This window comes from Rhododendron vialii, chromosome 1a (assembly GCF_030253575.1).
Source record: "Rhododendron vialii isolate Sample 1 chromosome 1a, ASM3025357v1".
NCBI lineage: Eukaryota > Viridiplantae > Streptophyta > Magnoliopsida > Ericales > Ericaceae > Rhododendron > Rhododendron vialii.
The window spans coordinates 41,697,755-41,766,424 of NC_080557.1; the positions used below are offsets into that span (position 1 = coordinate 41,697,755).

The window sequence follows — 68,670 nt, forward strand, 5'->3', positions numbered from 1 at the left end:
ATGAAAGAAAGCATAGAGTTGCAGGACTTGACCAGATATCCCTACTAAATTTATATTGTTACTATCTACGTAATGTCCACTTGATTCTCACGGTCAAAGATTTTTCGGGTACTATAAATTTGTCCTTTTGACCTTCTAGAAAAGAGTTTGGTAAAAAAATAACCATCTAGAGAAGAGTGAAAAACATTCCAGGGAAACGAGTTATCTTTTTCCTCTTAATAGATAAGGAAGTTTGTGCATACTCTTTTCAGTTCTTTTGTAGACGGAGAAAAGGACATTGGCAGTTGGAGTCTGGACTTCGTAAAAGTATTTTGAATTATTATCCGGTGTTGGATTACATGCATATGTACCCATACAAAATCATACCCTTCCAAACCAACGAGCATGTTCTTCATGCGTAGCATGTAGGCTATCACCTAACCTAGTAATAAAAGGACCAGTTTTGGGTTGCCATATTTAACCTCAATTTTTTCAACTGTACCCCCTGATTTTTAGGCGCGCCGTGTAGCCTTGTTTGCTGGATTGGCTGGTGATGGTGATGCATCCTTTTCATTTAAAGGTCATCATTTTCAATGCTGTATCGTCTTTATTTGAAGGTTATCATTTTCAGTGGGTCTTCGGGACAGTTTTTGTTTCGGACTGCTTTATGCAAGTTATTACAACTTAGAGTGGAAATTGCATGAGAATCATGACATTTCAAGGTTTACTAGTTCCATATGGTTCTTGAACAGATTCAACTTTTCGGTTGCTGTTGGAACAATGGAAGGACCCCAATTTTCTCCCGGCTACCTTCTCAAGGAAGTTTCTATTGATAAACCATTTGAAAAAGATGCTTGTTGCTGTCACTTCAACTTTGTCACAGAAAAAACTGGGAGCAGCAATTCGGATGTGGTCTTGAAGTACCAATGGTTTGTAGGAGAAAGAACTCCTTCAAATTTTATTGCCATCCCAGAGGCCACAGGAGAGGTAATGGTTTCTACTTTCTAGCTATGTTAATCGTTACTCACTTGTCTCTTCTTGTTGTTAATATATTTTGGGACTTCCTACATTCTAAGGGGACATGCATTTAATGCACATCTCCCTAACAAGTTGATCTGATTTCAATCATTGTCCCGCAAGTCCCCACTTTAGAAATAGATAATTTATGAGGGTAGTTTTGGAAGTGCACCGCCTGTTTTTTTCTTTTTAACTTGTCAAAGAGGACTAATATCCTGGGACAACAGAAAATTAAATAGAGGAGTGATAAATAAGGGATGGAAGGAGTACCATAGTAATTTCTTTGTATTGCTGATGAATTTTCTATATGTGCGAGGTAATGCTGATAATTCTCTGATTGCCAGGTGTACTTGCCTAAGCACGAGGACATTGGCATAATTCTGAAAGTGGAGTGCACACCAGTCCTTGCTGGGACCGTGTATCCTACAATATTTGCTATTCTTCACGAGTTTCACCTGGTATGTTCTTTTCTGTTCTTCGAGATGATTGGTTAATATTTAACTTTCCTCCAAAACATTCCCTGCAAATAATTCTTATGTTGTTTTATCGCAAACGAACTGGATGGCTGAAGGTTTTGAAGATTGATGTGCGTGGGGAACTAATGGAGGGAAACACTATTAGGGGATACGCTGAAGTTGCATGGTGTGGTGGAGCTCCAGGAAAAGGGGTTGCTAGGTATGCCCCCATTTTGTTACTTATCAAGTATTACTTTCAAAGACACAAAAGTGTAGATCAGGTGTTCAATATTCACATGCTTGTCTGAAACTGCCATTTCGGCTACATGACCAATATCAGTCCCTCCGTGGACCCATCTTTACTTCTAGAGGCTTTAGGTTTCTCCTCTTCTACTTTCTTAGTCAGTAACGCCTTTCCTGCCTCGACTAAAGCTTCATCAAAATCTTTTTCACATCTCTCATTGGAGTTTTTTAGAGCTACACTCTTTTTTCTTTGAGGCTCCAGTTTTCATTTGGAATGCTTCAATTAATGCCACAAGCTTTTCACAGTATAAATTGAATCATCTGCACCAAAATTTGCCTACACAAATAATGTGGACCACACTCTTGCGGAACATTGCACCAAAATTTGCCTACACAAATAATGTGGATCACACTCTTGCGGAACATAGCTGTATCGATGAATGGAAAGCTCCATTTCCTTTGCATATGTGTTCTTTTCTCTCTCTTACTTTTTATGATCTGTTCAGTTTTATTTACAATTTAATTGGAGATGAGGTGCTTGTGTGTTTAAGCTCCACTTCTGTTGCAATCGTCACTTAAGGGAAGTGACTCTGATAGTATGTTTTTCTCGTAACCCAATTACAGCTCCCCCAAAAGTAACAAATTTGAAGATAATCGGTGACATAAGGGAGGGAAATAAGGTTACTGTCACCGGAGGAACTGAATCATCTAGCAGAGTTCAATGGTTTAAATCGACTTATTCAACATTAGAGGGTGAGAATGGTCTTGACGCATTCGGCACTTCAAAGATTGCAAAGGTGGGATGTGGTATATATAGTCATTTGTATTCTTGCTCTGTATTGTTATGCATAATCCCAATCAAGATGCTTTGTTTAGGATTTCCGCATACCATTGGGAGCTGTTGGCTATTTCGTTGTTGCAGAGTTTACTCCTATGACTCTGAATGGCGAGTCTGGTGAATCGGCATATGTTATATCTGAAAGAGCAGTTGAAAGTAAGTTATTTTTTTGGAGTAAATTTTTTTCCTTCAAAGTTGGATTAAACTTTGCGGTTAAAATGAAAAAAAAATGTGGGAAATATCAGTGGTCATTCATTGATATAAATACTTGATATTAGTCCGAATAACAGCGAATCTCTCTTCTTTTCCACTTCTATTCTGTTTTGTATTAGATTTAACCACGATCTAGCGATTGAGTTTGACACTTTTGATCGTGCAATTTACTTGGTAATGTTGGCATACACAATGCAATGTAGTTGTCTGAGTTAATACTTGATTTCATGGTAGACTGGTAGTAGACATGGTCTGTTCATATGAATGGATCTTTTCACCTAGTGTCTTCTACTCTGCAGCCAGTGACTTCTATTCTGAGTTCTGACAGTTCAACTTACACTATCTGATCTTTTATTCCTCTATTGGAAGAACCAGTGTTCTAATGGCGGCCTAGGCGCTTGGAGGTTGTCACTATTATATATACGCAATTTCAAATCAGATTTGAGAATCCAACAGAGAAGGACATAATAGAATAGATAGGGTCAGTGCGTTTAGTTCGGAAACCAACTAAGAGTAACTACGTTTAGTGCTTGTAGCAACTAGTCGTAAGAAGTCTACAATCCATCAAGCGAAGGCGCAGAAGTCAGACCGTGTAGCTAAAGCACGCCGGTAACTGGTATTTCAATCCAAAATTAGTTTGACCTACCTTTGCATTGTATCTTCGCCTAGAGACCAAGGCCCACTCTCTGTTGTCAATGTTGACCTCAGCTCCGTAGGATCCTTCATTGTGGATAGCCATATGCCTACACATTATCTTGTTACTACAATTAGCATCACTTCCAATTTAGTATCCTCCCACTACCTAGTTTGGTGTTGTGTAGGAACACATGTTAGAGTCAAGGAGTTCGGTCAAAAACTTAGAGGGCACTATCTCATGAACTCAAATCTCCAACAGATTTGATCAGGGAAGTAGAGAAAAGTGATTGTGGACTTCTTGGTGGTTAAGATGTGAAGGGATAGCATTGGTGAATAGCTTTCCAGGTCAGGAGATGTTACAGAAGGATTTGGTGGGAGTTAGGGATATGTGTTTTTTTTATTAATTGTTGTTGGGTGAGGCGCTTGGGAGGGTGGAGGAGGGTAAGGCAGAGAGGGTCGAGTGGAATTCACTGGTGGCGGTTGGGGTTAATATTACCTACTATACTAGACTCGCAGCGAGCTCCTTCTCCACGGTGGTTGCACTGTAGTTGGATCGATAAAGTCTTCGAACTGGATTACGTACCATAAGGGCTTGGAATTGTATATATACTAGGGATGCGTACGGCTCTTCTAACAAAAAACTCTTATGCATGTTTATGATGCTGCCAAACTAAATCCATCAATTATCACCCATAACTAGCTCCGTTTGATGCATGCTCTCAGTGTTATCTACTCATCAGTAATATTTTTCTAGTACTTTATTGTCTATTGGGGCCATTGTCGGCAAGATTTACGCGGTATTACAGCTTATCTTCGTTTATTCCTCGTTGGGAAGGTATTTCTACTCGAATGCGATGACCAACTGGTGAGGCCACAGGACTAGCAAACAACTTAGCGTTCCTGTCCCGGGCATCCCCCTTCCCCAGTAATTCCATAACATTCTTATCCTAAAAAGGAAAGATGAGAGAGTATGTAATGCAGTGAAAGGGTTTAGCTGTCCAGGGCATCCCCCTTCCCCAGTAATTCCATTACATTTCTTATCCTAAAAAGGAAAGATGAGAAGAGTATGCCATGCAGTGAAACGGTTTTGCAGTCCTTCCAAGAGGTAAAAACAACACTTGGTTGCCTGTTGCACCCTTTTGTAAGGGGGCAAGACGAAACCATTTCGATTTGATTACCGGAGGCTGGCGGGGATACTTGGCAATTGCTGACTAGGTAAGTGGTGGAGGATCCTTGTACACGCACACAACAATCTAAACTCCCAATGTGGGAGGCAGCTGATTCCAGTTTCTTGGTCCGGGATACAAAAAAGTGAAAACTAGAGAGAGCTTGGAGACCAGCCTTCAAATTCAGGGAAATTAGTTTGGAACTGACTAACTATGATGAGTTTTTCTTTATGGTGGAAGTTACGATGACGAGGAGTTCACAAAGGAAAGGGTTTATTTTTTTGTCACTTCCGTTTGATTCTATTTAACAGCTCCGAGGGGACGCCCTTTGTTAAACAGCGGAGCACTTTCTTATTGTCTGATTATATGAAGCAAATATGCATGGGACTATATAGAGAGTTTATCGGTAGTTTTTAGCGGAGCACTGCATTGTTGTTTGTTGTTTTCCAAACTCAGACTTGTACGCTATGTTTGGGCTTGGGTTCACTAGAATCAGTGAAGTTTTACTCAACGAAACCTGATTTTACAACTTTGGCTTCTGAGTTACAGGGTTTGTTTTAAATAAAATGCAAGTTGCGAGCATAATCCCAGGTACACTTTTTTATTTTTATTTTTGTTGAGAAAAGCAGATACTCAAACCTTGGTATATAAATAAGACCTGTTATGATTTAATGAGTTAATTTGCTACTATGATAACTATTCTTTCGATTAACTGGTTCATTTGGTCATGTTTTCACCAAGCAGGTCTGCAAACATGACCAATTAGCAGTAAAAAAACCCAGCTAGCTGCAAGAAATACAATGCCAGGGATGTTCCAGCTAAGACATAAAAGCCTATTTATGTGTCTTCTCTTAATGAGAATTATTCACGGCTCAGCCATGAACAGCTTCTTTACAGCAACCTTCAATCGCGATTGTCCAAAAGTGTTATGGACAGTCCGGATTTTAATGAAACTTTTCCGGTATCTGGATCGTCCAAAACACTTTTGGACTGCTGCGATTAGCGCCGTAAACATCTGCGCCGTGAAAAAGATTTTCTCCATCCTCATTAACATGTCTCCAAGAGGCAAGAGCTGATACAGGCACAAAAATCATTTGCAAGTTTAGCAGGAAGCTCCAAGGAATCAAGGCTTTTTCTTCTGAAAAATTCTTCTATTCCTCTCACACCATACATCAAAAATGACAGCAGCCAAAATAAGCTTGAAAACCAAATCCCTGAAGTCCTTATTATACCTCTTTGTTCCCAAAATCTGATAGTACAAAGGGTTATACCAAAGAACAGATGGTTATGACTTTGCTGTGCCAAACAACATAAAGCACACATACCCCATCAGTTGATAGATTCACGTTGGCTGTTAAGGATCCGTCCGTATTGCATACAATGCTCTCCCCATACTTCTGAGAACCCAAATTTACACTCCAAATTTTTAATTCATAACAGTAGATGTATGTCTTCCCGTGCATAGAATGAAAACAACGCTAATGGTTATCGAACATGGAGTCAAGCTGTGCATAGAATGAAAACAATGCTAATGTTTATCGAACACGGAGTCAAGAAAAACTAAACTATCTTACTGATCAACTAGCATTGTGCATGTTTGATATACAGAAGCCAGAAAAATGCCGATGCAATTTTTTCTTTCGTGCACTCAACGGGCACAATACTAGTACATATACTATATACAAATGCCTGTGTGCCTCTCAAGCCTCCACATTCTAAATTCTAGGAAAAAAAATTTATAAGGGACAGGGAGAGATAAAACGTGTGGATGGGGTGGAAAGAGAGAGTATGTGGGGGGAGGGGGTGTGAATACTGAATAGTTGGAGAGGGGGAGAGATTTTTGGGGAATTGGGAGTTGAATTTTATTAGTAGATAAAGAAGATAACTGAATTCAAAATTGTTATTATGAATTTTTTATTGCATGGGCATGAAGATGGAATAGTTTATGATTTTTATAATATGCATTTTTTTGTGCTCATAACTTTTTAGATCATATTCGTCATTTTTAGTAATTTTGTTAAATTTTTATATTGTGGTTTATAATTTTGAAGATCATATTCGTCATTGGTAGTAATTTTTGTTAAAGGTTTGTGGTCCATATTTTTATTTACGAAATGACTTATTTTTTTGTCAACTTTACCTATTTTAGGTTTATCAGCATCTATCAGCATCTAGATCGATTTTAGGAGTATTTTCTTGAACTATCTTTTTGTCAACTAGCGTTATGATTGTTTGAGCCTTCGAGGGACAAAAAAATTCAAATTCATGTATTCTTATTAAACTATATTTTTTATTAACTAGTGTTTTACCCATTCAATACACGGAAACAAACAAAAAAAAAAAAACTATCAATGTGATTTTTTATCTGTCCCGTGCATTGAACGAGCACAACTTTATTTGAGTCAATACAAAAGGTAACACAGGCTTACAGTCCTTGGATTGGGGAGTTTGGTGACACGCGAAAAGAAAAGAAAATCTAATTATTTGTTTAGATAAAAAAGTGAATAATGATTAAAAAATGTGTAGATAGAAGATCGATTCTATTTTTCATTATTTCTCACAAGAATAGTGAGATTTGGTATTAAATCATACGAGTAGCATTTCCATTTCCTTTCTCATGAAATCACTCAATCTTGTGGTGTGACGGGCCAATGGCGCAACTAGAATTTGAAGTTAAATGTGACAGTCTAATAGATTAATGTGCTTCCTTATAAAAAATATATTTCGACCCATCAAACTGAGAAGGTAAAGTAGATTCGACAAAAATGCTAAGGACACATATATTGCACATACATTTTTATGGAGCCCACATCGGATCTCACCAATATGATCCGAACCGCTTATTATTTTTAAAATAATGTTTTAAGAGTTTCTATAAAAAAATCAACTCAATAGGATATCGGTAAGGGCTTTTTCAGAAATCGCAGTGCAAATCAGACTGTTTCACCCTATGATTTCTGAAAAAGCCCTTACCGATATCCTATCGAGTTGATTTTTTACAGGAGCTTTTAAAAAATTATTTTAAAAATAATTAGCGGTTCGGATTATATTGGTGGGACCTGAGGTGGATCCCATAAAAGTGTATGTACAAGATATATGTAAAAGTGTATGTGCAAGTAGCATGGCTGTTAGATTCTATTCAATTAAATTCAAAGTTTTTGTCAAAAGATACTAAAAAAAGCTTGCAATTTATTGAACCCAAATACATTATTTTAAACTTGCATTTTATGGGGTTTTTTGGTTGACACTGCCCTGTAAAGACGCAAAAACGTTATGAGTACAGATTTTACTTGCACATATAGATCCAATTTGGATCCGTTTCTAGTACCAACAAAATGATCCAACTAGCTCATTTTTTTTTAAGTATATTCTTTATGATCTCTATAAAAGATTATACAGATGGGTTCAATCGAATATCGGCAAGGATATTTACCATACACCTAACTTTGCATTTCGAAATCCAATTTGCTTTTCAGATTTCAAGGATAATTCAAAGACAAAAAGTTGAATGTTTAAATAGTATGAAAAAATAAATGGCTCTAAATATCTTTTCAAAACGAATATGTATGAGTGGATACAAAAGGGGCAACACGTGCCATTTTTGCAACAAAAAGCTAGGTACACTGTACATTTATACTACGTTCACGTGGATCCATTTCAGATTCCACAAAAATATATAAAAAATCAATTTCATTGCTCCGAATCAAAAAGTAATACTTATCGATATTTTGTTGAAGTTGATTTTTTACAGAGCCCCGTAAAATAATATTTTAAATTTTATGAGTATTTTTTTGTATTTTTATGAAATCCAAAATAGATCACACATAAATATAGTGTTGATGTGTAGTATACTTTTTTTTATTTATTGAACAGATGTGTAGTACATCTAGCATCCCTCTTTTTGCAAACCAAAAAAAGGTAAATACTACTCCCTCCATCCCTATTTTATAGTCCAGTATTTTATTTTGGGCTGTCCCTTAATAAGTGTCCATTTTGTAAAGTTAATGGGTAAAAATTGGTGAATTTTCCATTTTGCCCCTAAAAGTAGATTCCATTTTGAAAAGTTAGTGAGTAAAAGTGTAATGATGATGGGTAAGTAGGGAAAATGGAGGAAAAAGTTGATGTGAAAGGTATAATGATGATGTCTTTTTAATAAGTTGGAGTTATGAAGCAGGACACTTAAAAAGGGACGGACGGAGTAAATCACTACTCGCCTAGGAAATCAAATCCGTCTCCAAATTTATCCCGTGGTTCCAAAACAATACAGAGAGAGAGAGAGAGAGAGAGAGGACGGAGGACGGAGAAGATGGCTCAAATTGGTTGTTTTTCTTTTGGCAGTCCCATGGAATCTGGTAATTACCGAAAAGGTAATCTTCTTCCTCCATCATCCTTACACCATCATCCATCGTTTTCCCTTCATTACCAACAATCTACAGACCCTAGTTCCCCTCTTCCTGCTCCAACTATCATCGTTCAAGAAAAACACCTGCAACCACAGTCGATGAGGAAAAAGCACGATGTGGGCCCCAATAGTCTCCGAGGAGCTGAATGGGTAATCGATCGGCTCCCTCAAATGCCGCGTCGGGAGATTCGTAGAGCTTTATTCAACTTGACGACAGCGGGTAGGTACGGTACCGTTATTTCTCTTTTCAACGAGTTGCAGTCACGAGGCACTCACCCAGATATTGTTACCTTGAACATTGTAATTAACTGCTACTTCCGCGCGAAACGAGTTGGTTTTGGGTTCTCTCTTTTCGGGTGCCTCTTCAAACGCGGTTATGTGCCCAATGTTAGTACCCTTTCCTTTCTGTTGAATGGGCTTATTTCTCAAGATAAGACTGTTGAGGCCGTGGAGTTATTTGAGAAATTAGTCAGAAAAGGAAAAATCAGACCCCATATGGGTATGTGTGGACGTATTTTAAATGGCCTTTGCAAAATGGGAAACACCGGACTGGCTATTAGGTTTTTTAGGACGTTGGAAAAGGAAGGTTTAAAACCTGACACCATGGCATATAGCATGATCATTGACCGTCTTTGCAAGGACGGGATGGTGGATGACGCTCTCAACTTCTTAGTTGAAATGAATAGCAAAGGTATTCGTGCAGATGTCGTCACTTATACATCTTTGATTTGTGGCCTCTGCGATTGTGGCAAGTGGAATGTGGCTACAGAAATTCTGAGAGAAATGTTGGATAATGATGTTTCACCAAATGTTCGTACATTTACTGTGTTGGTCAGTGCACTTAGCAAGCAAGGGCTGACAAAGGAAGCGGAGGCGCTATTTGAAGTCATGATAGAAAGAGGTTTGGATCCTGATGTAGTCATTCACACGAATCTGATGCAAGGGTATTGTTTGCAAGGCCAGATGGAGGAAGCAAGGAGAATTTTCAATGCCATGGTGGATAGGGGCCTTGATCCTGACACTCATTCCTATAACATTTTGATAAAGGGTTATTGCAAGAACATGAAATTAGATGAGGCTATGCATCTCTTCAGAGAAATGCCTCTACGGGGTTTGGAATGCGACACCAAAGAGTATAACATGATCATTGACACTCTTTGCAAGGATGGTATGGTGGATGACGCTTTCAACTTCCTTGTAGAAATGAATAGCAAAGGTATTCGTGCAGATGTTTTATGTTATACCTCTTTGATTCATGGCCTATGCAAACATGGCAAGAGAAAGGAAGCTACAGAAATGCTAAGAGTAATGTTGGATAGTGAAATTCCACCAAATGTTTGGACATTTAATGTGTTGGTCAGTGCACTTAGCAAGCTAGGGATGACAGAGGAAGCGGAGGAGTTACTTGAAATCATGGAAGAAAGAGGTGTGGTTCCTGATGTAGTCACTTACACGGGTCTCATGAAGGGATATTGTTTGCAAGGCCAGATGGAGGAAGCAAGGAGAATTTTCAATGCCATGGTCGATAGGGCAGTTCATCCTAACACTTATTGCTATAACATTTTGATCGAGGGATATTGCAAGAACATGAAATTAGAAGAGGCCATGCATCTCTTCAGAGAAATGCCTCTACGGGGTTTGGAATGCGACACCAAAGAGTATAACATGATCACTGCCAGTCTTTGGAAGAATGGTATGGTGGATGATGCTCTCAACTTCTTTGTAGAAATGAATAGCAAAGGTATTCGTGCAGATGTTTTCACTTATACCTCTTTGATTCATGGCCTATACAAACATGGCAAGAGAAAGGAAGCTACAGGAATGCTAAGAGAAATGTTGGATAGTAGAATTCCACCAAATGTTTGTACATTTAATGTGTTGGTCAGTGCACTTAGCAAGCTAGGGATGACAGAGGAAGCGGAGGAGTTACTTGAAATCATGGAAGAAAGAGGTGTGGTTCCTGATGTAGTCACTTACACGGGTCTCATGAAGGGATATTGTTTGCTAGGCCGGATGGTGGAAGCAAGGAGAATTTTCAATGCCATGGTGGATAGGGGCGTTCCTCCTGACAGTTTTTGCTATAACACTTTGATCAAGGGATATTGTGAGAACATGCAATTAGACGAGGCCATGCATCTCTTCCAAGAAATGCCTCTACAGGGTTTGGAACGCGATACCACTACTTTCACAATTATATTGCAGGGTCTGGTTTCACTAGGTAGATATAAAGCTGCTGAAGAAATTCTTAATGAGATGCAAACTGCTGACCTAATTCCCGACAACAAAACTTGTGATCTCTTGTTGAAAGGCCTTTTCCAAAGTGGGCATATTGATGACGCATTGTTCTTATTTCAAATGATGGAAAACAAAGGTTTAGATGTCGATATTGGCAAGTACAATATCCTTAGTGATGCATTTTGGAAGAATAAAAAACTTGAGAATGCAAGGGATCTTGTCACTACGCTTCCTTCCAAAGGGTCATGTCCTGATGTTAAGACATCATTGTTGTGATGCAAGATCCTGTGAGAATGATGTCACTTACACGTTACACATTATCGATGGGGAATTCTTTGACGTTTGAAGTCCTTTGATGGAAGTCCTTTGAGGCATTTTTACTCCTTGAGGAAGTGACTGGAATGGGTATTTCGCCGAATGCATTGTATCCTTGAATTTTGATTTAATCTCAACTAAAGGATTAATTTCGCCAAATGTTGGTGGATGCACTTACTAAGGAATGGATGGAAAAAGGAAGCAGAAGTGGATGCGCTTATTGAGGCACCGAATGCATTGTATCCTTGAATTTTGATTTAATCTCAACTAAAGGATTAATTTCGCCAAATGTTGGTGGATGCACTTACTAAGGAATGGATGGAAAAAGGAAGCAGAAGTGGATGCGCTTACTGAGGTACCGATGGAAAAGGACACAGGAGGCACTCGCTGTCATGATGGAAAGAGTTATGGATAATGATGTAGTCATACCGAGTATCTATTCTGCACAAAGGTGTCTGCTAACCAACACATTATTTATTCTGCCGGCATAAATAGTTGCCTGTGTTTCAAACTTAGTGAGTCTTTATCGGGTTGGTTAGTTAATGTGTTAGTTTTACATGTGGTATTGGAAAAATGACTGATTCGTAACTTGTAAGTTCATTGATAAAAGGCAAGACTTGAAAAGAAAATTACCTATATGTATGTATAAGAAAGGAGTTTTAAAGAAAATCTCTTTGCAACTTCTCCAATCGCTTAACAACCGAGACCGGAATGACAAACAGTGACATAAAATAAGTAGGCAAGCTAGAAAGCGTATGTTTGATAAGAGTCATTCTACCTCCTTTAGGAATGTATTGATGCTTCCATCCTGCCAATCTCTTTTGAAATCTTTCCACTACTGAGTCCCACACTGTTGTTGATTTGAACAAATAGCCCAACGGAAGGCCCAAGTACAAAGTAGGAAACGACGTCACTCGACAACCCAAAATTTGAGCAAGTGTGCCAATATCAGCAACTGCCCCCACCAGAATCATCTCGGACTTCCCCAAGTTCACTTTAAGGCCGGACACAGCCTCGAAGCAAAGCATAGCACACCGAAGATATCCCACCTGTGTCGGCTCCGCATTGCAAAACAAAAGAGTGCCATCCGCATATAAGATGTGAGAAACCATCAACCATACAAGGCGGATATCTTGGTCATGGAGGTACTCAATTGTATGATTCGAAAAGCAGTACAAGGCGGATTTCTGAATTCTTTCTTCTTTCATGCAAGTCTGAAGTGTTCTATTTACCCAAAAAAGCCTCAAGTGTTCTGACATTGACATATATGGTTCTTCTCAGGCTTTAAAAAGCATTTCATGAATGACGAGGAAGCTATATATGTGGATCAACCATGGGAGAAGGTGTATGCCATATAGCCTACATGATAAGGATAACCTTGGATGTCAGATTATTGGTATGTTGATCATGTGCAAATATACCCCTCTCTCTCTCTCTCTCTAATAGAGTGTCGATTCATTACTTAGTTTAAGCAATTTGCATTTGTATATTGATCATGTGCGAAATATACCTATGTACTTGATGTGTTATGGCTCTTTTTCACCATGTATACTTCTCAAGAACAAGAAATTTAAGTGAAGCACATAATATTTTCTGTTGCGAAATTTAGTTGGTTGAATAGAATGATGCCAGTCTATAAACAGACCATTCTGGGGCATTAGGGCTTTGTGCTACATTTTAATTCAAATCATTGACATTAGCCTAATGTCTCATTAGATAGTGTATCTCTTTCTACCCTCCCTTCTTAGAGGAAATAAAACAAAAAGAGTGTTCATTTGCTATCTATGACAGGATTTCTTGTTGATTAACTATTGTTATTTGCAATCTGTGACATGATTTTGTTGTTTGCAATTTGATTCACCGAGATTTAAACAAGCAGGATATTTACAGCTGCATGAACAATCCAATAGTGTCTCGCTTTAACTTTTAATATGTTCTTATAATTGCAACACGTGTAGAAGCTTCACCCCATATGTTTGCCATTGAAACCAACATTATTTTTATGGGTCAGCCCTGTTTTTTTCCAACTTATTTAGCCTGGAATTTGATCTCAAGGTTTTTTGAAAACATTTCAATGGTTCACTTAGCTTATTCACCTTTTCATCTTTAAAGCTCATAACAAGCTCTAATCCAACTTTTCAAAAGTTAGTTTTTGATGCTTTTGTAAGCTCGCTTTTGTTAACATGAAGCTTCACCCCATATGCTTTTGTAAGCTCGCTCTGCTACTACAACTGATGTGAAGATGAGACTTGATAGAGAAGCTGAAACAGAAAATATAAGGTAAGGCACCATAAACCAGCTCCTTACTTTCAATCAAGGTGGGTGAACAAAGCAAAAAAACAAAAAAACAATAAAGGAAGAAGTGAAATTAGATATTCCTAAATGGTTTGTCTTAGGCTTCTTGTTGTAGTACTTTGTTACAGGCTTCCAGCAATCTGGCTAAATAATCATAGAATGCAAAGGAAAAGTATATCGTGAAATAAACTAGAATGAATTTATTGCTTTATGTCTATGTATGTTCGATTTTTAGGTTTTAAGGGAAGTCATGGAAGTTGGCAAGCTCAAGTGTTAAAGCTTGTCAATAAGCCACATATCCAATTATTTTCATGATGCTTGTATTAATTGGGAGGCTTGTATATTTTACTGATTTAAGTGGGTCCATCAAAGTGCAGGCGATATGCTGGGTAGACAACCAACATGACTTTATCAAGGGAAATGGTGAAAAATTAGATTATCTTTTGTCAATAGAAAACCCATAAAACGACGTGATAATGGATGTCCATAAAGGTCGAATGTTGAGGTTAATTTGTTAGATAGAATTTAATATTTGTTCCTTTTACTATCATATTTTCCATGTTTGGGAAGAATGAATAAAATGGTCGAGTTCCAACACATGTTAGTGGTATTAGATAATACATTGCTATCTTTTCACGTTTAAACACCATGATTCTAGTCAATTGAATGTCTTCCTTTTTTACTGCAGCAAAATTAAATACATTAAAGATAAATAACAAAAGGGTTGTTAACAACTATCCAATTCATTGTTACTGAACAATATTAAATATATATTAAAGTTAAATAACAAAAGGGTGGTTGTTACGAACTGTCCAATTATTGTTACTGAACAAGATTATATATATTAAAGCTAAATAACAAAAGGGTTGTTGAGAACTATCCAATTAATTTTACTGAACAAATGCCCCAGGGACAGTTGTTAACAATAACCCTTCCGTTGTTTAGCTTTAATATATTTAATATTGTTCATTAACAATCAATTTGATATTTTTGTCCGCATTTGGAGCTTTAAATTAATAGCGTTGGGAGTTAGTAGCTACGGTTTTTGAACATATTGGAGAATACTTAAGGCAACTTACTAGAGATTTCCTATTTCCTGATTTTACCCATTAGATGTAAAAGAATGTAATTGCTGCCTTTGCGTGTTCTCATAGAAATTCAATAACAATGTGATATAATCAGCTTTATACTCTTTGAATAATACAAATTAAGGATTGAAATTTTAGACTAATTTTTTTTCATCATAACTACAATAAATGCTAGTTGTTGGTGAACTATCATCTAAATAGCTATCTAATGATTATTAAAATTAAGATACGGATTCAATTTGATTCTCAAACTATGACAGGGCGAAAAGGGTATTTATAGGTGGAAAAAGGAGAGGAGAACACGAAATACAATAGGATGAGGTTATGATACCTAAGCTGTTTTTGTCTTCTTTCTTGAAAGGGTTGTGTGTAATGCGTGACAGAGTCTCTCTTTTTCCGCATCTCTCTCTTTGTGGATTAAAAAGCTGTGCTTACTATATTGGTGAACAACTTTCGAACACTCAATACATCATTAATTGTAGCTTGGCAAATGCCAGTGTGTGTGAATAACAAAAGGGTGCTGCTAACAAGTGTTTATGAGACATTTTTTACAGTCCTTGGGGGATTTATTTAGCACCAGTTAATGTAGTTGTTCAGCCAACATTTATTATAGTTGTAAGTTGCATTAAGTGTTGTTCAACAAATTTTATACGTTTATTATTAAACAAATTGTTGAACCCAGGGACACTTAATGGTTCTACTTAAACAACTTGTTTAATGATAGTTACTGGAAAAAAAAATACTTGTTTAATGATTAAGGTCTACAAGTTGTTCAACCAACATTGAATGCAACTTACAACTCTTCTTCTAGGGTGCTAATCTAACTAGTCTAACAATACAGACTTTCGCCGAGAAAAAAAAAGAAGTTGTTGAAGCCATTCAAAAAAAAAAAAAAAAAGTTGAACCCGTAACGTTCATTGAAAGCTTCATACAAAGAAGTTATTTAATTATCATGAGAAACAAGATTACAAGTCAACAATTTTTAGATGTTTCATATATCATTAATTGGAGCTCTACAAATGCAGGTTTGTGCAAATAATTAAAGGTTGCTGCTAACAATTGCTCATGAGGTATTTTTTTTTACAGACCCTAGGTTTGTCTAAAAGTTGTCCAACCAACACTTAATGCAACTTACAACTCCTCCTCCATGGTGCTAATCTAACTATTCTAAAATACTGACTTTTGCCGAGCAAAAACAAAAGTTGTTGAAGTCGTTCAGAAAAAACAAAAGTTGTTGAACCCTTCACGTTCATTAAAAGCTTCATACCGCTAAACAATTTTTGGATGTTTCATATATCATTAATGGAGCTTGACAAATGCAGGTTTGTGCAAATAATTAAAGGGTGCTGCGAACAATTGCTCATGAGACATTTTTTTACAGACCCTAGGATATACATTAAGGAAAATTGTTTTGTTATTATCTATTAGTGAGGGTATAACAGTATACAATTGAATGGATATCCTTATGAGAAACTATTAGAATGTCATCACTCTTTACGTGTAATTGAAAATAAATTAACCGTAACTAACTACAATATCAATATCTAACTTAGTTTAGAAACACCTATTATAAACACTTGATTTGCTATTGTTTAGGGGTAACTCAAGATATAACAGTTACGTTACTAATTGTCCCCAAAGCTTAAGTTGTTAGGAAATGAACCCAATGATTTATATCAACCTATTTCAACGATGCAACTAAATGATTAGGTTCTACCAATCCTTGCAAGCGGAACCCATCAATTTGAGATACAATAATGTCATGATAACTGTTGGAAATTATCCCACATCGGTTAATTATCTCCTCCAAAACTAGTATATGAGCCTGGGCGGTCTCTCCATTCATGGCCAGTTGGTTTTGACATGGACAAAGTTTCCACATGGTATCAGAGCGATATCCATTCCATCCCAAATTTTAAAAATTTACAATCCACACCCCACGATGACATACCAGCACAAAGGCAGCACGATGATAGACCCAAAAAGAGGCTACACGTGACAGACCTCAAACGCGGTTGCACATGAGGGGGGATATTAAGGAAATAGAGTCCCACATTGCTTGGGAGTGGAATGAGTGATCACTTTATAACATTTGGGACCTTTCCACTCATTGCCCAACTGGTTTTGAAATGGATTTTTAGTTTCCACAATAACCACACTTATGCACCATAAGTTGTGTTATGTTAATCCACAAATGTACTCAGCATAGCATTCATAGAGAGAGAGAGAGAGAGAGAGAGAGACCTCCTTCAAGGAAGAAGACAAAAATAGCTCAAGAATCCTAACCGCAGCCTCTTGTTCTTCGTGTTCTCTTCTCCTTTCTCCACCTATAAAAGAGAGAGACCTCCTTCAAGGAAGAAGACAAAAATAGCTCAAGAATCCTAACCGCAGCCTCTTGTTCTTCGTGTTCTCTTCTCCTTTCTCCACCTATAAAAACCCTTTCACCTTGCCATAGTTTGTGAGTCAGATTGCATGCCACCCAGCTTTTGAACCACATCAAGTTGTCCCCATGATTTAGGGTTGGTATGTTGTATGGCCCATGTTTTTCCAGCGCTGTCTCCCCCAGCTCTTTTTGGGCTCCCTTGTACAAACCGCCTATACGCCCTTCCTCTATGTTCATGTCATGTCTGCTATAACATCAGTCAATTGATCCACCTTCAAACTAGAGCCCTCAGCTATGCTGCTAAACTTGGATGATGAGCCCTCATTTGTTGTTCGTATTGCTGACTCATCATCCAAGCTTAGTGGCATAGCTGAGAGCTCCAGTCTAAGGTTGGATCAATTGAGTGATGTTCTAGGTGGGATGAGAATAGAGAAGAGGGGGATAGGAGGTTTGTATAAGGGAGCCAAAAGTAGAGTTGGTGGCTCCACCTCTAGAAAACCATTGGCTACATAGAATTCCATTCCCGAATCATGGGGACATCCTGATAACTTCAGAAGCTGGGTGGCATGCAGCAGAGTAGTGGTGGAGAGGTTCTTCAGAGTAATCAGTGAGTGATTATACCCAAGCTATGTGGAGATATACTCTCTAATAGAAGCAGCTGTAATTTCATGATTTTCTAATTTGTGTACTAGCTGTTTTATATAAGATTTTAGTTGTTGCAAATTGTGAGCACAAATTGTTTGCTGTCTACTTGCTTTATGCAGCATAAGTGCCATGGCTACTGACATTTGAGGATACAACATTAGATAGAGTAAACGTTTTTAAAAACCATTCTGACAAATGCATTGCCAAGAGTTCACCTATAAAATTACTCGTTATGTGTTGAAACCAATGAGGTAGAGCTGATGAAATGGACTGTGTTGGTAATGAGCACTACTAGTTACACAGACTAAGGTTTTCTAATTTCCTATGATACCATCTTATCCGAATACAGAGAAGTCCAAAGGCAGATAAGTCCATATAAACCTCTGAATCAGCTTTAAATTGTCCATGATTGGGTCGAAATGTTTACACCTCTCCTTGATTTTCTTGTGGTTCTTTTTCTTGTGAACAAACTTTGCCAACTAGTCAGGACCTTACATCATCATTTTAACTCACTCTTGATCGATTCTTTATGATAAGTGTACCTGGATGGTTTACCTCAAGTTGTCTAGTGAGAGAAGGGTGCCTTATTCCCGGCGGTAATTGAACAATTTTCACTTCTTCTGTTTTTGTGGAAATGATAGTGCCTAATTTTATGCTCCTGGAAACTGTAGTTACTAATTTAACGGAGTTACACATCAAAGAGACAATTTGAAGCAAAAACAGAACCCATTTTTTGTCATCCATTGGTGAAGACGAGGATTTTAATGTCATACTTGGAGATGAGAGAATCTGGAAAGGCTGATTGTTAGAATACCATGTATCCCACTGGAGATGGATAAGGCCATAAATTTCATCCATGGAACCCACTGTTTGGTGATTTTTGTCCAAATTGGGAAGAAAAAAAAACTTTTGTTATGTCTCGCTAGTAAGTTGGAAGTTTGTTGTTCTGGTGTTCATTTATCAAGTCATTATCGGCCAGATTTGTCATCTTATTATATACAGGTTGATGCAACAAAGTTGATACTTGGAAATATGGTTTTGTTGATTGGTTAATTGGCTACTGCCAAGGTAATGCCAAACATTTTGTTGCTTTCATAAAATTGGCCTAGCAACGCACTCATCCACCCGCAACCCCTCCCCTCCCATGCACAAACAATGGGTTTATATACCGGTGGTATCATTAGAGTGATAGTCCACGCTTAGACAGACTAAGGTTTAGCATAGCCTCTAATCCTGTGATAACATCTGATCCAAATACAGATAAGTCCATATAAACCTCTGAAGCAGCTTTTGAGGTGTCCATAACAGGATCGAAATATTTACACCGCTCCTTGATTTTCTTGTGAAGAAACTTTGCTAACTTGTCAGGACCTTACATCTATATTCTCCATGGTAAGTGTACCTGGATGGTAGGCCTTTATTCCCTCATATCCAGTGGGAAACATATTTATTTTAATCTCCAAGTATTACATTAAAATCCTCTCTTGTCTTCACCAATGGATGACAAAAAATGGGTTATGTTTCTGCTTCAAAAAGTCTCTTTGATGTGTAACTTCATTAAATTAGTAAGTATTGTTTCCAGGAGCATTAAATTAGTCACTATCAGTTCCATAAAGACGGAAGAAGTGAAAAGTGTTAAATACCGTCTGGAGTAAGGTACCCTCCTCTCACAAGACTTGTGGACCCATGCGGTAAATTTCATCCATGGATCCCACTGTTAGGTGATTTTTGTCCACATTGGGAAATTTTTTATTTATTTTTGTTGTGTCTCACTAGTAAGTTGGAAGTTTTTTGTTCTTGCGTTCATGTATCAAGTCATTATCAGCCAGATTTGTCATCTTATATGCAGGTTGATGCAACAAAGTTGATAATTGAAAATATAGTTTTGTTCATTGTTTACTTGGATGCTGCTATGGTAATGCCAAAATTTTGTTGCTTTTGTACATTGGCCTAGCAATGCACTCATCCACCCGCAACCCCTCCCCTCCCATGGATAAACAATGGGTTAATATACTGGTGGTATCATCAGAGTAATGGTCTATGGTTGAGAGGCCTATAGATAAGATTACGATATGTATGAGACAAGAAAATCAAGGATTGAAAATGTATGGGAAACACTGATTCCGTATACAGTTCCTATGTTAATAAGTTTTAGCCAGTACAATGCCATCCTTTTTTGGATTTTCATATTCCTATTTCTCTATTTTGTTCTAGTATAATTGCCTGGTCGATGATTGTGAATATCACTTCTATCTGCTACGCTTTGGTGTAACAGCAGCTACACGAGCTCTTCTGTTTTACTGTTCCTGACAATTAGTAGTAGCATAGTCTAAAATGGTCAGCAGTGTTTATAGACAAAGATACTTGTTATAAAAAATGGAGGTTGTGAATGTTCAAGCTAGACAGATTGTGAATGGATGGACTCTCTTCAATAGTGCGGATTTCTTGGTTCCTACATGCATATGTTGTTATTGGAGGAATCTAATGCTTTTGACTCAGCGATTAGAAGCAAACCCTAAAGGCAGCAGGGAAATAGTGGTCCAGAAGTCTAACTCATTTTTTACGATCTAAGTAATTCTCTGACTCTAAATTTTATTTTTATTTTCCTTTCTCGGGACTCTACATTAGTTGATTACTTGAAAACTCTTCCCTCCCTCCCTCTCTCATATTTGTCATTTCTGTCATGTGTTTGTGTAACAATTCATCCTTCAAATGGTAATATACTATTTAGATGCTTCTGCTTCTAATTCGATTCACCACGATGGAAAGATGATATACCACTCCTTGCATATAACCAAATTGTCTTGCATTAAGACTGAAAATGCCAGCATTTGGCATACATGGATTGATATTTGTCGTGCCCTGTATCGTCTGTTGCAGGTGTTGAGCAAAGCAACAATTCTGAAACGTAGCTCAAAGAAAACTCATGGTAGTGACAACCCTGTTTCAGCTTCTGCAACTGATGCCCAAATAATGAAGCTAGGCAAGTAATGAACAAACTTGAGTCAACTCAAGAATCAAGGAGGCTTGCTGGGTTGCTCGAAGGCGTCAGCCAAACATTTTTTTTACAATTTGGTATCCAGCCCAATATCTCGGTGATCAACAGATCTGAAATGTGAAGTCGGACCGCCACAAGCATCCTGGACCGCTAATCCAGGGAAACCAATTACATCATCCCATGGCGGGGGCCCCTCCGTTAATCCTGGCTAACAAGATTGTTCCAATAGAAATTGGAAGTCCGATAACCATTTGTACGATTTGCTCCTATGTGTGTTGCTTTGTTTGCATATTTTGACAATCTGTGACTTGCATTTGGAATCCATTGTTGTTACCCTAGATAATTTTTGAAGTTATATGGGAGGTCTCCTTTCGGCTGCTCCGGCAAATTGGCCCTGTTTCAGTCCATCAATGATAGTTGCAGAAATAGATAGGCCTGAGAATTCTCCTCCTCCACATTCTTGATATTTTTTTTTTCTTCTTGCGTTTTCCAGAATAACAATAATAAAATATCCAAAAAAAATTCGTCGTCTTCATTTGTGCGCGATAGATGGGCCGTTGGTGTTTTCGGAAACATGAGCAATGACGAGTTCAAAAATACTGGTAATTTCCCTGGAAAGTGTATTTGTTTGTAAAATTTTCCCTAAAACAGATTTAGGATACCATTCGCCAAGAATTTTACTTGTTCAATAATTTGCACAGTTGAGGTGCAAATTATTTGAGATTGACTTGGACAACTCAAATGAGCCACCAGTACTCGTTACAAAAGGGGTCTAGGACCACCGCATGTCGTGTGGGGTCCACTTTAGGCCCCACAAAAAATGCAAAAAAAAAAAAAATTATAAATTATAAAATATTCATTCATTGACCCCTGTAAAAAATCAAATTCAACGAATATCAGTAGGTATGTTTTCTGAATTTGTAATAACAAAAATGCGTCCCATAAATAAACCAACCGTGGCCCATGCGCGCCGTCCTAATAAATAAAGAGCATACTTAAGGAATTTGATCAGGTAAGTAGTAAATAGGAACGTTACTAAAATAGCACTTTAACAAACTTAGTAGTTTCATCCAGTTAAAGATATAAAACTTCACCAGTTCATGAAAAACACCAAATCATAAAGAGGAGACTTAGCCAAAAAAAAAATTCATATTTACATTTTTTGAGCTTAAGGACAAGTATTTTTTGCAATCAAACATAAGGACAAATGTGTCTATAAAAGTGCCTAAAATCCTAAAGTACCCTATATATGAAAGTGCCTAAAATGCTAGGGTACCTTATGAAAGTGACTAAACCACTAAAACCCTATAATAGGAAAGTGCATCCTAAAACCCTATGAAAATGCCTAAATATGTTTTGGCCTTATGATTAAAAAAAATCAAAAAGTTGAAAGACTCCACTAAAAACTATTTTGCTATCGTCCTTTCTCTAAATGAAAATTATTTTACCGTCTTTATGGCTAATTTTTTCATCATAAAAACTATTCTACTGTCCTTATTGACTAATTTTCTCATCACGAGACAGGTCTAACTCGAGAAGAAACCTATGAATACACATCATCGAATACGACTTCCTACGGAATTCTATATCCAAAAGGGTAGAAATGATGGTCAATGACATGTTTTGATAATTAATACCCGCTAAAAACGTTTTCAGCATTAACAATTATTCTTAGCATGTTCTTGGAAGATATTAATTATCAAAAAACACGTCCTGACGTCATTTTCCCTAATAAAAAAGGAGCAAGGTGGCAGTTGGGGCTTTGCTAAAGCATGCATGATCTCCACGCGTAACATCAATAATCACCACGTATTAAGCCCCGCGCCGCATTAAAAAGGAGCTAGCCCTGCCTCTGCCTGAGAAACACTCCTCCCTTCCCTCCAAGGCTCGATCCACAAATCCCGTACGCGTTTCACAAATCTGAGAAAATCGAAAGAAAGCATTTGGAAACAAACATGGCATCGAAGCCGAGCCCAGCATTTGCTTACACGGTGGTGTACGTGAAAGACGTAGCCAAATCCGTCGATTTCTACGCCAAAGCCTTTGGTTACAGCGTTCGTCGCTTGGATTTATCCCACCGGTATGTAGTATAATCCAAACCCCCCTATAAAACGCTGCCATTTCCCCGTTTCGTTTCGTTTTGTTTTGTTTTGTTTGTAGGATACTTGGCCAAAGTGTACCAGTTGGCCCATAAGTAAGGCGATCACAGTACAGTGACGAAGCGCTTGTTTTTTCTGGAGTAATTGTTTTAAGCATTCGACACAATTAACAATAGCAAAAATTCTGCAACCACACATGCGCAATTGTACGCACACTTTCACACGCACTTATATTTACGATTGAATTTGGAATTAATAATGAAGAAAAGTACTAAGGTAAGCACAAAAATTGGAATTGGTTTCTACTCTCTGGGTACGATGCCTTCCTATTTATTCGAGTAGCATGGGGGCATGGGATGCCTTCCAATTTTGAGTTGGGAACATATATAGTTTCTCGGCATAACGTTCTTTGTGTGTTTCTCGATTTATAGAGGTTAGAGATCCCCTTTGTACCAAAAAAATCCTAAGAGCATCCACTTCGCGCGTGCATTTATTTTTAAAAGTTTAGATCCGTCTCTTTCCGCCTGCTTTATCAATTGAGAATTACTACTACATATGATGGTCTCGCCTTTACAGCAGCTAGGCAAACACTTCCATTTTTGTTTCTTTTTGTCAACTACTGCAATTTTGGTATTGGAACTTTATAGGAACAATATTGTTTTGTGGGTGGCAGATGGGGAGAGCTAGACAGTGGGCAGACCACCATAGCATTCACACCGGCGCACCAGCACGAGACCGATGACTTAACGGGCACCGTCCAGACGCCCCGTTCGGATCGCGAAAGGAACCCGGTTGAGGTTGCCTTTGATTACCCGGACGTCGATGCCGCCTACAAGGTTAGCCAATACGTTTCAAACCTTTGATTTGACCAAAATGCGTGTTTCGTGGCCGTTCATTCGATCATCCGATTTGTTCTCTCTCTTTGTGATTGTGATTGTGATGATCAGAGGGCGGTGGAGAACGGAGCAGTGCCCGTGAGCGAGCCGCAGGAGAAGGAGTGGGGCCAGAAAGTTGGGTACGTGCGAGACATTGATGGCATGGTAGTGAGGATGGGGAGTTACGTGGGCCAGCCCAAGTCCAAATCGAACTAGTGGAATTTTGGGCTTTTATGGGCTTTCTGATATGGTTGTCTTGCTTTTGAGTGTTGTCTTAATTTTCCGTTGCAAGTTCGAGTTGTCTTTTGAACTTTGATCTAGGGTGTTACCCTAGTTAAGGATATGAAACTTTCTTCCAATTTTTTCCAACGAAATTGCGTCATTCTTGGCAGCCACTCTGAAGATTAAACCAGAGAAGAGAGAGAAGTGGCGGAGTCGGGAAATGAAATCGGAGGGGGACTAAACTAAAACTGTGAAAGGAATTTTTGTTCGGTGATTTTTCAAGACTAAATCCAGTCATTCAAATTTTTATTGAACGATTTTGATAAATTGAATTATTTGCTATCATATTATTTGGAAACATGCAATGTCATTATTGCACGATCTCATTTATATAACTTAGGGTGTTCAAAATGAAATGAAATTGGGCTCTATGAACTGCCATTTGTTAATTCTTAGAGCTATCTTATTTGGTATTCTATGCTCCGTTGTCCTTTGATATGTTCCGCTATATCATGCCGTCTTTCGTCGTGGAAACACAGGAATTTCGATAACGTTGGTGTTTCAATTCAGTCCCTTTGGAAATGAAAACAACTCGCTGTTTCTACGGAATCAAATGGAAACTTAAATACTTGCCGCCGCAATTTACAGACTGAATGAAGGAGATCAACAGAAACTTCAAAGTTCATCATGCATGGGCTGTTCTAATGGCATCTCCATCCTCGGAACTGCATTTCCATGGCCCTGAGCAAATTTTATTACATCTCCGGCAGGCCCGAGTCTAACATCCCCTTTTCCGGCCATACCCGCCTTTATGGCAGCAGTAACCATCCTCTGCAACTTGAGTATACCCATACGCTTTGAAACAACGTAAATAACAGCACAGGAGAATAACAGAAATCCGGCAACAAGTATCACCCTGTCCAGATAAAACTCAGCCTTTTGAAACTTGCTTATCGACTTTTTGAAGGTAAAATTGCTTGGGCATGTAAATTCCATATACTAATAAAGCTGGAAAGACATGGAAACTAACAAAGCCTATGGATTGGTGAACTGTATCTAAATATATACCTGTCCAGTACATCTTGACGCTGCATTGTTGAAAGTAGGTTTCGGGTCCGGCTTAGTAATGAGCGGTGGCCTTTGTATTCACCTTCAGCTTTCCTTAAAACTCCTGTGGATTCCTCTGCAAAATTTCAAGCATACATTATTGTCTTGAGCTATTCACTTAACAACCACACGTTACACAGCATAGTATGGACACCCTCACAATCATGGTGGCGGGGGTAATCGCAATCATTTATTACAACGGAGGCTTTAGGATTCCTTAGAATTTTGAGGGGTATATAACAAGCTAAAAAAAACATCGTAGCCGACATATATATGAAAACCGACACGCAGCAGACAAAAAGGAATCCGTCAAGCAAACATGGATGGTTATGTCATCATTAACTTGACCAGAAAAACATTTTGTGCTGTGCTCTGAAATAGTCCCTCTAGCCAAATTTGGACAATAGTTGATCGAGGAGCAATCGAATTTGTAAAGAACTGAACCAAAGTGGTTTTTTGAGTCAATGATCATAAGGAGGCAGGTTTCAGGCTTCTCATATTGTTCTAAAGTACCTTTACTCACCCAAAAATTAAAAGATATAGCATCAAATCATCTCATCACAAGGAATTGCAGAAGAATCCTTAACGGTTCCCACTAAAAGTGAAAGAGAAACCATTAAAAAAATGCAGCAGAAGCCCATTAACACAAGTAAAAAGAACTAGAGCAATGAAAGAACGTACCAAAAGCCATAAGTGTGCTTGAACTTCTTTCCACCTCCTATAATAGATACCGAACCGACGGTTAGAAGTCCAACCATAACATCAATAATGGCAATAAGATTTGCACAAGTCATATAAACTCATCCCACTCCTTCTAAACATTTGGAGGAAGGAGGTCGCTTTGATGGAGTTTCATAACATGAAGAGATCCTTACCATTGATAATTTTATTTGGACGGTAAAAGATATAGCTAACTTGTGTTGTATAAAAAGCACACTTGTTATTACATTGTTCTAAGTTCTAGACCTCTATCCTCTCTTGGTTCAGTATCATTTGAGAGCAACCTGCAGGGGTGAGGGAGCTTCTTTGCGGTTGGGAAGGGAACCAGATAGCAAAAAAGGAGGAACTTCAGCTTGATGGGGCTCATATTGAAGGAAAGAAATCAGCCGCACTTCAACATCAAAGAGAGCTCAGTGAATAGGCTCAAAAAGTGCATTTGATATTATTTTTTATGCTGGAATTCTAAAGATGGTTCTCCCTCTAAGGATAAATTCCTCGAGTTTGTAAAGTTTTTTGACACTCGAGGTCAGTTTAGGTTTACGAGTGGCATTCCATTACTGCCCTTCTTTTCCATTTACCAAACCAACAAACAAGTCAGATAGAAAGAAAGGAAAACAAACACACGCAGGTAATAACCTGAACCATCAGCTGACGAGTTCGCCGAAGGCTCTCTGTGATGCTTTCTGCAGCAGATGTCATTCCGGCTTTGGTCCTAGCAGGCCATTAGAAATCATACATTTCTCTTAACACATAAATGTTGATTAAACCCGTCGATATTCCATTATAGCACCACGATCATGTGGCACAACAAAAACGAGAAGTATCCATGGTATATTGCTTAAGACAACCAAGTAATACATACTGTAAATTGCGCCTGCGAATTGTGGACTCTTCTCCTCCTCCCAAAAGAAGTTCTCTCTACAATTAATACAACCATATCAAAATGCAAAACATTGTTATAAGATGCATCATGTAGAGTATATACGATTAGGATATCATATACAGTACAGCAGCTTTGACAAAAATGAGGAAAACTTCAACCCATTCTTCCTTCTCTAATCAGTCCAGGGCAGTCTCCTTTTATAAAGAGGAGATCCATTGTGACATCATCTTACCAATGCAAGGATCAGGGGTCGCCGAGGTGTTCCATGAAACTAGATCTCATGAAAGCATATATGATTAAGTGGCTTGGCAATTTTTGTTTGATGCAATGGGTGTGATGAACTTCCCTGTGACTTTCATTAATTGGGTTAAGCAATGTGTGACTTCTACAAAACACTCTGTAGTTATCAATGGTGAGTTGAAAGGTTACTTCTCAGGTGAATGGGGGCTTCGGCAAGGAGACCTTCTCTGTCCTTACCTTTTTCTTGTACTATCCTCTCCTATTTGGTCTCTGCTGTTTTTGAGGGAGGCCTAGTTTTTTTTGGAACAAATTATATTATGGACAAAATAAACGCTCAAGGGGAAGGCCCAGAAATACAATCAAACCAGAACAAAACCAACAGTACAGAGCCTACCAGACCAAAACAAGATACAAACAACTGTAGAACAACGACAGAAACTATGTTACCTGGAACGGGAATGGGAATGCGGTACGCCACATGCTTAAATTGTGGTATGCTAGGGGTAGGCTTCTATAGATAACAAAACTAGAACTTACTCTCCAAGCGAAAAACATCTAGTGAAACTAAATATTGTTTGTTAAATTATTCATGCAAAACACATTTCCAGGAGCATAAACAATGAACTTTTTACACTTCCTCCCACTGAAATCCCATTTTCTCTCTATTTTTACCATAATAAGTTGAGATTTTGGGGAAAGCTAAGGGGATAGCTTTGGATCTACCGTTTTGGCACGATAGTGTACCATGTTTTGGAACATTTGTACCAAAAAGTAATTCTCTAGGGTAGTAGCATTTCCTGGTTAACATAGAACAGAAACCAGAAAGCAACAAGCAACAGCATGACTTTACAAATATGAGGAAGGCCGGAAATAACTCAAAGGAATACCCCAAACCCTTCCCAAAGCCACATTTTCTACAGTTCCAGGGTCATTTCTCCAAGAGCATACACATGCTGGGTTGTCTGTTGTTGTGTTGAGTTTTTGCCAGTGTATGCTGGTAGGTTAGATTAGGTGTTTGCTTGTATCTTGTTGAGGGGTATTCCCCAGTGGTCTTGTTTCTCTGGTTTGGTCAATAAAATTTAACTTACCAAAACAAAACAAAAGAAGTCTTGAGATCTAAACAAATAAATATAGTATATCACATGCTTATTGCTTTAAATAAACACAAACTGTTTACAACAGAAGATACCTATCAGACTACAACTTCAGAACATCAACTTGGGTGCAATGAACTGCAGAACAACCGACTTAAGAACCTAAACCACCAAACATTCCAACAAAAATAGTCGATTACCTCTTCCTGAGCCGCTTTTCTCATGTTAGCCTTTGCTTGCAAATTAGCACTTCTCAAACTTGACCGTAAACTGAACAAAAGCAAAATAATAACAAAGAAAAAGCAGCGTTATGGACAAAATGCAGACACGAGAATTGAGCCAAAAGCTGCATCATGTACTAAATCTAGATACACAATTGAGTTAATTATGACTTGTAATCAAGAGAAACATCAAAGTCCACTCCATTAGGTCGGGTGAAGTTGCAGTCCCCGAAATCTCATGAGTTCCTCTTTCAACATTTTCTTCATGACCAATACACAAAAAATCACACACAAACAGTGTTGGACACTGGAATTTAACCCAGTGGGGGCACCTTATTAATCAAAACCATGAAAACTTATTTTCCTAGTCAGAAGATGGTACTGAACTTGGACATGCATTACCCACCAAAACAATCCATATTTCTTGCAAAAGTATCTAAAAATGAGCATAAAATCTTCGATAAATTATTAAATTCCTACCGTATGTCTTTAATAGACAAATCGTTTATAAAGCAATAATCGTTAATCAACCTTACAACGAAAGTTGAAGCATAATCAGAGCTCATGTTCAAGATATATAAGTTTGTATGCCATGCCAAATATGTAAGATCATTAACCAAAATTTTACTTTTAATAGCTACGTCCCCCTGCACACACTCACCTATGTACGGATACAAAAAAGTCTAGGAACACAACTCTCAACACAGCTGTGTGTCCGGAACATCGAATGACTCTCTGAATGCAGTTGTGTCGGGAGTTGTATTATGAAGTTGCATTCCTAGCATTGGTATACATAAGGGGAGAGAGAGAGAGAGAGAGAGAGAGTGCCTTTGGATTTGTTGTTTCCACGAATCGAGCAACGGCTGGGCGGCCAGAACATCGTCATCCATGGATAGCTGAGGGACGAGGAGGTCGAGATTGAACTGCAACGACGAGAGCAGAGCCACGCCGTCTTGCGCAATTCCGTTCAATCGGGGCAACGAATTCTTAACCTGATCTGCGCCGGATTCTCCTGTTGATTTTACACCGTATCGTTCGATTGACTCGATTGTGTTTTTGGTTCGTTTGTACGCCTCGTCCCACTCCTTCTTTGCCTTGTCGACTGCCTCTACAACCTTGTCCATTTCACAACGAATCCGCCGTTTACACCGAAACCGCCAGTTTAGAGGTTCTAGTAACGAAGTGATTGAATTCGTTGGTTAAACAAAAATCAATGGAGGGAGTTTTGGATCAAATTGCTTAATTAACTGCGAAGGCTGTAATGTAATCTGAGAGTGGAAGGTTGGAAAGCTCGAGATCCACTGGGCGAAACCCTCTTGATGCTGGACTGTGGATTCGATTCGGACGAGATTGAAACGGACCCAAGTCCTATGTTTTCTGATGAACAGCGAAGGGACTCAAACCCCTGCACGTTAGGCCCGTTCTGGAACACCTTATTAAAACATAAATATTTATTTTATATTATTAAATTTAAAATTAATATATATGAAAAATAAATTTTTAATTTATTTTGCATTGTATTAAAAATCTCAATGAGATCTATCAAACAAGATCCATAATGATAGAAAAATTATTTGCGTAAATATATAATTTTTAAACTTAAAATTATCTTTTTAAAAAATAAGTACTCATTTTCCTTTCGAAAACGGGGCCCGTCTTCCCTCGCAGACGAACTTATGTTTTTGTTGTACCGTAAAAAAATCAATTCAATGACTTCAATCGAATGCCTATAACATTGATCAATTCTTTTATTTTTATTTTTTTTTCAGAATGTGTAATTTTGAATCTGGAACAAAAAAATTAGACGAACTTATCAAGCTGAACAATCTATATAATAAAACAGAGCTGTGTTTGAATCCAAAAGACAACTAACGCTCCAGATTTATCTCTTCCTCTTGCATAAATCTCTACCCTCTATTCTACAATGACATGTCTGTAAATACCTATTCCATCTAAGGGCTATCATAAATAGAATTTTGGTAAAATTTTAATTTAATTTTCTAACTTTGAAATGTAGACTTAACCCTATCTGTACCCTTCATTCTACACTCACGCTCCCCGTCTCCCTCAGACCCTCTATCCCTCTGTCGACTGGAACTATCACCGTCTCCCTCAGACCCCTTCTCCCCGGCGCGACGAGTCACCACTGGAACTATCACCGTTCGAGGCTTTCAAGGTTCTCTCTCTCTCTCTCTCTCTCTCTCTCTCTCTCTCACGCGTGTTCTTCTTCTTCCTCGCCTCACCGCCATCGTCCACTGCTTGCTTCTCCAACGATCCAAGCCCTAATTCTGGAGTCCAAACCGGCGACGATTAAGGTAATATAATATCTATCTCCATATCTCAACGTTTGGATCTTTGATTTCTACTTAGTGTTTAAACGATTTTGGGTCTTATAATTTTATTGTTATTTGCTCACCAACTCTTCGGCAAAAGTCCACAATGGAAGCAATTCCTAAAATTGTCCACTTGGTGGTTAGGTACAGAGAAATAGTTTATGAACAAAGAGATTTTATATGACCACATGGTGGTTATATTTTCTTTCACCCGAAAATTTTGAAATCAAAGGTAATCTGGATTGTGGCTTTCAGTCAAGTGCCAAATTGAACCCATACATGTACTTTGTAGCCCCATTCTCTCTCTACAAGCAATAAACAAGATTATAAAGAAGATTTAAAGTTTCTTAGAAAATTGCCGACAAAAAAAAAACCAATGTACGTCTCTCAATCTAGTTAAAAGAGGCTAGAATATTGAATGAATAGCTCAATGAATACACCAGAGCTTCAACCAACACTACTTGTTTTCATTTTTATTTGGTTCTATTTGAGTTATAATGATAATCTACCTTTTGTTTAAAATAGAGTTACTGAATGCAAAATTCAATTGTTTCATTTGGGTGTTCTGTTTGATATGTAATTTTCTTTCGAAGAATGGATATAGATGGCATCGCCTTTTGCCTGATTGATAAAGTACTTAATGAGTATGATGTTCCGTGGTGTGAACCTTTTTCTTATCTTACATACATAAAGATTTCCTCTCTCTTTTAATCACATAATTAAGCATCAAATGACCTATTTTGCTTTTATGAAGTGTCGAAGCCGTCATGCATAAATTGTTAACAGTTTTTCTCAAATACAATATTTTAGAATAAGCACTTGATCGTGGAGTAAGAAGGGTTAGCTTTGACTAAACTATGATAAGGAAGGTAATTGTTTTCCCTGTTAAGGTTGCCAAATATATGAAAATCAGGCTTGATCGTACAAAGAAAAAGGGCTAGATTTGACGTGCAACTGCTGTCTAACCATGGTCAATTTTGAAGACCAAAGGAGCCTCTGTTAGTTGTGATTCACTCTCTCCTTTTCAGCCAATGGTTTCTCTCTTTGTCTCATTCGCTCCGTTTATGGGGAACCAATTTTGGCATTGATTCAATTTTAGATTTATTCACCTGTGCATGCACTCTCGCAATGATCGTAGACCGTTCTATGCTTTCGTTGTAGTGGATTCAAAAGGAGGTGCTGTATGATCTCTTTGATAGTTCAAACATCGACTTCAACTTTGGTTTTGATTATAGATGTTAATTGTTTCAGGTATTATTTCGTGATGTGTAGTCGACAACATATCAGACTTTCTTTGCAAGTTGCTACAAGATCTTAAGGGAAGGAAGGGGATACACACCCAAACATGCAAGTTGCTATAAGATTGTAGTCCCATACTCTATTTTATAAGTAGTCTCTTTTTTTGAAAAGTTCAATAACTAAGTTGGAGGGATTTTGTGAAGCTTATTTGAAACGCAAGTGAGGTCTCGGAGTTGGATCAATGTGGCCTTTCATTCATGTTTGCTTCATGCCTTCAGGCATGGGCATGGGCAAGGGCCTTCGCTGATGAATGAAATCTACTAGAAAGTTGTTCGCTTACACATTCATATTTTTTTGTTAGTTGCTTCAATTATATTTGGCTCATGAATAATTTATCAAATGCACTTCTGAGTTTCACTGTCGTTAACTTTTCTATTTTTAAAAACTTCTGTTTTAAATCTTGATTATACGAACCCTATTTGAAGCTTCTTTAAAAAATGTAAGCATGAGGAGGTGAGATCATTCACAAAGGGAGGAGGTGAGTTCATTGACTAGGGGTCTATAGGAGTGATGGGTAGTTCATCAAAATTTATTTTACGTTATGTGTCGCCGTGCCTTCAACTGTTGCTTTTTCACATTTTAGGTTTCAGGTACTCCATTGTTGTGACAGGGACATTGGGGATACAGGCTATATGAAGCTGCAATACGGCTGCAAGTTGAATGCTACAGTCAAGTGAGTTAATTTTTGCTTTAAGATTTGGACATTTTTTAGCACATTGGTATTCTCGGAATGTAAATTGCTCTTCAATTGTTTCCCTTTTTTTTTTTTGTTCTTGAAGTGATACCATTTGTGGGGATGCTGAGTTGGTATTTGTTTCAATACCTATATAATTTATCACCAATTGGTGTTCTTATATTATGCTGGAACTTCATTTTTAAAACTTCATTATCACTGTTTAGATTGAAAAGATTAATGGGGCATTGGATCATATACTGCCCATACGAGAAGTTTGATTTCCAGTGAGAGTTTATCACAATCTTTCTTGGTTTTGATGCCTATAGCTAGGCTTACCCCCAATTAGTTAAGGAACATATCCATTAGTTAAAAACCATTTTCTTACATAATTTGTAGTTTTGTACTACTTTTAGCTACAACCATGATATGGAAGGTTATAAGATCTTTGATGGATGTCTAAGACCAAATATAATTTGTTTTTAGTTCACAGTTACTTCGCTTATAAGTTCTGATCATTACTCCTCTGAGATATGTGTTCAAGTCTTTTTTTCGTTCTCATTTACTTCACCCATATGTTCAGATCATAACTCCTTCGAGATTAATCTGATCGTGGGTGTGTTGTTAATTATGGCTTGCAGGCTTCTTCAGAGGTAACAATCGTGGAGAAAAGAAGGTGGATTCTCAATGACTGACATTGAAAAGCCGCTCGGAAGGTGGACTCTCAATGACTTTGGCAGGGGAAAAGAGGATCAGTGATCTTGACTTCTTCTATTTTATGTGTTAGATATGCAAAGTTTCAAGGTTGGACCTTTTTCTCATTTGAGTATGTGTTGCTTTGTCATGTATCGGTTGATACATGTTGTTTATCTCCTGAAATTAATTTTCCCAAAAAAATTGTTTGCTACCTCCTTCGAAATCCTAATGAAAATTGTGATATTTGAACTCTCTTACTATTTAAGGTGTTCAACGTGACTATGCGATTGTATTTGTGTTAATTTTCTGCTAATGGGCAAATTAATCTATTTCATTTTGGACAAAGCAATCACTAAGGTGCTTTCCAAGAGCCAAGGGGTTGCAAGGGAGTCATATTGGGTGAATGTAGGAAAGCCACAACAATATCATATTATCGGTTCTAAGGTATCTATTTAAATCGTCCCAGGCGATGGGACCATTTTTTTTTGGGTTGTTGTTCATGTCTAAGACGCGGTGGGACCATTTTTTTACTTTGTTTTTTGTCTTTGTCCGGCCCATTTGTAATTTTGGATAGTTGCAAACTTGCTATTATGTCGCGATGTGGTTTTAAGCACGGGGAATTCCTACGAATATGCTTGGGTTATTTTTTTATTTTTTTTATTTTTTATTTTTGCGTAATTGGGTTCGTTGGGCAAGGGTTGATATATTGCACGTGAATCCAATGTCTATTTGTTTGTGCGATCGTTTGAGCCGTGACTTCAGGCACGGGCATGAACCTAATTTAAGAAAACAAATCTTTCCGTATAAATTAGCTTCGTTGGCGGGGGTGGTCAATAGTTTTGTAATTCATCTTAGTTATATTCAAAATGCGTTGTGTCGGGCCTTCAGGCACGGGCATTCACTAGTCTATATAATAAAACAGAGCTGTGTTTGAATCAAAAAGATAACCAACATTCTAGATTTATCCTCATGCCTACATAAATCTCTACCCTTCATTCTACTATGGTATTTTTGTAAATACTTGATCCATCCAAGGGTTATCATAAATGGCATTTTGGTAAATTTAGGATTAGATTTCCAAAATTTGAAACGTAGAAACGCATACATTCTGTAAAACCCTAGTCGTATTCCCATACCTCACCCTCCTTCTGTCTCCCTCTCTTCGATCGCTCTCCTAGTTCCACCGACTAGCGCGACGAGCCACCACCGACCGGCGCACGATCAAGAGCAGCATCACCTTCGTCGACACCTCCGATTGCTACAATCCAGACACCAATGAAGTACTCCTCGGTAAGGTGCGTGCTCTCTCTCTCTCTCTCTCTCTCTCTGTGTACCTTCCACCTACTGATCTACTGGGTGGCAGCTCTTATTTTTCCGACTGCCTCATCTACCACCATGTATTCAAGTAAGCCAAAATATTCCCAAACCGGAAAGAGCAAATCCACCCACGCATTATTTTCGAGTTCAATTGATCGAAGGTAAATTACTAAACCTGGTTAGCATTATTGGAATTCCAGATTAGGGTTTTTATCTTGGATTTGAATTTTATTTTTGAATTTGGCATTTATCCTGTTTAAAAAAACTGCGGCTGCAAACTGCAGAGTAATGGGTTTTCAAAAGGAACGAAGGGTCAAAAGCGTCGGCAGTCAACATCAAAACTTCAGGTTGGCATTCCGCCGGCAAAAGGGGTACATTTATCTATAGATATGTTTTGATACTTATTTGTCTTTATAGTGTAAAGGCCATTATCGAGTCATTCGATTCGAGCAGCTTATTTTTTAAAACTTAGAGCTTCAAAAACTTGGATTTGGCTATGGGTGTGTTAGTAGGGATGAGTTAGGGGAAGCAAAACCATTAAGTGATTTGTTTCAGGCATTGGGCAAACCATGGTGAGCTTAGGGATGGTGAGGGATTAATTAAAAGCTCCACCTATAGTTGATGCTTGATTTTTTTTTCACGAATAGTGTTATGAATTTTGTGCTCAAAGCCAGTTAAAACTTCCATATAGGTGATTTTTCCCTTACTTATATTTTGTTATGTCAATTTTTTTTTTTATCAAAAATCTCATGTGGTGTCGTGGGCCTAATTTAAAATTTTCTTTTGTTATTATTCTCTTTTCAGGTACTATTCTTTTACGATGTGGTGATCTGTCGGAAAGTCCTAGGTGCTCATTGGATAAATTAGGCCCTTTACTCCTTTAGTTTTTATGATGTTATGAGTTTTGTGGATTGGAAAAAACATTCACGAATACTGTACTTAATCAAAAGGCGGACAATCAGTTCCATTTCAGTCATGAATAGTAGGTGGCGGCGGAGGGAGTTCTCCGGCAGCAGCAGCGGCCAAGTGGTTGTTTCTTCAGCAGCAATTGTTTAAGCCCAGAGGTGTGCCGTGTGGATTTTCGATGGCGAGTCAGAGTGTTTGCACCAAACGGAGCAAGTACTACGATTTTTTCCTCTCATCATCATTTATTTATGGAGTTCAATTCCCGCTTCATGTTTGATTTCATTTGTCTAAATCCTTGGTATTGTGATTTAGTGGTGGGAAACCACCAAAGGGAACTGCATTTCAATGAGTGGGTGACCCTTCATCGGTGGTCGGAGCAAAGGTTTTACGTCTCTCTCTCAACCATCTATCTTGAACTGCATTTCTAAAATTCTAAAATTCATAGTGCATGCTATAAATCAAACTGTTGATACTGTTGAAAATTCATAATGCATTCTAAAATTCATACTGTTCTTATTTGTGGAACTTGACTGACTACTTAGTAGCCATTGTTTCATACTTACGTGCTTGATATTTGATAAGTTATTTTCATGTTCAGATTGGTAAGCCGTGTGGGTCTGGAAATGATGCATATGTAGTGTTTGTTAAAAAGCCTATATGAAAGAACGCCAAGATAATGGAGAGCAAATTGATTCTTTTGGGAGCAAAATGTTTAGGTAGATTCCAAGCTACTATCAATTGAGGTTCCTGTCTATCCCATTTCCACAATCAGTTATGTCTGACAAACTGGTATTTGGATGACATCCAAAGAAGTGCGCTCTAGAATCTATAATTTCAGTGATTTGTTTTTCTTTCGAATTGAAATTATTTTGAAGATAATTTCGGGCTCCGATTCATTCCTTAGCCATGATTTATCTGAAGTTCAACAAAATGGAAAAGACATTCCCCATGTATTTTCATTCCCTTAGCATAGAGGTTGCCTTTAACCGGTGAAGAAGCAAATCGGATGTAGGTTTGGTTTTTTAAATTTTTGTTTCGTGGTTGTTAGGATGTGGTTAGTGGCGAAAGTTGTGATGGCAATACCAATTTAGTTCCATGACATGAGCCTCAAAACTATTTTTCAATGATGCAGTTTTTGCGGTTTTTGTGGATGAGAAATGTTAAAAGCTGAAAACTATGACAACATTTAGATATGCATATCAAATATGTGGTTCATGTATTGAAATTGGTTCTCCTTCATTCATTTTGTGATAGATTTGTAGATGGATGATTTCTACATTGAACCCAAAATTTTATCATTCATGCAGGAAGCGACTTTTTAACACACGTCTCCCCCATCCTCCACCCACACCACCGCTCGCCTTGCCCTTGATCAAAGACAAAGAACCTCCCCTTGCAGCAGTAGGCCCGTCCACTGATGACCACCAACATCATCCCATCACCACCATGGAGTGATTCGGCCCCCCTTCTTTTCTATCCTCCATCTCCTATAGCGAAATCACGGCAACGATAACAACCAGGGGTAAAAAAGTGTACTCATTCAGTACCTTTCTTATTCTTTTGGTCAATCCTTAATTTGGGTTTCTAACATGATTTTTTATCTTCATAAGTAGAATTCATGTTTTTGTTAAACTTTGCATTCATGGTGTACTGATGAAAACTCAATAATTAAGATAAGGCCCATTCCTTCTTCTTTTTATTCTTTACGTGGCTTTTAGTTCACTATCATGAACAATTAACAAAAAGAATAATGGGCCTTCATAAATTTATTTGGTTTGTTATTGGCTTTTACTAAGGAGTTTTACTGATAGTTTCTCTGCTTTATTTAATCCCTTTTGAATACCTTGCCTTCCAGCATTAGTATCAAGTGTGGCATGCATAATGGCCTTTGTAATGACCATTGGGTTGAATAGTTGTGTGAATTGAAGCGGCTATTTGTTTCGAGAGAGTATTAACTGAGTTACTCAAAAACTTAATGTGCTCATATGAGAAAACTTGAAATGGACGAAGAAATAGAATAAATCATTTCTCAAGTTCTTAATGTGTCCAATTTCATTTGGGCAAAATTTTGATTTGGTTTTAATTGTTTCAGGTGTGAATAAATCATTTCTCAAGTTCTGAACTTAATTGCATAATGTAGTTCAACGTTTTTTATTTTTCAGATGTGGAGATATGGAAGGTTTCGAATGGGGAAGGCATGTATGGGTATATTGGCTACTAGGCTGCCCTTTTTGATGACACTTAAAAAATGCTTTTTGAAAAACTGGTGATTCTACATTCCAATAATTGCATATTGTGGTTCAATGTGAAATTGAGTACCTGCAATGCTCCAAGGGTAATCAAGAAGCTGTTGGCTTTGGTGGTGTGCTTATGGATGACAAAGGAGCATGGATTTCAGGAGTGCATCCTTGGACAAGGAGAGACTCAAGTAGAAATGGAGATGGATTTGCTGCAAGTAGTGAATCTAACCAAAGAAAATCCAGCTCCTCATCGCCCTCATAGGAATCTGATTGAGAATTGTCAGATTTGTAGTAAAAGCTCTTTGAATCACACTCCACAAGAGGGGAACAAATTAATTAAGTGACTGATGTTCTGGATTATGTTGGCGAGACTCAATGGTGGTGTTAATATGAAACACTCAATTGTGATTTCCAAAAGGAAAATCTTTTTGCAGCTAACATTGTAGCGGCTAAATGTGAGAGGCAATGCGGCCTTTATGCGGTTCCTGTCATTTGTGTACATACCAAAAAATAATAGACTTGGTCATGTCCCTTTTGAAGTGTAAGCTAAAATGGGCATGTGTTTATTTTAGTCTTATTGTGTGTAATTAGTTACTTCTTGCTATGGTCATTGGCATCAAAATGGGAAGGAGAATGGTTAATAGAACATGTTTGTCATTGGTGGTTTTTTTTTAATAGGCAATGTTATGATTTTTACCGTCATGCAGTCTTAACTCTTAAGGGAGAGCCCGGTGGAATCAAGTGGGGTACTTTTTCCACTCTCATGGTACATAATTTGAATAAATGGACCCTATTGGAAGTTTATTTAAGAAAATGACTTATAGGAGATTTTGTATTTATCGATGGGGTGATAAATTCCAGAAAAATGGCAATTCGATTTTGTTTTTTCCAAAATGTATCGCGCCGTGCCTAAAAATGGCAATTCGATTTAGTTTTTTCAAAATGTGTAGTGTCGTGCCTAAAGGCACGGGCATTCGCTAGTTTCTCTACACGATAAGTCAAAAGGTACAATTTTCCTAAACAGGAGATAAATTTAAAAGTTTATAGTATTCTACAAAGTGAATGGGTTTCAATCGAAGCATCATATCAAAAATGAGCCCCGAGACATGGAATTCTTACATTTATGTACCCTAGGAATCGGTCCTCGTAAGATTATCCATACACATATGCCTTTGTTCTATAAATTTGATTTGAATATGGATAAAAAATACACTCTGCTCGTTTCCCATCATTTCAATTTTCAACAACAAATTCCCTTGTTTCCAAAAACGATCTTGCTATTGTTAATCCACTGGACTGACGATAAGTACACTAAAAGACAAGAAAAACACATATTTTTGCGTACCTTTTACACCATTTAATACACATTCACACACTTAGTATTGTCAGCCCATTAGGCTGATTTTAGAATTTTCCTTCCAACAAAACAACAACAGATTCCCTTTATTTCTTTACTCCATTGCCTAACTCGGATATACTATCCGAACAACAAAGACTCGTGAATTGCGCAATATAAAAGTCGAAAGATAAAAGGATCATGATTTTCCTCAAGAGGGGGGCCACTATGACCAAGGGTCCGACTATGGGTGCCTTAGGCCCCGTTCCAGAACACTTTTTTAAAAAATAAGTACTTATTTTACATTTTCAAATTTAAAAATAATGTAAATAAAAAATAATTTTTAAATTTTTTTTGCACCGTATTAAAGATCTCAATGAGATCTATCAAACAAGATCCATATTGATAGGAAAATAATTTGCGTAAACACATGATTTTTGAGCTTGAAATTGTCTTCTTAAAAAATAAGTACTTATTTTCATTTCTGGAACGGGGCCTATTGGGTATACACCAAATGTACACCCGATTATGTGAGATCCTACTTCGAGATCTTTCAGGGATACTTGCAAAAATTAGCATAAGAGCTTGATCAATTTTTTGTTAGGAAATAAAACGTAGATTTGATAAGCCCTATCAATATTTGACTGAGTCATTTCCTTTTAGGAATCTTTACAAATTTATATACATATTTTTTTTTATCAAATTAAGGAGCTCCGATCATTTTCAGGAATTCGATGTATATTTGCAGAACCATAGTTATGTTGTAGGACGAATGTACAGTAAAGCAGAAGAAGTGGAAATCTGTATAGTACAAAAAGGCTCCGTTTCCCCTATTCCCTCTGTCCGGATTTAATAGTCCTTTTTTTTGGAGTTCGTATCATTTTTCAATCGATTATATCTTTCCATTTATAATTTATAATGTTTTACGTGATTTCGAAAAATTGTATTATAGAACTAATCGAGATCTATCAAACAAGATCCATATTCGATATGAAATTCATTACGGATTCAATGATATAACTCATTTTTTAGCCGGTTAGAATAGAATTAGGGACAATTAAATCCGAACGGACGGAGTAATTTTTTTTTTTTTGCACTAGAGGGTGGTGTTGTGTAGCCCTGTGTTGCGCAGTGTGTTGTGCAGGGCAAATCGCCTCCGCTCCGGTCTCGCTCTGATGATCAGAATTTTTTACTTCGTAGAGCTCGTCAAATAGAACAAGTGTACCAAAACTCAACTCGATCAGATATCATTAAGTGCATCATTCGAACATTATTATCTTGAAATTATTAAGTGTACCAAAAAATAGTGGATTTTATCTAGTGTTTCGGATCCATTCGTTTCAAGATAACAATATTCGGATGAGGAACTTAATTTTATCCGATTGAGCTGATTTTTGGTACATTCATTCTACTCACGAGCTCTATGAAGTGAACGTTTCGATCATCGGAGCAAGACCGAAGCGAGAATTTGCTGTGCAATGTGAGCACACTGCGCAATAAGTACTTATTAAATTAAAATATCAAACACATTTTCTCCTATAAAGTGGTGTTCCGTTTTCCCTTCTTAAAAATAAGTACTTACTTGTAATTTTCAAGTTTAAAAATAATAGACTTACTAAAATAAATATATATACAATATAAATCTTGTTTGTAGATCTATCAAAATCTTAAAAAAAAATTATTAAAAAATTATTTTCTTAAACTTATTATTTTTAAACTTAAAAATAAATTTTTATTTTTTAAATGCTTATGGGAGAATCTAGAACACCAACTCATCACACTTCTACCGCTTTTAGTTAACCGAAAACAACGTGATTACCAAATCGAATCCATTACAAATACTACTACTCCTAGTTGAAGTTGCTTACCGGAGAGATGCACGTGAAAGTCGCTGCGATGATGCAGTTTTCGAGGATCAAAATATGGATCTATGGGAGATAGGGATGTTTGCTTTTCAAAATTTCTTTGTTTTTTTTTGTGCTTTGTTTTTTCAGCCTTTCATCTTTTTCAATCTTTTCTGCCATTCACACTTGTCCACATTCCCCCTCCCTGACAGATTCGCTTTTCCTGCCGCGTACCAATTCACCCAAAAAAAACAAAACACACAAAAAAGAAGTGGGGATGAAACCGCACCGTCTCGAGCTTAAAAACGTGATCTTGAATAGTTTAATTTAATTCGTAGACTTTGACGCTCAAACTAATGCTGTAAAAAAAAAAAGTTGCTCCGACTTTATTATCCAGCAAACAAAACACATTTGTACAAATCAGTTATTAATATCCAAATCATGAAGCTAAAAAACTTGATGTGTTCATTAAGTTTCTACTACTACTACTACTATTTTTTGATCGGCTTGATTTCTAACGGGTCGTTGAGCGCATTGAGCTACAAGCAGTGAGAAGTTTAAATCGCATTTTTGGTCCCGTTCCGTAGACTTACGTGGAATGTGCCCTGAGGCGCAACTTCATATCATGTGTTTATATAGTCCAAAGTTTTATTCAAGGCAAATTGCCACCAATGGCAATATTGCCCCATATATCATCCAAAGTATAACTTTTTTCTAGAAGAGTCTTTTAAAATTCGGTCCACTCAAAATAATTTTTGACGGTAAAATATTGAGAGTGGCGGAGAGAGCGGTGAAGATAAACTTTTGGTATACAATTATAACGGAGATGTACCTCGATTTCGGGAAATATTAAAACCAAGGTCCATCACTATTTTTTTCACTGAAAAGGGAATTCGGGAGGGTAAGAGCATGTGCAGCAGGTAAAAAGCTAGTCCCAAATTGTGTATTACATTTTACCTTTTGCTCAAAAACCATTTCATTTTACTTGGTCACGTTCTCTCTATCTATCCTTCTCTTTGGTCCTATTATTAAATTAAACATTACTCCAGCCGTCCATTTGTAAATGTCCACTACGGAGAATTTAAACTTTTTATAGATTGAGTTCAAATTGTTATCCGAGCATTTACAGGTCGTCGAGCATGCTGGACTTGGGTTTTTCTTGGTTTTGGCCAGGCAAAATGGCTAAAATGCTCATTTCGCTACACATGCTCTAATATTGGAGATTGAATCAGGATATGGTCTTAAATTGTACCTGTATTTTGGTGGTTCCAATCCTAAAGTGTAGCAACTTACGTTTTTGTTATTTTGGAACTTGCGTCCTTCCTTATAAGTAGTACAATTTTTCCACCCTATGAAATACTCGACATAAGTTCAGTCTCTACAAGCAACACTCGATCGCATCATACCTGGGGGCCTGCCTGCTGTGCCTAAAATCTAGTATTATCCGAAGATAAAAAAAAAAAGTGATCTCCACCATTGACTATATATACATAAGCTTACGCGTAGAATAATTCCATAAAAAAAAATCAAGTCGATCGTTTGTAACTCGGTAAACAAATTAGCCACATTTATCCACATTATAGCTTTTTGGACATTTATAATTGCCAAAAAAATTGCATAAGTTGCAACACTAGTTCAATAACTGAAATACCACACAGGTAATGTCACTTCGTAGACCGGTAATCCAAAATACGTAACACGGTAATCAGTTTGTTACTTAGGCCCCGTACAATTAAGGGAAATAATTAAGTATTTATTTTTCAAATTAAAAGTGATGTACTACGAAAGAATGACCTGTCTTTTAACAAAAAGAAATAAAACCTTACTTCTCCCGTCCCGATTTGTTTTGTCAACTTTTTGACTTTGACTTGTTCTAATTTGTTTGTCCGTTTGACTTTTAAATGGATAAATTCTTTTTTTGTCCTTAGTTTTTTGAAATAAATTAACTTTTCAAAAAAAATGAAAGGTAAATATTGAAAAGTAAATTACTTTTAAGTGTAATAATTATGTTCTCTAAATAAATTGAATTCCCAACATTGAACAAACAAATTGATACGCATAGATTAAAAAATAAGATCGTAGAGAAACGGGGCCTTTATTTGTCAAATTAAAAATAACAAAACGTACACCTAATTAATGAAACCGGTACACAGATTAGATTAAAACCATCACACAACCAAACGACAAACAAACAAGCACAGTACCCCCTACAACTACTACGTACACTAGAAAACATAACACCATTAATTCCATCCTTTACTAGGATAATACTACTACGGACTAGGATGAAAACCTTCGACATCGATCTAGTGACAGAAAATGACCTTAAGCTCCCTCGGCGACGAGCACTCGTGCGTCAACGACGGGCTATCGTGCCCGTACGTCACCGTCGCCGGGCACGCCTTCTTGAAGTACTCCGAATAAGTCGACGGCTTGCACGTCTGCGGACTGTTGTACTGGTTCCTGCAGCACAGCTCGTCGGTCCTGAACGCCTCGCACCCGCTCTTGCACGCCACCACGGGCCCGTGTCCCGCGGGTGACCGCAGCTGCAGCGTCTGGGGACACGTGGCGAGCAAGTCCGCTCGGCACCCCACGACGGGACAGTTGCCCTGCCCCTCGTGGGGCGTAATGGTCATGGGGATGTTGAACCCGTCAACCAGGCTGACTGTGTAGGAGGACTGGTCCTTGTGGCCGTGGTGGAGGCTGAACTCGGCGAGGGAGGCGGGGGCGGCGCCGCCGGCCCCGGCGCACTCGAGGCGGCCGCCGCAGTCGCCGGTGGCGCAGGAGAGGTGGCCGGGGGCGGAGGCGGTGCAGCCGGTGCGGGCCCAGACCCGGCCGGCCCAGTGCTGGGCGGGGCCCGGGAAGGAGCGGTGGGAGAGCTTGTCGAGGTGGAAGCCGCCCCGTTCAAGGACAGGGAAGCCGGTGTTGGGCTGGATGGCGGGCCAGATTGGGTAGGGGCAGTTGTTGACTACGGTCATGATGAAGTCCGGGCGGGCTCCATTGGTGTTGGTGAAGATCAGGGTAAGGAGGAGAGAGAAGCAGGAGAGAGAGAGAAGAGATGAAGAAGAGGACATTGTTTTGTTTTTTTTAGAGTGGGCTAGCTAACCTGAGAGGGAGACCTGGTGTTAAGGAGGTGAAGGGGGGGGATGGCGTGGTTTTATAGGCACACGAGGTGGGTGTCGGTTTACCGACGATGAAATTTTCGGGGGGGGGGGGGGGGGGGGGGAGGGGGTAGCAAGTGACCCGGCTGACGTGGTATTTGAGCCACTACTACAATAATAGATATATGCCACACTAAGGATATTCATAAAGATTACGGTTTTCAGTAAAAGCGTGATAAAAAATAATTCTTAAATTTTTTTTATCTCAGTTTAAGTTCAAAGCTAAGATAAAAAGTGTGTTTTAGTGCGAAATAAAAGACCTCGCTCTTACGGCGAGATAAAAGAAAAAACAACCACACCCTTGCGGTGTGATAAAAGATTTTAGGGCAAAAAAAAAATGAGATAAAAGATCTCGCTCTCGTGGCAAGATAAAACAGAAAAGACCTTACCCATGTGGTGTGATAAAAAAGAGAAAAGACCTCACCCTTGTAGCGTGATAAAAGATTTTAGGGCGGAAAAGAATAAAATAAAAGATCTCACTTTTATAGCAAGATAAAAGAAAAAAGATCTCACTCTTGTACCGTGATAAAAAAAAAATTTAGCGCAGAAAAAAGTGAGATAAATGATCTCACTTTTGCGGCAAGATAAAAAATCTACCCATTTAGGCGCGCAGTCTGAATTTTCACGTGGACAGGCTGGTACTCATTTAGATAGACTTTGAAAAGTTATGTGAGGAAAACGATGTCGTTTAAGAACTTTGAAAAATTCTTTTTTTCTTTTTTACAAAAGGTAAGAAGATAAGCCTTAATTACACTTATACCAAATTTTTTTTACGTTTCATCTTCATCTTCATGCCCATAAAGATCGAGAGAGAGAGAGAGAGAGAGAGAGAGAGAGAGAGGGCAAATCCCACAACTGGGTTCCATCAGTGCCTAGTTGTTTTTTCGACGACGGGCGGACTGTTCCATTAGTAACCGATTTTCACATGGGCGAGCTGTGATTTTATGGTTTATTGTAGCAGTGTAGTTATTTCGAATGTCTTCCAAGTATTTGTTTGACACATTAGGTAAAAAAATAATTATATTATTATGGCTTAACCTTGTCTGAAAATGATTAAAATCTAATCGGCCGGGAAGCCACCATTGAAATTAAAGTTCAATATAAACACAAAATCTATGTGAAATGGTTAGTTTATAAATAAAAAAAATCTAAAGTTTGTCTATAATATTATAATCTGCAGGTTGTGATAATTTTTATAAAAGTACAAAGCTCACACTATAACAAAAAACACTATTGTCTACTAAATTTACTAGCTAAGATTAAATTTTTCGCCCCAAGAAAAACCTTTTGTGACCAATAACTAATTTTGATTGGCAAAAGATCTGTTGTCATATTTTTAAAATTTTTTAAACTATGTTTGTATATGTATTTTTATATATTTTAATATCATGTTAGTTGCATTTCAAAAAAATCAGCAAATTTTAAGGGGGGAAAAAAAAGTTTTTTCCACTTTAGGAAGTAAGTATAATATTTTTGTTTTTTTAATGTAACAGAAGTTATTGGCTAGCTTAGTCATAAGGGCTTTGGAAATCAACTAAGGGTGCGTGGGTTCAAAACTTGGCAATGACAAAAAAAGATGGTCTAGTAGATACAAAGAAAAGATCACGCGTAATGATTTTTCATCTCAGCTTATGGTGTGATCGTTTTGAACTTTCAATCACGGTTATAGACCGTGATCTAAAGTAATATACAATCACACCCAGAAAAGAGAAACAATCACGCCAAAAAAAAATAATCACAGCTTATAACAGTGATAAAAGAGAAATGATCATGCCTTTTGGCCGTGATTGTTTCTCTCTTTTAATCACGGTTTATAACCGTGATAAAAAAAATGACTTACAATCACACACATATCCATCATGGTAGTAGGAGCGTGATGAAAAACTTACCATCACGGCCAATAGCTGTGATCTTTATGATTTATTGTAGTAATGAGCGGGTACATTCGAATCGTCCAAAAGTGTATTGAGCTGTCCAGATTAAAAAAACTCTTTCTCCTTTCACCTCCACACTCTCTCTTTTCTTTTTCTCTTCAAATTCGAGCTGTCCAAAATTAAAATGAACTGCTAGAATGTACCGAGCGGAGATCACGTGGTACCCATTCGAAAAATTTCCCGTACTCAGGAGGATGGTGGATTATGATATGGTTGTAAAAGGTCTAATTTAGCCCCTCTGATTTGTTTTGTAGTAGTAGTGCATAAGCATTTGTACAGGCCATGGTTTTTGCTTCCTCTATTTGTCGCTTACGATATGGGGTGGGTATGCTTTTCAGATGGGTCGATATTGGCAGGATTTTCAATGGCGTCATTAAACATAAATTGCTAACCCTAGGAGTTCGGCTGGGTGACCGTAAGAAAGCAAATAAATACTGTTTCATGAGGTTATAGATGATCGAGAAATATGAATTTCACTTTTGGACAAAAAAAAAAGAGAAATAGTTTGTAGATAAAGTAGAAAAGATATGGAGTTGGCGAAGAAGAGAAGAAAAAAATATCAATTGAAACATGCGTATATACAAATTTTGGAACTTGTTAATTTATGTGATGTAGGGTCGACAAATTTTGATTATTGAATAATGTTGCTAGTTTTGGTTATCCAAAGCTTAAAATTTGATTATTTCTAAGGATGTTGTTAAGTTTGATTATACCATTGTGAGCCATCTTTTGCACAAATATTGTTAACTTTAAAAACAATTAGATTTTGATAATACCACTGTGGATGGCCTTAGAGATTATCCCCGTTCGTTATCTTCAAAGACCCAGAATTAATCGAGGTGCAGACATTGCCTAGACATCTGGTTATTAAAAATAAATTGCTCATGCTGTAACTACATAAGGTTGAAATCGAATGATATTCCTTTTTGGACGAGGGGATCCCAAGCGGCCAAGCCAGTGCATCAGGTTAATGTTTGAAATGTCGGGGACTAAAATATTTCCTATGTTTACATTGGAAACTAAAATTAGATGAAGCAAATATTTTGGGACTAAAAAGGTGAATTAGTCTTTTTTAAGAGCACGAAGAATGTAATTGTAAAATACTACACATCTATTTTGGGTAGTGATTTTGCCACACCCTTTTTTGATAATGCCACACTCTGTAAGTGTATTTTTTGGTGCAAAAATATACTTGCAGGGTGTGGCATTATCAAAAAATGGTGTGGCAAAATCATTTCCCCTATTTTGGCGAGGAAACACAACAATAAACTAACGAGTAATTATACAATAGTCCGGGAGCACCGCCACGTGTTACTCCGGACCATTTAATAATCACACATTTTTGTAGGATCCATACACTTAGTGATAGACCCCCACAAAAATGTGTTGTTTGTTCTAAAGTAGTCCGAAGTACCATGCGGCGGTGCTTCTGGAATATTTGTATAATTTCGCTGAACTATGCAACTACAACTGCCAAATTCACATAGTACTACAGTAATATCCTTTGTGTAGCGATAATACTAAAACTGTTTTTTGTTTGGACCAAAATTTCATCGCATAAAAGTCTTGTACACTGCACATAATACAAGCACTTTGTGCACTAAAATTTTAACACCAACAAAAACAGTTTTGGCATTATCATTTTTCTAACATTTTCATGCAGTATTTATATGCACAACTTTAGTTAACCACCCTAACAAAATCTGTGACTGTGATTAAAATTTTAAAAAAATAAAACAGAGAGAAAACCCCCCTTAACAAAAACCGACTGGAAAGACGATGAGCAGTAGCTGCTAGCATTATTGGTGGTTGCTTTTACAGAAAGGAGTAGGAGTATTTTTTATTTATTACTGTAGTTTGTTTTCAGGCAAGGCAATCCGGGTGCCAGCTCCCTCCCATTGGAGGTCAGTAAAAAACAAGGTCCCATTGGAGCCAGCCACTAGATCCCTGACCATCTCATCCCTACCCTTAATTTATTCGTTGAACCTAAAAAGTGGAGTAAAAGCAGACAGAGGAGATACTTTTACAGGCATTGCCGCATTGATGAAGATTCGTCGGCAACGTTTCACTCCCGAGGGGACGACTCATCAGATGGGGTAGAGTGAGTAGAATATGCCTATATTTATACCACTCCTACTCCATTCCAATATAGTCAGAGAGGGAAATCGTGAAGGAAAGACAAATAGGTACATCGGGGACTGTGAGAGTGGATATACATCATCAACCCCACTGGACCACTGACAGAGACCCCCGTTTCCACTCTTAGCCGGGATCGAAAAATCGATTGAAACTAAAAAAATTAGATCGGATTGAATTTTTTAAATCGGTCGAATAATTTTGATCAAAATTTAATTTATAAAATTTTATAAATTGAAAAAATAATTTTGATCCGATTTATATATATATAAAAACATAGGGAAGGAGAAATGAACCTTGAAAGATTAGAAGGATCTCCCCTCTTTTGGTGTATATTGGTCTAATAAATATATTTATTATATAAAATCAATCACATATATATATATATATATATATATATATAAATATAAACTGTTTTTTAAGGCTTAATTATGTTTTTATGAGTTTTTTTTTATGTATTAGGCTCAAAATTGATTATTTTTTGTTGGGCCCAAAAAAAGGGGGTTGAATTACGGGTTTTTGGTTGATATTTTTGTGGGTTGAAGTGTGAATATTTTGATATGTTGGGCTCAAAATATTGCTCATGAATGAAAACCGGATAAATCAGGCCGAAACTGGTTGAGCCGATCGAAACCAGACCGTATTATCTCAATCGGTTCCGGTTTCTAAAAATCTCAAATTGAATAACCGGTTTCGACCGAAAAATACTCCAAAACTGGTTGAAACCGGATCGGTATCACCCCTAACTAACAACAAAAATCACTAAAAATTTAACGCATTTTTTACCATTTAGTTTTTATTAACAAAAAAAACTTTCAACGTTTTACCATCTCGTTTCCACTATCAAAAAAATTATCAACAAACGTTATTTTTGCTATAGTAACTTTACTCACAAACCATCAACAACTTATTTATTACTGGAATAAATGTGCAACATTTTTTTTGAGGGTCATCGCAAAAAATCAGTTTAATCTAATACCTATAGATGCTCGATCTGATTATTGACTTTTCAAGATTCTGAAATCTCTGAATGAAAAGTTAGATGATTGAATTTTAACACCTATAAGTATCGAATTGAGCTAATTTCATACAGGCGTCATCGAAAAAATACTTTTACATTAAATAAACGACTTAAATTATTTATGTGAGACTGGAGTGGGTCCCACACTATAATCCTTGTAGCTAGTTGGGTTGTATAAAAAATTTGTAAGCATAGTAACTTTGTCACTTCCACCATGAAACATTGTCACGTCGCAAGGAATTCTCATTTTAGTTGGTTTAGACTAAATCTATGCCTTGTGACAGTCCGTCCTCTTAGACGATAGCTATGGTTCGAATCGGACATTTCATTGGCGGGTATGAAGTTTCTATGATTACGCCCAAGGAGAGTTGCTACGCTGGTTGCATCCTCCCACCCTTTTGATTACTATAAAAAACAAAGGTTTGAGTTTCTTTCTCTCTCTTTTTTTGAAAGGATGTTTGAGTTCCTTTCCGGTTTTTTTATAAAGGGACCCGCATACTATAACATAGCTTCTTCCGATAGGCAACATAATTCATCCATATTCTAAAGTCGGCATAGTTCCACTAAACTTTTAGGCAAATAAATTGATTTTGTCATTGTTTGAATTTTATTTGCATTTGTTAGTTTTGCACTATACTTTTATGGATTATTGATTTATTAGTTTTTTTTTGTGCTTAAAATTAGATATTTTCATAAATATTTGAATAATAGTAAAAAAAATACAATTTTCCTATCTCTTTCACCGATACGAAGCAATAATCTACAAAGATTTGGCAAAAAAGTAATAAACGCGGTTTTTTTTTGAACAAGATCAAAACCTCCAAAAATTGTAAAACGTTAAGCGGAATGGGGCCGTAGTTTAGTTGCATTCCTCCGCTCCGATATAATTGAAAGTGGAGCGCGAAAATCAATTTCTTTTGAGAAATTAGGAAGTCTAATGTGTACACACATTAATGAATTTGTTTTGTTGGTGAAAAGTTCGAGTTTTGAAACGGAGCTGCGAGTGCCTCTCTGGGCCTACTTTGATCCCCAGGTCAATGGGCTGGGTCGAAACTGGAGCCGACTGAGGGTTAAACTGGATCTCTACGTTTATTTTGGGCCATCCTAGACCAAGGAAAAAAATGGGAAAATGACGGCCCAGGACTTGTTTTGATAATTAATACTCGTCAAGGACATGCTGAGAACATTTGTTAATATTGAAAATGTCATTGACGGATATTAATTATCAAACACGTCCTAAACACGTCCTTGGCCGTCATTTTCCCAAAAAAAAAAAAAAAACCTAAAGATCCAAACATAGTCGGTCCATGCCTTTCGGGCATGGATTTATTTCTTCGACATATGCTGAAAAAGTTTATACTAGCACTAATTAACAATATCAAGACCCCGGTACGAAGGGCATCAAACTCATCTACGTAAAATTGAACTCACAACTTCATCGCACTAAATCCAACCAGTGGACAAGCTGTCCTAACACATTACCTACTTGTTTCGGGTCCGTTAGTTTTCCTCTCTTAATTTGGTCTCATTAAGGGTCCATTTCAAGTTCTTGGGCCTATAAAAGCCCCAAACCTGAGCAATACACTGCAGCCCACACAAATGGAAAATCACACTACCTTTTTTTTTTGTTGGTAAATCGAGGGTTTTCCGAAAGAGTATATAGAGTATATAAGAAAGATCTACCTACATATAGGCATTTTTACTTGCGCTTATTTTCAGCAAAGGGAAAGTTGAATAAAAAAAAAACATGCGCAAATCGTAGATAAAATAACTGATCGGCCCAAGATTCTTAGGCATCATTTTTCCTTTTAATTTTATACGAAAAAAAGTCGTATGTAAAAAAACTCGTATGGAAAAGAAGAAAAGAAGAAGAAAAAAATAGCTGTAAAACATGGTTAGAGACAAAACAAACCTGGAAAGGTAGCGAAATTTCTTGACGACTTACGGAAGTCATTAAAAGTAAGAAACCTCAGTTCCAAAAAATCACAGACCTAATAGTGACCATCAGAAAGTAAAAAGTAGTATTTCGTAACTAAGGGGGCGTTTGGTAATCTTTTTGTTTTCAGTTTTTTGTTTTTGTTTTTATTTTTTGAAAACTAATGAAGAAAACTTGTTTGGTAACAAGTTTCTACCTTTTTGGTTTTCATAAACATTTTTAGAGTTTTTGTAAACTATGGAAACTGCAAAAAGGTATTTTTCCCAGTTTTTTTTTTTTTTTTGTTGAGAAATACAAGTATTACCAAACATGTTTCTTATTTTTGTTTTTATAAAAACATAAACCTGTTTCTACTTTCTACTTCTAGTTTCTTAAAAACGAAAAACTGAAATAGTTACCAAATGCACCCTAAATGGGTGCAGATACCAAGGCTCTATTAGGTAAAGTTGTCAGGTTTTTGTTTATTTATTAAAAAACAAAAACAAAAAACATGTTTGGTGATCATAAGGCCATCAAAACTATTTTCAAAACAAATGAAAAACTTAATTTTTGTGTTTCTAGAATTTTCGTAAACCAGTGGAATTGATAACACAAACATATTTATGTTGTCTGTTTCAAAAAATATCATAAACAAAAAACCGGAAATAAATTTTTTTTCCAAACAGAGTCCAAGTGAATGAGGTTAATGATTTTCCGAACTAATGGCATGCAGATTGCAAATCACGCCTACTCAATTAGGTGGCAATGATGCAAAACTTGAAAATCTTTCCCGTGACTTACCGTGCAAATCATGTACTATTCTTTGCCTCCCATCTCACCCAAAATTTTCATCTATTCACATTAGGTAAAAGGAGCACATGAGGAGATTAAAAAGGGCGACAACAAGGACCCAAATACAGGTATCGACCCTGGTAAAGGAACATATCACCCGATATGACAAACTGGTCTTAAAGAGTCAATGCTGAAGAAAATAAAATAATAATGCACGCTCGCCACCATAAATACCTGGGCTTTGTTTGTTTGAATGGAAAATATTTTTCGGTAAAATGTTTTTACCTATTTTCTGGTGTTTGCTTGCGTTTAAAATGAAAAAAATATTTTACATGTAAAACATTTTCCATCAATTGGATGCAAATGACTACTTACCTTTAAATCTTCCATAAGTTATTTTTTAAAATAAACCTGTTGCCTTCTACTGCAATTCTCACTGCTCAGTTTTCTCGATCGTCAGTCTTGACTTACGTTCAATTCCAATAATCTTAGATCTCTCTACCGTTTAAGCCACACGCACTCCCCCCCCCCCCCCCCCCCCTCTACACTATTTTGTTGATTTCTGAAAATATTTTTAAGTGTCAACCAAACACCGAAAAATAAAAGTTTGAATTTTGTTTTCTGAAAAAATATTTTACATTGTAAAACATTTTACATTGAAACAAACAGAGACCTAATTCCATTTTATTTTTGAGTTTGGGAAAGAGGAGAAAAGCCATCCCTCATCATCCATCCATCAAAAAACAAATGGAAATGTGCTTTCGACATAGTAGAGTTCAATATATAAGCAGAAGAATGTAACTGGGGAAAAAAATCACTGACGGCGAATTAATAAGGTTGATTGAAAATATTGGCCACCAAAAAAGGGGAGAAAATTGTGGTGATCTTTCATCCAGACCAAATTGAAACAGTTCTAATGATGAAAGACACCAAAATCAATATAAAGGCATTCATTAGAGTCAAAATGGCATGAGTACCACTAGTGTCATGATGAAAGAGCCGCAAATGCTTATAAGACAGTTAAAAGTGAATGCACTACACCAGTACACCTCCAAAGTAGATTAAACACAACGTCAAAAAGGGTAAGCATCATGTCATGATACCCGTGAATGACCATAATGGTCCATTTCCCTGTTAGTAGAGGCAAAAACATGAACAAATTTCGTATGCGAGACTCCCAATTATAACCGGATATTGGAAGGAAACAGGTAAACAGTCAGACTTCCACTGTCCCACATTTACACTTTTTTACACTTTGAAAGAGTCAGATTCATCTATTTTTCTAGACCATATCTTGTGATGAGTTCGTTTTGTAAATATTTACACTAACAACGATCAAATAAAAGACGAGGCTTGTGTAGTTCACTTAACTTGTAACTAGATATTTTGCTACCGCTTGATGTCTTCTGGTGTTCTACAAAAGGTAGTATGAATATGTAGATGAAGAACTTGCGTGCATGTTGTGTGTCACAGAGAGAGAGAGAGAGAGAGAGAGAGAGAGAGAGAGAGAGATTTGAGTGCTCAATATGCATATTAGAGGGTCCCTACATCGGCATGCCGACAGCATGGCTCAAGCACTCAGAAGAAAATAATGCAAGACTTGACGAAATTTATCATGGATGAAATGATGACTAGAAAGAAGTCAACCCATAATAAGGAGAAATCCAGCTTTCTAATCTTATCACTTTCTCTATATATAGGCATAGGATCCCAAGCATTTTTAACAAACATTCCATGTTTTTCAAGTTTGGTCATGATTACCAAAGATACTCATGTTGGAACTTCTCTTTAACATCAAGTCCCCACCCTCTCAGTCCCATTTTATCATTGAACCAAGCTCAAGCCCCCCGATGAGGAGAGAAAAAGCTCTAGCTCGTTTTCTCTTACTATGGCTTCTACTTGCAGCATTTCAACACCATAACATTACCATTCCCAAGGTTCAAGCTACAGAATCAGGCAAGACACTACTCTACCCTTCCAATGGATTGCACAATATGTTCCCTGAACTCTTTTACACGTACTCCATCTGTTCCATCTGTTTGTCCATTTTCAATACTCATGTTTTCAATCGGATCAACAACTGAGGAATTTTAAATCTTTGAATCGGATGGAGCATGAAGTAACAGTGTTGGACACTTCCACACTTAATTCATGATATGCGATCCGGGTCCGGCATGTTTAGTTGGACATTCAACTACCAACCATATTTTGCAACTCAAATTTATCGTGAATTATCACAGAACCTCTTTATTAAGCACTTAGGCACATTATAACTATCATTTATCCTAGAAAATAAACAAATGCATACTAAGGCCGTGTCCTCGATAATGAAATTATACCAATCTGACACTTTAAAATATTGCTTTTCATTCGGAGATCGTAAGTGCAAACAGAAATGAGAGGAAAGAACAAGTAAAAGATATAATAACATATGCCTTTGTTTTAAAGAAGCAGGACCAGAAACAAAACTTACCTTCTGAATGGCTACCCATATACAGCTGATTTCAAGCTCAGACCTGCAAAATCCGACTCAAGGACGACTAAAGGATACATTTCCACCACTGGGGTAAGTAAACAATTCAAATAGTGTTGCCTCCTTTTTAAGTGCAGCTATATTCTACTAGAACACAAATCTAATTGAACAGACAAACAACGTCAAGCAGGTTGAAGGGAAGAAGATTCATAAAAGACCATCTGGACCGAACCCGGTTGGAAATCACCGTCCCCCATCAAGGGCATGAATCAAGGATGCAATTGCTCAGCATGAGTGCAACTGATGATTACATTGTTTCTTTAGAGTTGTTGGAGGTTAGACATATTAGTGTAAGTCAGAAACATCTTGTGTTTAGGGTGTTATGTCTGTGTAAAGATGGATTACATTTGAAGTTCTGAATTCCATGACCCTTAAAATTATAACTGTCCCTGCCCAATTTAAATTTTAATTCTTACAGCATTTCCAGTGGCTTATCATAAGATTTAAAAATGATCTCTACCAGTTCCCAACATTCTTTAGCTAATACGGGAAAAAAGCATTCCCCAGCTTCCAAAACCATATTCAAGCAATAAACTCTCCCTGAGCAGCAAATATTATTCAGGTTTCAGCAAATATCTCCCTAGGCTAGGCTTAAATGTTGCAGCTAATCTGGAAAAGCAAAAACTCCTCATGTGCTTCAGCTTCTTTCCTCCACAATTCAAGACCCCGTTCAGGGAAATGGTGTTTGTGTCTCCACTCATAATAAAACGGGCTCACCTATAAATGACCATGTTACTTTCCGTGGACACCTAAATTTTTGCTATCTTCAAGTGAACGGGGTAGAAAAATGCCCATAGTCCTGTTGACTAACAAAAGAACTTCAATGTTAATCAACAGGACAAGGTGATGAGGGGTGTATGGTTTCAAGTTGCCGACACCTTGGGTGAGTTGACTACGGCTGCCACAAATGGGAAAGTTCATCTCTGCAGACTTTGCTGTAAGCATGTATTGAGTCCTAGAACAGCCACTTTGTCCAAAATATGCTTAAATATTAGGTCCACAAAATATCTACAAGCCACCATCCTAAAATATTGTCACCCAGGAAGAGAGAATGGACCTCTCCTGAGTTGCAGTCCAATGGGGGTCTCGCATCTTGCTCCAGCTCCTATTGACAGAGAGTCTCCCAAATGGGATGGACCCCAAAAAAAAGTAAAGAAAAACCACCAAGCAAGAGAAATCCACAGTCTAAGATTGCATTAAAATATGAGATATGATATGAGTAAACAAAAAGATCGGCATTTCTTGGAATACATTGTTTCCAAATACTAAAAACTCTCCCATAGCTGCTCCAAATATAAAACTCTTGCACATAGCCTCCTTGCCTGGCGTTGCAGGAACCTTCAACTATGTCCACGTTTCTTCGACGGAAACGCGTTTCCGCGTTCCTGTCGAAGGAAACTCCAAGAAATCCGTCCTAATGACGACGGGAACTCGTTCCTTACCTATACGGGAACTTACACCCAAAAAACGGTTGAGAAACTTACGATTCAAGTTGCAATTGGTACCTTTAAAGTTGTTTTGATCTTGTTAGTGAGCACATCTGATATTAACCTTCTAGAGTCATATTAATGCCCTTAACTTTTATGCCTACTTAATATGCACAAAGAGCTTTATTGTGTAATCATGTGCTACAATAAAAATGTTGAAATATAACTAGAAACTTATAATTTTAATAGTAATATTTTATGTGGTAGAATAATATTTTTATATTGACATTTAACAATATAAAATTCCAAAATATATTTATAATTTTAATAATTTTTCCTAACCGCTCCCAATGGCGCTCCCACACTTCTGTGATCATCCGCTCCCCCGCACCCGCCCCCGCTCCCGCTTCGTGTAACTCTAGCTCGCGCTTCATGCAGCTATGTATATTTTGAGGTAAACATTTTTGGACATAAAATTCAACTCCATAAACCACTGATTGTTATCTTGGGAGGGATGAAATTAAAAAGCAAAGGGGGCTGATAATGGATCTGGATTAGCCCAGTGGTTGAAGAACCTCCTAATAATAAAGTTGGCGCCAGGGAAGGTTAACATTGTTGAATAGCTTGATGTACATTGTTAGGCCCATTTCCTAACAACTTAAGCTTTTGGGACAATTGGTAACTTAACATGGCATCAGAGCTCAAGTTGCAACATGTGCAAGACGGGGTTGTACATAAGGGAGGGTGTTGAATAGCTTGATATACATTGTTGGGTCCATTTCCTAACAGCTTTAGCTGTTGGGACAAATGGTAAGTTGTAACTTAACAACCACAACTGTTGGGCAGGAGAATGCTCACAATAGGCCTGAAATGATCTCGAGAGGAATTTGGCGGGTGAAGCCCGTTATTGGTGAAAAGAGGAGGTGTTGGTCGGTTGGGGAACTTCAACCAGTTGATTCTCAATAATAGGTTTCTGGAGCTACAAGCGGAGCAGATATGCAAAGCGTAATCTCTGAGAGAGAAAAAAAGAGGTGGGAGGTGTCAGAAAGATGATAAAGGCGTCGGGGCAGGAGTATGGGATTAACAAGAAGGGGAAGAGGGAGAGTAGAAGAAAGAGGGGAAGGATATTCTTCGGCACTCCTGAATAATGTGGAGATGTGGTTTCTCTTTTTCTTTTTTCGTCTTTCCCTTTATAAGGGTGGTTCCCCATTGGCACGATCTCTAATTCAAAGTTTCCCGACCCCTCAAAAAGATCTATAGACACATACGGAGTAATATGTTTGCCAAACAGCTTGCTTTATGAGTTTGTTGCATTTGTAATAAGTTGATATGGTAATAATCGTCTCATAGAGAGGGTGTGTTTCACACACACAATGTGGGATGTAAAACTTTCCATCTTCCAAAAATTGATCTTCACCAAAAGTGCTGGTAAACCTTACATGAACGAGCCAGCATAAAAATGGCTACTATGAATCGACTAAGATACAATTTCTTTAAATATACAGGACTCACAGAACCTACATGCAAATAAGAATACATTATCATACCGCACGCTTCCGCTTCGACCGCTTACTCCTCTTTGGCTTAGAATAATCTGGAAGTGGTTTGCTTCCATTGGAAGCATATACCTCATCCAAAGCCTCCTCCTTCTGAACAAAAACTTGAATAATTGATGTCTAATCCTTAGTTTCACAAAAACAATATTTCATGAAAAGGTTTACATCTGAAATATTTATATTGCAGAAGTACGTAATATTTCACACATTGAGGAGTTCATAAAGATGAGTAAGGACTTCGTTACGTAATAATTTCACGTGCCTGAATTATGTAGACATCTATATACTTTCAACACGTGAATATTGAACTGTTTTGGTCAGGAAAACCAAGAAACACATTCTAAGATTTACTAACTGCAACATTATATATAAGAAACACATATTTGCAATGCATGGTACCTTGCGGCTCATTCTTAGCACCTATTCCTGTTTTCTAGTAGAGGAATGAATAAGTTATTCCTGCTTTGCTATTATTTACATCCAAAACTCAGAGCCCTTTCACATGCATGAGGCTGTCATTACATTTATTGTGTGTTTAGTGCTTTTAGTACAGATACAAATCCGCAACAGCATTCATTGACTCTTTATTGTATTTGAAGTGGAACAGTCAGCCAAACCACTATTCCTAATGAATGATGGCAATCATGGCATTATCTGACTGAGAAACAAGTTAACTTGAGGTGTAGAACCTGCTTTTATATCAATCCCCCACAAAGTACCAATTCTAGGTCACCATTCTTTTTGTGAAAAGAATTGTCATTTCATTTTTTTGTTATATTTGATTCTATCAATTTTTTTTTAAGGAGATACATGCATGCAAACTTAAAGGAAAGGAAACGGGTCCACCAGAGCATCTAGATTCCAGACTGGTAACAGGCAAGGGGAATTCAAATCTTCCATTCCTAATCCAGCGTTTCCAAGATAAAACTTCCTCCAACCATGAGTTTGAATCGAGATGAGATGAAACTGAACACACATTGGGCATCACACTAGAATTTCATGTTTATTACTTTATTGAACAAATTTGACTAGAGTTTCTTGTTTCCTTATATGCAAAGGCTATAGTCCAAACCAAACATAGCTAACATGTGAAGGAAAAATTAGTAGAACTTTCCACGGGGTATATAAGCAACTGCAAGTTGGATTTTACCGTGGCATTAGTCACTTCATCTGATCCATCTTCAGACTCAGATGTAGAAGCCAGAACCTCAACCTGCTCTGCAGGCAGCACCTCATTCAACTTTTTCTTCTTCTCTTCTTCCTTTAACTGCCTAAACCTGTGTTAATTATGTTAGCAAGGCACCTTTTCGATCAACTAAGTGCCAAGTGAAAAAAATTTGATATATAAAACCAACCTATCACCAGTTGGCGCTGGCTGAGAGCCTGATCGTTTCGCACGTCCTGCACTGATGATGCCACTTGCATTCTTGCTTACAACAGGCTTTGCACCGCCTAGTTGCTTTAACCATACTTGTTGTGCAGTGCTAAGGACATTATTTGTGAACCTATCCAATCACGCAATTCATAGATAAATAGGGAGAAAATAATCTATACAGAATGGCTTTTCTAGGGGAAATTTATCGACTCTTGTTTCAAGCAGCTACTATGATAATTGGTTCCAAAAATAGTAAATCATGTTACTCGGCGATCTAATGCATCGTGTCAAATTTAAGCACAACATAGAGATAAATGTTGCATGAAACATGACAAAACAAGAAGTCAGTTGACTCAGTACCATGTCACTTACTACAAGTTCATGTTACAAGCAAAAATTCTCACAGCTAAGAATGCAAAAATGTATGGGTTCAGATTAGATGTGCAAAGACATTATTTTGAGGTTGCAATAAATGATGCACAGGCACCACATACACCATCTAGTTTCAATATAAATTATAACCTTAAGCATGCATGATTTCCTAACGAATTTGTTTCAGCTATCAAACATTATTTCCATGTTTTGCTACCTCTCTAGATACTATTCATCAGACCTAATATACATCAATTACTTGCTATATATGTATCTGACACTTTGATTTTTTGGCAGCTTGTGGTTGGCCATAGGTACCATGTGTGCGTGACAGTGTGGTACCCTATTGGCACTCAAAAATTTCTCATGTTTGACTCTAGAAACCAATAAATATGATGGCCAGGCTAATGCAATCAAGTGCAATGGCTGTTTGAGCAAGGCGGGGAGAGATAGGGAGAGAGCCATGAAAATCACACCAAACATAAGATGGTAGATGATAGTGGTCAGTAATATTGCTAGTCAGTAACCCACCAGTAAATTGATAATCCAGACGGAACAGACAAGGAAAAGTAACCAATCATAAGAGGCAGAAACTTGAAAACAAGAAGAGTGTTCTTCTGAGCTGGATCATCACTCTGCCAAAAGAAGACACTTGTTTAGGTGACAACTCAGAAGGAAGTACATAACAGACAGTTAACTGATCAAAAGAAAGACATTCTATACCTGGGGTGGCTTCATGATCTCCATTGAAACAAACTGAGAAGCAACAAGAAGGACAGGTAAAACAAGGTACGCTGCAGTGTCATGCCAACCCAGGGGTGGATGGCCATCCTGTAATATGGTTGACATACACAATTAAACATATTAGACGCTGACAACCATATAACTCCATTGTTCTAGGATAAGTATTCATCAAAACTGAAGACAACATATGATTAGAAGATTTAACGGTATTTACTTTCAGAACGAGACATTAATTAGGAGTTTTTGAACTTTATATATATATATATATGTCATGGCTCCCAAAGGACAAATTCTGGATCCTCCACTGCTAACATCTCTGTCATGTTTAATACCGAGAATGAAAAACAGAAGCAACTTGGGCAATCAATTCTAATTGGTGTCAAAATTTCTCTTTGTGAGCTTTTCCACCAGCCATGATGTTCACATACTGGCAAGATTAACGCAGCAAGGAGGACATAGAATCTACCAGGGAATCAATAACTACACTTTTCCACAAGATACTTATCCTACCTAAGTAACCTAACTCACCTTCCGCTGGGTATGGCAAGCCAGCCAATGCTCAAATATATAGCCTTCCATCTTCTCTATAAACTGAGCTGAAGTTAAAGGGTAAGAGGCCTAATCCAAACTCTACTATTTCCTACACAAGATGCCAATCCTAACCAACAATCTCGTAGTTGATTCCCATTAATGATCTTCACCAGGTTTCTTTGTTTGATTTTCGGGCTTCTTGGGGCTCACTTGACATCATTTCCATATTTTGGTTTCTTTATTCATTTGGGTAGTATTCATGGCAAGGAGGCAGGGCAACATAATGGACAGTACCAGAGAAAAAAGGCAGAATACATATAAAGAAGCAGGAAAATAAAATTATTCGATTCACAGATTTTGAGAACAAAAGTGTTGTTACCACAAATGGAAAAAGCCAAGAAATTCCAGAACCACTTTGTCGAGCAGCTATAGTAGTTGGGCCTCCCAAAGAGGGGATCCAGAAGAAGCCTTCTGTGAGTAGTCCCTTTGAGTGAACATGCAAAATGTTAGAAACAAAATGTCTACTGCATAATATTTTAAAGTAAACAATCCTCAAAAACCTAAGAAGTTTATATACCTCATTTGCAACATTTGATAGAGCTTGATATAAACCTATCCAGACTGGTATTGTAGCCAAAGTTGGGAAACACCCTGTCAATCACAAAATGATAACTCATCGACATGTGTTGGGATGATGATTGAGATAGAAAATGTGATCTTATCCATGGGAATCGGAAGATGAATATAGATAAGAGATAATGCATTTAAATACTTCTTCATTCACATGATTTTCCTTTTGCATTATACAATATTGATGTTTGCATCTCCATGCGTAAGACTCAGTTGCACATGAGGGAGGGCATTGGACTGCTTAATATACATTGTTGGGCTCATTTCCAAGTAGTAAAAGGTTTTAGATGAGTCGGCAGACAACAATAAAACAACATGCAATGGCATCATATGACTGTGTGAGAACATACCAGATGTAATAACTGGACAGAGGGGAAAAGCTAGAAAAGGAAAACCTTGAACAAGAAGGGGTTTGTCAAGTTGGGGATGGGAGTCATGGGACAGTGAATTTCAGCAACAAGAGCACACACGAAAGGAAGAAAATTAAGGAAATGAATGTAACAAGCCACAGAAACTACTCTATCCTGTGCAAAAATTAAACAATAACCTTAAAGACAGTGTCGAGCATTTACTCGATCATGAGGAAATCATACATAAAAGACCAAAGAGGACCAAAGAAATTACACTCCAGATTCACACAAGCCACTACCACTGCACTATGTTTTACTGATACCATGGCAGAATGACTGCATCAGCCATAGAAGGACCCAATTCGGATAAAAAACTGAACCTTCAGAGACTATATTTAGTCACAGACTCACAATGAAGCAGACATGTGAAAACTTAGTTTAACATGTCAACCAAAAACAAATCATAATCAAACTAAAGAACCTTGAGCATTAACACGCAGGAGAACTGCGTGCCAAAAAACACTAAAGAAAAAAACAAGAGACATGAAAATTCATGCGGCTAAGAGAAAAAAATTGAAAGGTGGCATTTTCTGTCCTACGAAAAGTTTCAAGGTGAATATTCTTGGCATGCATTCATTCCGAAAATCGATATTGATGGGATGGGATATGGCTGGCTATTTGGGAAGTGCCAAAAAAAATCAAGAATCACCCACATGATTTATATTGTGGATCCAAGATCAATACAGTAATGGAAATCAATTTTGGAATCACACCTTCGAAACACACTTTCGAAAAATATTTCCAAAGAAAACGTAGGGACAAAAGCGGAACTTCCTTGATATGTACTTAGGCATAGGGCTGTAAACGAGCCAAGCCAAGCCGAGCTCGCAAGCTGCTTGGTTTGTTTACAGCCCTACTTAGGCAGGAAAAAAATCAGGTGACAAAGAATTTCACCATTTTAAACTTTCATAATCACCAAAGTGGAGTAATAAATCATGATTTGCTAATTGCAAAAAAAAAAGAAGAAGGTAATTTTAATTTTAATACCGAAGGTGTACCTGCCAAAGGATTTACCCCTGCCTGCCTATAGAGCCGTGATGTCTCAAGTTGTATTCTTTCCTGAAAGTATACGGAAACAAGGACATCAGCATGCACTAAATTCATGTCTACGGAGCCGAAGTGGCAAAAGAAGCCCAAGCATATCAATCAAATCAAGTGACCAACAGGTATAAGCTTGCAATCATAACAAAGTCCTATCCTTGGTGATTGTTCCTATCCTCATAATCAAGAATGGGGCATCAGATGGTTTCAAATATTTCACTGGTTTTGATATCCCTTTCATGCAGATATGTGTTTTTCAATCTTCGGGTAACTACTACAAATCAAGTATATTAGGACAAAATCAAAAGCACATGAACTATTCATTTGATACCAAACTGGCACGAGACCCCAACATTACAAGAGTTCAAGAGTTCTATATGATCCAAAAGGTAGTTCCAAAACAAACAAAAAAACACGATGCAAATTTTCAGAATCAAAGAGAGTTTAAGCACAAATTGCCAAACTGTTTCAGTGAGACCATCACCCGATTAATGTAAGTTATGTAATATGTACAATTTGTTAAGAGCTTCATGTGAGCCTAGGCAGCCTCTTGGCCCTCTCTGCAGTAAAAAAAGTAAAAACTTTATCACGTTAGTGATTGTGGTTCCCCCTTTAATTGTGCTATTAGTGATTTTGTTTCATTGTGGCCCATATGATATCAATCCTCTGTTTATTTCCAAGTGTGAGGGTGATGAGGGTGTTAAAGGCTTGCCCCACATTGGGTTAACATTACCTCCGAAACTAGTATATGAGTCTGGGTGGCCTCTCCACCCATTGCTATTCGGATTTATGTTCAGAAATCCATAATTTTATACATTTGAAAATCTTATGACAAATGCAAGATGCATCTACAAGTTCAAAAGCATGCTTTGGCGTGCTGAGCGTTACACAATTGAATCTAAATCTGTTGATTGGGAATAAAGTACATACTAGATACAGTTACGCATAATTAACATGAAAATATATATTAGTCAACCATTAAGATAAAATGTTTCACAGGAATATTCATGGCATTTGACTGCCATACTCACTACTAAGGTCAATGAGATGTATATTTACGTTAGCTTCATGACAAAGCACCTGAAATCGTTACCTTCCACGCATGTTTTTCATTTTGAGGTGTTAAGGTTAACACAGTAACAAGCAGTACAGCAGAGGAAGTATACCTGATTTCCTTTGTATCTTTCTTGGATTGCTTTGATCTTTGGTTGAAGGTTTTGCATAGCAAGTGATGATTCAACCTTCAAACGCAACAAAGGTTATAATATAATCTATACACGAGTCTGATATAACTGTTGATCTTACACATAAGCAACAAGATTATACACATCAGGAGGACAAGAACAAGAACAAGAAAGCACGGATTTTCGAAGTTTGGTTTTTTAAATATTTACAACAGAAGCAGTTGGCAAGTATTAGGAATCCATATTTTCCTGCTTCAAGACTAATAGATTGAGTACTGGTCCTTAATTAAGACCACAGGGCAGCAATTAGTACCTGTTGCTTTGTCAGTGGAAATGTTACGAGTTTAACAATAACAGTGAGCAAAATAATGGCAAATCCATAAGCGTAAGGGACATGCACTGCCGTGAGACCATCCTTCAGCACCTGATACAATAAAGCAAAATACGTAGTCATATTTAACACTGCCTACCGTTAGTCTCTAATATTTGAATACTCCTACTTCATAAGAATCATAACCTTGGGCACGCACACAAAGTCACCACACCATAAAGTTCCAGTACCAACATACTTTCCATGGTAAGCAAACCGAATAGGCAAATCATGCTTTGGTATTTCGCTTTTCTTAGCCAGCTAAACGTGGGAAGGCATCTAGTGCAATTGCATTAATGATACATAGAAAGCATGAAATGAAATACCTATAAGAACCAAACAAGCCGCGGAGTGAAACACAGGTAATGCATTCTAAATTCTCTTGAGAATGAAAACTATCATGGATAAATACCAACGAAAAGGAAGCTCTCCATAACACAACTTCATAATGAACGACAAAACACATTCCCCCTCAAGCAATTTCTACTGATTACTTTTGATTTATTTAAAAAATAGACCATTTAGATTGAGATATACTAGTATTAGATATAAATATTTTAGAAAATACTCAAATAAGAGATTGCTTATCCGTGCGACACGTGTGCGTTCATTTCTATGTGTTAACAGAGCTAAAACGTATCCAAAATAGATTGCCGTAGGACTTAGAACTACGGACTCGTCGAATTAATATGAGCAATTCAGTTGTGTATCATCAAATTGTACCTTCAAAACAACCTCCATGCCATCGGCGATAAAGGAGAACCACCCGCCGTTCTTCTGGACGGCGGCGGGGTCAGTGGAGGCGGCCGGATCGACGGCGACGGCGGCATCGGCGAGCGTGTAGAGGAGGCCCTCCGCGCGGCTTACGATTGCGCTGAAATCGGCAGAAGAGTCGAAGGAGGGGATAGGGGGAAGGTCGTGGAAGCTGAGGTTGACTCTGGTAGAGAGGAGCCTGGTGGTGCGTCGAGGGAGAGGGTGGAGGAGGCCATGGCGGGAGAGGGAAGGGTGGGGCGTGGTGGTGATGAAGGGAGGGGATGAGATTAGTGTTTTCGCCATGGAGTTGGAGGTTTCTAGGGTTTCGTTCAGCTCCTCATGAGTGGCTTGTGGAGAGAGAGAGAGTATGGAGTGAGGAGGAATGGAGGATGAGGGAGGACTGGAAGTGGAAGGAGAGAGAGAGAGAGAGAGAGAGAGAGAGGGGGGAGAATATCTAGCGCGTTATCCGTTTCTGTGAGTTGGAGATGGCGCCAGGAAAAATAGATAAAAACGGGAAAATGGAGAGAGAGAGAGAGAGAAATTTGGTATGGCAGCCCGTTCCACAAAGTGGAATTTTTTTTTTTTTTTTGCAATTTTAAGTTTAAAAATATATAATATGAATTTTTTTTGAAAGATTTTAATTGAGATTTTTTAATTAATGGAAAAAAATTAAAAAATAATTTTAATAAATATGTTATTTTTAAGCTTGAAAATTAAAAATAAATACTTATTTTTTAAAAAAATTTAGTGGAATGGGACCGAGAAAGTCCAGTGCCAAAGGGAAAATGGCAAAAGGCATTTTTATAATTTGGCACGAAAGGTAACATTTTTTTTGTTTAAATTTTGGCACTTTTCGCTTCGGTGGTTGGTTTTATTTTAGAACAAGACTGTTCCAAACATTATAGTTGGTTAAGCTTATTTTTGTCTTTATTCATTTTTGTTCATATTTTTCAGTTTTTTGTCAAATTTTTGTATAGATTATTGATTTTTCTTGATGGGAGGAATCGAAAAATTAAAATATTAGGATTGAAACTTAAAATTTTTCAAATTCTTTCTTGTGGATTATTGATTCTGACAACAATTTTTTTTATTCCGATGAACTTAAGTATCTCTCTCACTCTCTTCCAAGTATATGGTTAATTTGAGTTGTGAATGGTGAGGTGGCAAGGATGGCCATAAGCCATCATTGATTCCAAATACGGAACCAATTTTGCAACTGTGCCATTTTAGAACAAGAATGGTTTCCCATTGGAGTCGTTGGTTCCATTTTCTGGTACCAAATTTTGGGTATCCCAACCATTGGACTTGCTTTTATTGATAGTGCCCGATTGGGCTGAACCAAGCTAAACAAGCTGACCCGTTTTAAGATATTTGAGCTTGGCTTGTTTAATATTCAGTTATCACTTCGATCGAGCTTGAATTGAATTCAAATGTTTGAGTTTGAACCGGAGCTCAATTAGTATTTGAGCACTCAAACTTTATTTAAGTACTACTAAACGAGCCGAACACATATATACGAATTGAGTTGAGCTTATCTCCACAAGCAAGTCACGGCTAATTCGAGCTCAACTTAGTTTTTGGAAACGTCAATCTTTTTTTTTTGTTCAAGCTCTACTTGCATACTAAAAGAATCAAACCAAACCAAATCATTATTGAGCCAAGCCCCGAACTGCTCGCAAGGTGTTCCGATTCTGGTTTTTTTTTTTGCGGGCACTGTGCCAAAATGAATCTCCATTGGTTTTTGTCGAATGTGAGAGCTCCACGTCAAAGGTATATGGAGGGTTGACTGGTTGTGTAGCCGTTTTGTTTATAAGCTCCCTTCAAGAACCTCCTCCTGTCATTTGTCTCCCTAGCCTCTATTTCCTATGTCAAAAATTTACCTACCAAAACGTGGCATGACTTGCATGGGGTTGTTCGGCCTCCTAAGTCGAATGGCTTATTTTTTTACTAGTGCTAGGTTGTGCCTACGGCACTACGCATCCCGGTTGGAAGGGGATGACAATTGTGTGATTTAGGTGAAAATCATGGGCACTTAACCGGAAAGTGGGAGGATGCACTACAGCCTTTGGATCAAATGAATCTAAGCGGTTCTAACAACTTATCCCCACACTCTTCTGTTTTATAATAGAGATTTCATTCAATTTTTTTTATATTTATTAGTTTTTCGTCAATTTTTTTTTGTAAATTATTGTTTTTCCATGACTAGAGGAATCTAAAAAGTAAGAGATTACGATCGAAAACTAAATTTTTTGAATAAGGATAAAAATAAGTCAATAAGCTAATTTTTCGTCTTTAACCAAAAAAATTTGGGTTTCGATGATAATTTTGTACTTTTTAGATTCCTCTTATCATGATAAAGCAATAATCAACAAAAAATTGACGAAAAACTAACAAATGTGATATTTTTTTAAATAAAAACAAAAAAATAAGCCATTTGACTTATTAGCTTAGAGTATCCACAATAGGATTTGGTATATTTGTATGTTAAAATGTGAATTAAGATAAAAATAGGTCCCACAAGTGTGTGTTAGATATTGTTAATTAACATGGGAGTGTGTTAGAACATCCACAATGAGTTTGGTAAATTTGTGTGTTAAAATATCTGTTAGGATAAAAAAAAATGGGTCCCACAAGTGTATATTATGAGTAATAGACATTTATATTTTATGGTTGAAGTCGAAATTATAAAGGTGGGACCCATTATTGTTTGCTAGTATAGTTGTCAAACTTGACACACATACTAGCACATTACAAGATTTAACACACTCTAGCACACAAATTAATGCAAATATTGTGGTAAAAAAATACATTTTTGTTTGCTAAATCTTAACACACATAATTAAACACGCTAGTTAGTACACCCATTGTGGATGCTCTAATAAGAGCATCCACAATATAATAATCAAAATCAACATATTGCTAAGTTAGCAATGTGTGCTTAAAAAAATGCTCGCATTGTAATAATCAAAATTAACAACCTCCTAACCAATAATCAAATTGGGCATTTGAATAATTGAAAGTAAAAATGTGAAATTTTACATTGCTAACTTTAGCAACCTTTTAAATGAATAATCAAAAATTGACGTAGCAAGTTTTGATTATTCACTTTTGATTATTACATTGTGGATGCTCTTAGGCCGAACAAATGCACCAAGCTCGTTTTGCTCGGGAGTTAATTTCAGGTCTCAAAATTAGATAAAGCATGCACAGATTGACTCAGACATCTGATTATAAAGAAAATGCACCAAACTTGAACATGCATGTAGAATAATAAGTTCATCGTAATAACATGGTTGACTAGTGGAAAAGAGGGAGCCGAAACAAATCAGGTCATTTATACCAAAAGTCCAAAACTAAATGACCCTACTACAACCAAATCCATCTCTGCAACGCATCAGCTCCTAACCCAAAAATCGAGAACAACCCTGATCAATAAGACACCCCAAATTTCGTAGTTTGCACCACAACAAATGCATTAATCGGTCAATGCAAAAAACCAGCTCACCCATATTTAATCAATCAATCAATCACTCTCACAACACCCACTCCCAGAGAAAAAATCAAAGTACGGTTGATGATCACCATTAATGGCAGAGGAGCTCGAGGGAGCAGCAGTGGAAATCACGGCAGAGGTTGAAGCAAGAGAGGAAGAAGAAGAAGAAGAAAAGCTCCTCGTTTGTAAAACGCCAGTGGGCTCCAGTGGAAACAAAGACAGTGTTTCTTGCTTACAACAGTTGCTGTCATCATCGTTGATCAGTACTTGTGAAGTTTG

General features: G+C 37.5%; 10 protein-coding genes and 4 long non-coding RNA genes across 25 annotated transcripts in view; 8 read left to right on the plus strand and 6 right to left on the minus strand.

Moving 5' to 3' along the window:
- Positions 1-968, minus strand: part of LOC131317214 (uncharacterized) — a 3,552-nt gene extending 2,584 nt beyond the window's left edge. The window contains exon 1 of the long non-coding RNA XR_009197345.1: positions 870-968. This is a non-coding gene — a long non-coding RNA (uncharacterized LOC131317214). The remainder of the gene's footprint in view (positions 1-869) is intronic.
- Positions 1-5,153, plus strand: part of LOC131317166 (187-kDa microtubule-associated protein AIR9-like) — a 15,753-nt gene extending 10,600 nt beyond the window's left edge. For 4 of the 11 annotated variants that reach the window (XR_009197342.1, XR_009197340.1, XR_009197339.1 and 1 more), the window contains 7 exons: positions 1-108; positions 732-966; positions 1,341-1,454; positions 1,568-1,671; positions 2,319-2,491; positions 2,571-2,688; positions 4,217-5,124. The exon at positions 1-108 is cut by the window's left edge and continues 54 nt beyond it. Coding sequence is in view for 4 of the 11 variants with exons in the window: in XM_058346752.1 (XP_058202735.1) it covers positions 760-966; positions 1,341-1,454; positions 1,568-1,671; positions 2,319-2,355 (462 nt within the window). In the remaining 7 variants the exon portion in view is untranslated. Of the gene's footprint in view, positions 967-1,340; positions 1,455-1,567; positions 1,672-1,998; positions 2,022-2,086; positions 2,164-2,318; positions 2,492-2,570; positions 2,938-4,216 lie in introns of those variants that run through there. The other 7 variants (XM_058346752.1, XM_058346746.1, XR_009197336.1 and 4 more) reach the window with 5 other exon arrangements.
- A 3,599-nt stretch (positions 5,154-8,752) lies between these two features.
- On the plus strand, positions 8,753-12,087 carry LOC131317155 (pentatricopeptide repeat-containing protein At1g63330-like). The gene has a single exon (XM_058346730.1). It carries the CDS (start codon positions 8,854-8,856, stop codon positions 11,458-11,460), a length of 2,607 nt encoding a protein of 868 aa, XP_058202713.1. The 5' UTR covers positions 8,753-8,853; the 3' UTR covers positions 11,461-12,087.
- A 71-nt stretch (positions 12,088-12,158) lies between these two features.
- LOC131331645 (uncharacterized) lies at positions 12,159-12,764 on the minus strand. The gene has a single exon (XM_058365628.1). It carries the CDS (start codon positions 12,762-12,764, stop codon positions 12,159-12,161), a length of 606 nt encoding a protein of 201 aa, XP_058221611.1.
- Positions 12,765-13,716: 952 nt separating this feature from the next.
- LOC131317209 (uncharacterized) lies at positions 13,717-21,296 on the plus strand. 2 transcript variants are annotated; one of them, XR_009197344.1, is made up of 3 exons: positions 13,717-13,779; positions 20,189-20,481; positions 20,791-21,296. It is a non-coding gene; the product is annotated as an uncharacterized LOC131317209 (long non-coding RNA). The 2 variants fall into 2 exon arrangements; XR_009197343.1 differs by lacking the exon at positions 13,717-13,779 and having other exon boundaries at positions 19,766-20,481.
- LOC131317220 (uncharacterized) lies at positions 13,786-17,996 on the plus strand. Its single transcript, XR_009197346.1, has 2 exons — positions 13,786-14,016; positions 14,074-17,996. It is a non-coding gene; the product is annotated as an uncharacterized LOC131317220 (long non-coding RNA).
- A 1,462-nt stretch (positions 21,297-22,758) lies between the features above and the next one.
- LOC131324913 (uncharacterized) lies at positions 22,759-24,248 on the plus strand. The gene is made up of 3 exons (XM_058357079.1): positions 22,759-22,988; positions 23,681-23,843; positions 23,955-24,248. Exons 1-3 carry the CDS (start codon positions 22,864-22,866, stop codon positions 24,096-24,098), a joined length of 432 nt encoding a protein of 143 aa, XP_058213062.1. The 5' UTR covers positions 22,759-22,863; the 3' UTR covers positions 24,099-24,248.
- Positions 24,249-24,646: 398 nt separating this feature from the next.
- On the minus strand, positions 24,647-29,774 carry LOC131332951 (uncharacterized). The gene is made up of 7 exons (XM_058367262.1): positions 29,198-29,774; positions 28,349-28,418; positions 26,794-26,849; positions 26,568-26,643; positions 25,893-25,929; positions 25,173-25,287; positions 24,647-25,020 (listed from the first exon to the last, which is right to left on the minus strand). Exons 1-7 carry the CDS (start codon positions 29,491-29,493, stop codon positions 24,780-24,782), a joined length of 891 nt encoding a protein of 296 aa, XP_058223245.1. The 5' UTR covers positions 29,494-29,774; the 3' UTR covers positions 24,647-24,779.
- Positions 29,775-33,121: 3,347 nt separating this feature from the next.
- LOC131335117 (uncharacterized) lies at positions 33,122-34,853 on the plus strand. Its single transcript, XM_058370330.1, has 3 exons — positions 33,122-33,814; positions 34,549-34,660; positions 34,734-34,853. The coding sequence occupies exons 1-3, from the start codon at positions 33,683-33,685 to the stop codon at positions 34,850-34,852; spliced, it is 363 nt and encodes a 120-aa protein (XP_058226313.1). The 5' UTR covers positions 33,122-33,682; the 3' UTR covers position 34,853.
- Positions 34,854-35,668: 815 nt separating this feature from the next.
- On the plus strand, positions 35,669-38,325 carry LOC131324902 (uncharacterized). Its single transcript, XR_009199492.1, has 4 exons — positions 35,669-35,806; positions 35,906-36,405; positions 36,901-37,115; positions 37,756-38,325. It is a non-coding gene; the product is annotated as an uncharacterized LOC131324902 (long non-coding RNA).
- A 4,769-nt stretch (positions 38,326-43,094) lies between these two features.
- Positions 43,095-44,159, minus strand: LOC131317520 (osmotin-like protein). Its single transcript, XM_058347071.1, has one exon. The coding sequence runs from the start codon at positions 44,085-44,087 to the stop codon at positions 43,320-43,322; it is 768 nt and encodes a 255-aa protein (XP_058203054.1). The 5' UTR covers positions 44,088-44,159; the 3' UTR covers positions 43,095-43,319.
- Positions 44,160-53,697: 9,538 nt separating this feature from the next.
- LOC131317528 (CLAVATA3/ESR (CLE)-related protein 46) lies at positions 53,698-54,885 on the plus strand. Its single transcript, XM_058347077.1, has 3 exons — positions 53,698-53,928; positions 54,471-54,538; positions 54,636-54,885. The coding sequence occupies exons 1-3, from the start codon at positions 53,745-53,747 to the stop codon at positions 54,711-54,713; spliced, it is 330 nt and encodes a 109-aa protein (XP_058203060.1). The 5' UTR covers positions 53,698-53,744; the 3' UTR covers positions 54,714-54,885.
- A 2,423-nt stretch (positions 54,886-57,308) lies between these two features.
- On the minus strand, positions 57,309-65,386 carry LOC131317538 (inner membrane protein PPF-1, chloroplastic). Its single transcript, XM_058347084.1, has 11 exons — positions 64,869-65,386; positions 64,089-64,199; positions 63,758-63,832; positions 62,549-62,609; positions 61,088-61,161; positions 60,890-60,994; positions 59,959-60,066; positions 59,767-59,870; positions 58,844-58,993; positions 58,639-58,765; positions 57,309-57,581 (listed from the first exon to the last, which is right to left on the minus strand). Exons 1-11 carry the CDS (start codon positions 65,199-65,201, stop codon positions 57,474-57,476), a joined length of 1,356 nt encoding a protein of 451 aa, XP_058203067.1. The 5' UTR covers positions 65,202-65,386; the 3' UTR covers positions 57,309-57,473.
- A 2,905-nt stretch (positions 65,387-68,291) lies between these two features.
- Positions 68,292-68,670, minus strand: part of LOC131335594 (WUSCHEL-related homeobox 2) — a 1,386-nt gene continuing 1,007 nt past the window's right edge. The window contains exon 2 of the mRNA XM_058371031.1: positions 68,292-68,670. This exon is cut by the window's right edge and continues 123 nt beyond it. Within this exon, the coding sequence (XP_058227014.1) occupies positions 68,422-68,670 (249 nt within the window). The 3' untranslated portion in view covers positions 68,292-68,421.

What these genes read in the sequence shown, in the direction of transcription:
- LOC131317155 (XM_058346730.1), top strand. Translation starts at nt 8,854, where the DNA reads ATGGCTCAAATTGGTTGTTTTTCTTTTGGCAGTCCCATGGAATCTGGT.
- LOC131331645 (XM_058365628.1), bottom strand. Translation starts at nt 12,764, where the DNA reads ATGTCAATGTCAGAACACTTGAGGCTTTTTTGGGTAAATAGAACACTT.
- LOC131324913 (XM_058357079.1), top strand. Translation starts at nt 22,864, where the DNA reads ATGGCATCGAAGCCGAGCCCAGCATTTGCTTACACGGTGGTGTACGTG. An exon ending in CGCTTGGATTTATCCCACCG is followed by an intron (nt 22,989 to 23,680) that starts GTATGTAGTATA and finishes TGTGGGTGGCAG; the next exon opens with ATGGGGAGAGCTAGACAGTG. An exon ending in ACGTCGATGCCGCCTACAAG is followed by an intron (nt 23,844 to 23,954) that starts GTTAGCCAATAC and finishes TGTGATGATCAG; the next exon opens with AGGGCGGTGGAGAACGGAGC.
- LOC131332951 (XM_058367262.1), bottom strand. Translation starts at nt 29,493, where the DNA reads ATGGACAAGGTTGTAGAGGCAGTCGACAAGGCAAAGAAGGAGTGGGAC. An exon ending in ATTCGCAGGCGCAATTTACA is followed by an intron (nt 26,644 to 26,793) that starts GTATGTATTACT and finishes ATGGCCTGCTAG; the next exon opens with GACCAAAGCCGGAATGACAT. An exon ending in CTCGTCAGCTGATGGTTCAG is followed by an intron (nt 25,930 to 26,567) that starts GTTATTACCTGC and finishes TATCTATTATAG; the next exon opens with GAGGTGGAAAGAAGTTCAAG.
- LOC131335117 (XM_058370330.1), top strand. Translation starts at nt 33,683, where the DNA reads ATGGGCAAATTAATCTATTTCATTTTGGACAAAGCAATCACTAAGGTG. An exon ending in ATCATATTATCGGTTCTAAG is followed by an intron (nt 33,815 to 34,548) that starts GTATCTATTTAA and finishes TCGCTCTCCTAG; the next exon opens with TTCCACCGACTAGCGCGACG. An exon ending in CACCAATGAAGTACTCCTCG is followed by an intron (nt 34,661 to 34,733) that starts GTAAGGTGCGTG and finishes ACTGGGTGGCAG; the next exon opens with CTCTTATTTTTCCGACTGCC.
- LOC131317520 (XM_058347071.1), bottom strand. Translation starts at nt 44,087, where the DNA reads ATGTCCTCTTCTTCATCTCTTCTCTCTCTCTCCTGCTTCTCTCTCCTC.
- LOC131317528 (XM_058347077.1), top strand. Translation starts at nt 53,745, where the DNA reads ATGTTGGAACTTCTCTTTAACATCAAGTCCCCACCCTCTCAGTCCCAT. An exon ending in GGTTCAAGCTACAGAATCAG is followed by an intron (nt 53,929 to 54,470) that starts GCAAGACACTAC and finishes ACCCATATACAG; the next exon opens with CTGATTTCAAGCTCAGACCT. An exon ending in GATACATTTCCACCACTGGG is followed by an intron (nt 54,539 to 54,635) that starts GTAAGTAAACAA and finishes AACGTCAAGCAG; the next exon opens with GTTGAAGGGAAGAAGATTCA.
- LOC131317538 (XM_058347084.1), bottom strand. Translation starts at nt 65,201, where the DNA reads ATGGCGAAAACACTAATCTCATCCCCTCCCTTCATCACCACCACGCCC. An exon ending in AAAGATACAAAGGAAATCAG is followed by an intron (nt 62,610 to 63,757) that starts GTATACTTCCTC and finishes GTATACTTTCAG; the next exon opens with GAAAGAATACAACTTGAGAC. An exon ending in AGATCATGAAGCCACCCCAG is followed by an intron (nt 59,871 to 59,958) that starts GTATAGAATGTC and finishes TTCTTTTGGCAG; the next exon opens with AGTGATGATCCAGCTCAGAA.